Genomic DNA, 70568 nt, shown 5'->3' on the forward strand with positions numbered 1-70568 from the left:
TAATAATAATAATTGCGGTGAAAATTACGAATAAAGGATAAGAGAAAAGGGTTTTAATTGTGAAGGGTAAATTATATCATTTTTTTAAATTAATAAGGATAAAGATGAAAAAAAAATTAGGAAGCTATGAGCTTAGTTTGAAACGCTATCTTAGGTAGCGTTTCAAAATAAGCTCTTATTTTAAGCTAGGAGCTTATTTTGGGAACATTACCAAACAGAGCTTATAGCTTATTAGTAGTTTAAAATAAGCTATAAGCTCCTAAATAAGCTCTGCCAAACAGAACCATAACATGAACCAAACGCCCCCTAATAAGTTAATCTTTCTATGTGAATTCCAATGTAAGTGTCTAAATCAAAATTTTGTGTATAAGAAAAAAAATGAGAATACACATAATATTTTCTTTTTGTTACTCCCTACAATCTTTAATCTTTTCCTCGTCCCATCCATGATCTAGACATCAAACTATTCTTAAGTTTTATTGTGCTACTACAAATAAGGTTTGATTCAAGTAAATAACGTTCTTAAAATAATTCTATAATATGACATTCATATTCTTCTAGAATAGGATGAAGATTCAAAAAATAATAGCTTTCATTTTCTTTTTAATTTTCTTTATATATATATATATATATATATATATATATATATATATATATATATATATAAGTTATATATTCCGAGTCCATGCCATCGCTTACAGTCAGGTCGGGGTCTCGCGGTTCGGGTCTTGGCCTACGGGTCATGGTCAAAGGTGACGGGTCAAACCCGAGATGGGTCAAACCCGCAACCTCGGTTGACCCTATAAAAGGGCCTTTAGCCCTTTGGCTTAGGGATTCCATTTTTTTTATCTCTCTCGGACTCTCACTTTACTCTCTTGATATAGCTAACTCTCTAACCTCTCTAAAAGGATTGAAGAACACAGTGAATAAAGATCCCCTTTGATATATCACTCTATTCTCTTGTTCATCTTATATAGATTCTACATCTCATATATATACATATACATCTCATATATATATACAATACATCCAACCGACAACTGGGAATTAGTACTATCAATATATATATATATATATGTGTGTGTGTGTGTGTGTGTGTGTGTGTGTGTGTGAAACAAATAAAATCAAGTAAATATTATTATATGTTAATGCTTACCACAAAAGAAAAAAAGAGTTAAACAAAAAAAAAAAGAATAGAAAAATAAAAAAATAAAAAATTGACATGAGTTCAATTTTGTGTATCTAAAAACAAAATGCTCATTGTTGTTATTGTCGTTAAAATGTTAGGAAAATATTTTTCAATAAGTTAAAAATTAATAAATACTTATCGGAATGCAATGTTACTAAAGTTTGTACATAAATGGAAAAGTAAAATACTAAACAAAGGTTTCTTTATAGTCTTCTTAAACTCCCTTACCAACATTAACTCTTATTATATTTAGTTTAGTAGATAGTATATATATTTATATAATAGACATACACAATGTTAGATACTTCTACATTTATCACTTACAAAATAGTCCATCTCTTATGTAACAAGCTCTAATAGGTTGACATTTGATTTTTTTTTTTTTAAACAAAGAAACATATTAGGCTATTAGCTAGAACTTGCCATATCATGAAGTGGTTATTGCAATATATATCTTTAAATGGATTGAAAACTGCTCTCTACCCATGAGTCTCCCGACCTCACGGGAGGATGAAGATTTTCTTGAATACATACAGCGTCAAGAAAATGAAACTTGATGAGGTAACCATGGACATAGAGTTTGTTTCAGAGAAGCCACAAATAGTTATGCTAAAGAACACTGTTGGGAATGGGGTGGAGGATGTCCGAATGAGGGATAAGGAGGTGGAAAGGAATGATAATCCGACGGCAGAGCAGAGTCCTGATGAGTCGATAATAGGCTAAGGTATGACAAATCCTTCATATAACATGCTCGCAAGGGTAGAGTGAAAACAATAAGAATAGCCTAGACAAGGTTTCTCTTAACATTGAAGGGTCTTGGCTCGTTGTTGGAGATTTCAATGCAGTCACATCATAGGATGAAGTGAGTGAGCCGAGGTCTCGCAGCAACGGTGTTGTTTAAGGCCATCTTCAACCCACTTAACACCAAAATACCAAATTTCCCCACCAAAAGGAATATTGTTAGCATATTCTCACACCAAATTTTATTCATCTCCAACCCATTACACCAAAACACCAAATATTATTCTACACTAGAATAATTTGGTTTCTCAAGTTTTAGAACTTTATTAGTTCGAATTTAATTAGTTTAATATAAAATATAAATTGTGATGTAAATAATAATTTCTTAGAGCATCCTTATCAGTTGGGGATATTAGGGGGAGAATGTAAGAGTGAGTAGAAAAGAGAATAATGTGGGAGGGGAGGAAAAAAAAATCAAAACTGATTTTATAAATAAATATAAATATATATATATATATATATATATATATATATATATATATATATATATATATATATATATATATATATATATATATATATATATATAAGCATGTCATTTCTCTATTGGTTCTCTCTCCTCCATCATTAATTCTTTTTCTTGGGCAGAGTAATATCCAACCTTTGCAAATGCTCCCCACCCCTTCTCTTCTCTTGGTTCTCTCTCTGCCACCATAGCATTTTGGCCTCAAAAGTAATGAATTCTCTCCCATTTCTCCTCTGATGTAGATGCTCTTAGAGCATCCACACTAGTGGATAATATGGGGATAATGTCATAACAATTATGTTGGGTGGGGTTAATAGCAAATGTGGAGTGGAGTTATTTGAGGAGATATTTGTCCTGCAAAACACAAAATAATGTCAGAAAAAAAAAAAATAACAACACAGATGTTGTGCGCGTTTGCGCACAGCCAAGTGCCACACGGGCGCGTGCACTACACGCGCCCGTGTGGCGCGTCAGGCGCGCTGACAGCGCTGTCAGCGCGCCTGACAAAGGCTTTATTTTTTTTTATTTTTTTTTTTAAAATCTGTTTTCTATTTTTTTTTCTTTTTTTCTCTCCCCTCCCACATTCTCTTTCCTAATCACTCTTACATTATCCCCTCATTCTTCCCAATTGATGTGGATGCTCTTAGTAACATTAATTTTTTTCATAACATTAATTTAAAAATAAATAAATTTAATTAATATATATTCAATATTAATCTTGCTTCAATCGTCTCAATGAGATATTTAAAATTATATAATTTATATTTAATAATACAAATTTTAAATTTAAGTATTTAACAAAATAAAAAAAATACATATAAAATAAATAAAAGATACATTTGGATTATATAAATAAACAAGAGTATAAAGTAAAATATCATATTCTCTCATATTTACCGTGTGTGACCAGTGTCGCGCCATATATCCGCCATTTCTTTTGGCGTTTGGTGTTCCATTTGTCGTTGGTTGGAGCTGGAAAATATGAAGGAATGGTGATTTGGTGATGCCATTTGCCTTTTTGCCCATCCCTTGAAAATGCTCTAAGCTTCAATCACAAACAGGATCTTTGACTAAGGGATGATTGATTTGGGCTTTAGAGGCTCCAAATTTACTTGGAAACAGGCCGGGTAAGCAAGTAGGATTGATAGAGCACTATGCAACGTTGAATGGCATATGCCATTTCAAATTGGAATGATTGTTCACATATCGATTGTTCAATTAGCTAGACCACTCTTTGGTCCTTATTAAGGCATCCACAATAGTAAGGATTTTGGTGTGGTTTTTGATGAGTTTTTGTAAGTGTGATTAGGAAAGAGAAAATGGTAGGGAAAAAAAAATATGTTGATTTCTAAAAAAAATAATAATAATAATAGTAATCAAAACACTGTCACTAACACGCCCGCTGCGCGTGCAACTGGGCGCCATTTGTGGCCTTCACGCGAACAGAGAGCTAAGACTACTAAAATGAGTGGATCCCACTTTTTCAAGAAAACCTCCAAATTTGCAGAAAGCACTCTAGCCTTCTCTCTCTCTCTTCATTATCTTTCTTCCATGTTGACAATAATTTCTTAAATACCGTGAAGAAACTCCTTAAGCATCCACATCAGTTGGGGAGAATTGGAGGATAATGTAAGAGTGATTAGGAAAGAGAAAGTGGGGGGGGGGGGGGGGAGGGGGGAGAGAAAAAAAAAAAAAAAAAATAGAGAAAACTGAAATTGAAAAAATAAAATAAAATAAAAAAAGTGAAGCGACAGCGCGCCTGACGCGTACACGGGCTCGTGCACTGCACGCGCCTGTGTTGCTCTTTTTTTTTTTTAATCTTTTTTTCTGACATTATTTGTGTATTTGCAAGAGGATTCTTCCCTCAATTAACTCCACTCCACATCTCTTAATATCTCCATTCAAGTTTATTCATCTGACATTAACCCCTCATTCACTTTTGGTGTGGATGCTCCGATGGGGATGCTCTTAAGACTAAGAGTCGTGCCCGCGTGCAAGGCTGCACCAAACTCCAAATGTCTAACTAACATTGATGCATTGTAATGGTGGCTAATGGCTTAGATTCAACCCATTTGGTGAAGTAGTCAATAACAATAATTGTGTACCTTTGTCTCCCCACAACCATAGTCAAGTAGAGACGAAGAACATATTTCTTCCTATGGTCTCTCTGCAAATTTCCTAATAATATATAGGAAGTAAGGGGATGATTATTATGTGCACCATTAAATCCTACAAGATTATAATACCGAATGAAAACACCAAGGATTAGGATACCAAGCAAGAGATGTAAATAAAGACGCAAAATGGATAAATAACAGTACATAAAAAGAAGCTAAGTGATTATGTAAACAAGAAGTCCTCGCATTTTTCTCCACCCCAAAGTCGCGCATTTAATTGACAAATTCTAAATGACTAACAGCCATTTCTTTTGCAATTCTTGGCAGCTTTTGTCAATGTTTTATTACTCGCAGATTTTCCTGAAGTTTTTTTTTTCCCTTACCCCACAAAAATCTTTATTTAATGATTTACCTAAAAAGCAATTGATATTATTCATACCATTAGTTATGACCAAAGTTGCAACATTGTATATATGGGAGACCGATTAGATGAGAACCACATTCTCAGGAGATGAATAAAAATTTATCGCAGTCATTCATCAGTCCAGATCTAACGGATTAGAAACACTTTAAAAAAAAAAAAAAACACGGTGATATTTTTGTAAAAATTTCGTAATTCAAATTTTGAAATGTAAGTAAATTGTGCTAAAAGTTAAGTAATAGTTTTATATAGTGCACCTAAGTGCAAGTAAAATGTATTACAAGTGCAACAATATAATATACACCGATACACCGAGCAACAATATTAAGTCCACAAAACATTATCATTAGATGCACCAATGTAAAAAGATAAATTACTTACACTATTAAGTGAAAATAGTTGCACTTTTAAGTGATTTTATTTGCACACTTGCACTTTTAAGTTTTAACACATGTTACTTGCACCAAAGTTTGAATTATTTATAAAAATGTCATCGCATTTAAAAAAAAAAATACATACAATCTGTTAGGTTTAGACAATTAAACGACTATAATTGATTCACATTCCTCACATGGACACCAGTTCTCACCTAAACGCGCATGTATATATATACTAATATACACACACAACCTTACAACAATCTATTTATTCTCTCATTTCATTGATTCAAAAGTAGTAATAATAAATTATCATTAGTAATTAACTATTAGTGGTTAACGGATTATATTAAATAATATTAGCAACTTGTAAACAAGTGTTTGATAGAATAACATATAAAATGCCTTTTAAGAACAAAAGTACATTTTAATTTTATTGTATTAGTAATGATGTTGTGATAATTAAAAAATAATAATATGTTTTTTTAATCCCTATTACTTAAAAAGTGACTAATTAATAATATAACAATGCACAATATGTACCTTGGTTCATTCTGAAGATGTTGAACAATGTTTTTTTTTTTTTTTTTTTTTTTTTTTTTATCAATCAACAATTCATTTATCCATCTTTCTCATGTTAAATAATATGTTATATAATTCAAAAGTAGAAACACATAATCAGTTGCATATGCCACCAAATTTCAAAATTCAACCTCATATTTCAAGTACTCTCAATGTTGAAGATAGTGCTACTAATATAGAAGAAGCTTAATGTGCATATCATTATTATCCATACCTACACAAACAATTAAAATTCTAATCACTAATAGCATACTAACAACATAAGATGACTTGATACCACAGGTTAACAACCAAAGTATATAGCAAAACAATTTTATAATAAGTTTGATGGCACACTTCAGTTTAGTCTGTAGCAGCATAGCATGTTGGAACTCTTAATCATCTTCCCTCTCTGGTGGAAGACCACAAGGAGCAAGCATTTTCTGCACAACCACAGCTACAAAATATTAGCTGCTATATGGCATTAGAAGTTGAATTGTTTGGATATAAGCTCCCAATGAAGTCAGAGGCTATTAAGTCAAATGTACAAGCACTGTTGTAAAAATCGGCCGCCTAGGCACCGATTAGGTGCTAAGCACCCCTAGGCCGAGGGAATTTTACCCTTAGGTGGACATTAGTCGGCCGGCTGACTAGGTGGCCTAGGTGCCCGAATCGGCTAACTCGGGGACTGAGTAGGCCAACTTGGCTGCGTTTTTTTTTTTTTTTTGGTGTGCAATGAGTACACTGCTGTGTTTTTCTTATTATTATTACTTGCCTGCCTAGGCAGCGCCTAGCGTCTTCTACAACATTGGGTACAAGTACATAAAGCAAGCATTATACTATTTGCAGTGTTTAAAAACAGAGTATATCTCATTAGGTACTTCCTACCTCAATACTAAAGAACACCATAAGTACATTCATGCAACTACCCGCGATATGTAATATAGCTAAAAGAAATTAACCAGAGAGCCTTCAATACACACAAAGTTACAACAGAATTCAATGTTTGTCGTAGCAAAATATTTATTCACAGCTTTTCGTGCTCCCTATAATTGGAAGTTATACAAAGATAATTTCTGTTCAGAAGTGCTTAAATTTAGTCTTAACAATTTTTTCTTGTTTTAGTATCAAAATGCATGCAAAAGGTTAAAAGCAGTAAAAATGTCACAAAACAATTTTATTCAAGACATGCCCCAAAAGGCAGCAATAGATGAATTATTGACCACTACAAGGAAGATTTTGAAAAAATTATACGCAAACTAAATCACATAATGCTTTCTGAAAAACTATAATCTTTAGCTTGTCCACAGAGCTAGATTTTTAATTGACTTTTCTCAAGATTCTCATAGAGTTGTTTCATTCAGAGTAAAACATTTTCCTCCGGCCCAAATGCAACATTTTACACATTTCCTCAGCCTTGGTGCAAAAAGAGAGAAAACTACAACATAATATTCTTCATTTTTCTTAGAATGAGCTTAAATGATACGTAGTATTAGTCAATATAAAAATAGCATTAAAAATGGAGTGTAAGGCTAAGAGTGGCATATAATTACCAAAAGGAAAAATTAAACTATACTTGCTTCTGAAATTACTATCAGCAAAAGTAGGGCCAAGAGAGTATTACTATATTTAACAGTTATAGCATGTAGTAAAAAAGACCCTGATTGTCCAAGTAGTCGAACACAATGCCCACTAGGAATATAGAAAGCAGTAAACTGGAGAATATGCCATTCAACAAAAATCAGGCAAAATACATGAACATTAAAGCAACAAAAACAATACGGAGTACTAAATTTAAAAGCAGAGTTCCACTCATTGCATAGCATAATACAATAACACTACACTGTGAAATCAACTACACACCTGCATGAAATTGTAGCGTTCTCTTCCAATAGATTCATTCTCTGCAATAGCAAAGTATGCCAACATTGGGTAGTGGCCAATATACGAGGCGTAGCTATCGCGCTGAATATTCACTGCCCACTCACTAACACCAAATAAATAAGGAGAATAAGGAGAGCTATCAGTGTTATTCTTGATGATAAACTAAGAAAATTTCAAAAAGCTGGAATCTTAACCAGTACAGATATCAAACAATATAACAAATCCAGGAACACAAAATATGTAAAAAGAAATTTTGAAAAATTAGGGTAGGAAACTAACAATCTCGTCAAGTCAGCATGCCCAGTTCCTACATATCTAGCTTGCAAGTGTTCCAGCTGGGAATTGATATTGAATCTATCACTTGCCTGCACCCACAAACATGTGGTTTAAGTAATCATTTGATAATACCAATTAGTGCACAAGCATAAAAACACCAAAAAAATAGGGAAATTTAGGGTTTTAGAATAATGAGGATATTTTAGGGTTTTGCGGATCTTAAAGTTTGGCGTGTTGGATGCAATATGAAGATTATGTTTTTTTTTTTTTTTATTTCGATTTGAAAAATAACGAACTGAAAGCATATAGGAATTGAATTTCAGTAATGTTACCTGCATTTTCCCCCCCTTTTTCCTCTGGAGTAGAAACTAGAACGCAGAAGACGAGAGAATTCTGTGCAAATAGATACGGAAATTTGGTCCGGGTAGACTGGTAGAGTGGAATCATGGGTTTAGTTCCATTTTTAAATCTTTGGGAAAATGACACTTTCCCCCCCTTTGTTATATACTTAAAGCACTTTTTCCCTCTAAATTATTTAAGTGACAGTTTTTCTTCCCTGATATATTAAATGGATATATTTACTCTTAAAATAAATATTTCATTTATTTCTCTTCTCCAACAAATTATAACCACGATTTGAAAAAATAAAATACATTAAGTGTTGAATTTAGAAACGGAAATTTTTTGAATAAACGGAAACCCAAATATTGGGTTATGTTATGAATCATAACTGAAATTTTTTAATTTGATTGCTATAGTGTTTGGTTCAGTTCGAACCGAACCGTGGTCATCCCTACGTATAAGCAATAATTTGTTGAAGAAGAGAAATAAATAAAATATTTGTTTTAAGGGTAGAAATGTCCATTTAATATTATCAGGGGGGAAACCGCCACTTTTATAATAATTGAGGGGGCAAATATGAATGCATGAATAACTCAGGGGGAAAAAGTGCTATAAGCTTATAACATAGAGGGAAAAAATGTCATTTTCCCTAAATCTTTTTTAAAAATTTTTATTTTATTATTTTACAGTTTTCTCATTTCTTATTTTAATCTTTGTTCTCATTTCGAGCTCTTTGACTTCTATCTATATTTTTCTTTTGAGTTGGTGTGGTCTTTTTTTTTTTTTTTTTTTTTTTTTTTTTTTTAACAAACATAATTAAAATAACGTCGTTAAAAAGGTTGGCAGTTCATCGATCCATTTAAAGTGAGATGACCAAGTCCCATTAATTTTAGCAAGAGAACTGATCGCTTGATTTCTATCTCTACAAATATACTGAACCTCACAATCAACAATAGAAAAAACACGAAATAAGACCGTCAATTCTGACAATGGCAAAGAATGACCATAAGACCACCATATACACGATCTCTTGTTCAAGAAATAAATTTGAAGAACGGTCCCTAGACTACAATAAATCCAATCCCTAGATTGATGTCAAATCTGATTTCAGTATCGGTAAAATGATATCCCTCATAACCTAGACCACAATAAATTGGATCCCTAGACAATGTAAAATCTAATTTCAGTCTCGGTAAAAATGGTCACTAGACCCTAATATATCCGATCTATAGATTATGTCAAATCCAATTTCATATCGGTAAAAAAAAATAAAAAAAATGGTCCATAGACAGCAATAAATCTGATCCCTAGATCAATGTCAAATCCGATCTCAATATTAGTAAAAATGGTCCACAGACCGCAATAAATCCGATATCTAGATAGATGTCAAATCTAATCTCAATATCGATAGAAATGATCTCTAAACCGCAATATAAATTTAGAACTCCTGCCTGGGCAACCAGATCATCTCCCTGATTCTAAGTCCGACCGATAGGTTAGTTCGATTTAGCCTTCAAATCATAACATTCTCGAGCAATTGATCGGAGTATATAGCTGACCGCTGAATCGGACGACCTTGGTCGAACCGCAACAAAGATATAACTTTTAAGTCGAAAAACACCAACCAACCGCATTAAGCTCAGGAAATTATAAGATTATTTTATTTACTCTCTTGTGGTGTCGGTCTTAGCACCACGGGAAGTGGAGGGCTAGTGGATTAGTGAACTTCCTGACCTCATTAATGCACTCCTAACCACACAAACGAGGTCCAAATATCATCTCGATGGTAACCCGTTTGGAACATAAATGACCAGGGTACAGTCAGAAATTTTGAGAGTTCCACAATGTTTTACAAGTAAAATAAAATATTTCAAGTTTGTTATGTTTGTAATGTGTGTTGGTCAGTGCAGTAGTGGTGAGACTCTTGTAAGCTTGATCGGGCAAAGTGATATTTTCTAGTTGTGTACGTAATAATAATAACAATACTAGTAGTAGTAATAATAATAATAACATACACAAAGTATTATTTCACCATTGTACGTAGGGTATGACTAATATAATATGGATTGGATATGATTTTACCGGCCATGATCAGAAGTTGAGCCTTGTCCCTTTGAACTTTTCTTCAACAATTTGATCCAGTATGGTGGCCATTTCATCTGTTAGACCGTTTCTCCAATCTCCAACCTTACCTTTCCTGAAATACACACGATTGGAATTACCATAAAATGAGACTTAGCTTTACCAGTCGTGTTAACTTCCATTTTCTCTTATTAATCCCATTGTTTTTGTTGGCATCGTCCTGCCAAGCCTTAGTCTAGCAGTGCACCAATTTGATAACCCCAACCGTGTTAAAGAGCTTATTTATCCAGAGTAAGTCATTTCTAGCGCACCATAAACCACAGAAGGGTCGCTAATATGTAAATGATGGGTATATCGAGCTTGTTGAACGACAACTCTAGCCGTGAAGCGAAGCAGGGCGTTGCAAAATTGACGGATATATCAGCAACAACCCACACATATGACACAGTCCTGCACTTTAGAAATAGCGCACCATATAAACCACACAAGGCACTCTTGAAACCCAGGCCTCTTGACATTGTGGGAAGGCCATACGTTCCCGTGCCAATCAATGCAAGCCACCTGCACCACTGCCACGGCTTTCTCACTAATATTTATTCATTACTTTTTAATTATAAGAGAAAATATAATACTTTTAAATCAAAATATAAAAATATTAAAATTTTTTTCCCGACTTATCTCACACAAATTTTTGCCAAATCAAAAACTATTGGAGTGATTTCAATTTTACACTATATTGTATAGTTTAAATTCAAGCGCGGTCAACCCTACTACGTACATAAGTGAACACAAGTTACACGAGGTCGAGTATTTAAAATTGGAAACTCCCCTTTCAAATATTCTTCAAACCATGTTAGTGTTAACATTAAATTCTCAACCTATTGAATGTTCGTTCCCTCGTCCCCAACGCAACCGTCGTCGAGGCCTTCAATCGAATCTAATCTCATCTCGCCCTCACCTACTCCGACGATATAGCTTATCATTCCTCCCTCCCACCTAACAACTCCGATCGTTGCATTTTTCGGTTTCGTCAACTTCGCGCTACTTCAAACGGAAACTGCCTTTACTCATTTCTCGTGCTTTTCTTTCGCCTTCCTTCGCTATCTATTCCATTCCACACTAAGTAAACTCTAAACCCTAGTTCTGGTAATCTCTATATTACTCATTTCTTGCCGCGATTTGCTGCCGGTTAATTGTGGAGAAGTTTAGCAGTTGTTCGTTTGATAATTGTTTCGAATTATTATAGCATAGTATAGTATCTCGATTTGCAGGGGAGTTTGAGGCTTAGTTTGAAATCATGGGGACTAACTTGGTCAACGCGGTAGTAAGGTTGGGGTTGAAATTGTCTGAGGAGGATCAGGGCTCTATTAATTCCATAACTTTGTTCGTATCTCTACTCTGCGCCTGCATTGTCATCGGCCATCTTCTTGAAGAGAATCGGTGGATTAATGAGTCCATCACTGCTCTTGTTATCGTGAGTAGTAGCAAGTTTTTTTTTTTTTTTTTTTTTTGGTTGAAATTCTGGATACATGGTTTTCAAGCAATCGGTGTTTGGCAGGGTGTATGCACGGGGGGAGTCATTCTGCTGACTAGTAACGGAGCAAGTTCTCGCATTTTAGCATTTAATGAAGGACTCTTCTTCATTTATCTACTACCACCTATTATATTCAATGCTGGGTGAGATTTATCATCATTTCCACTTTTTTTTTTTTTGGTTGGCATTGCAAATGCATTTAAAGTGTTCATTTTTATTTGAATGATAAAGTAATATTTGAACCTGACATTTTTGTGGCAATGAGTTACCAGGTTCCAGGTGAAAAAGAAGCATTTTTTCCGAAATTTTATCATCATTACGATGTTTGGTGTCATTGGTACATTAATATCCTTCTGTATTATATCATTTGGTATGCTCTGCCACTACTCTGATCTTCAGTAATCCCAAAGAAATTATTCATTTGTGGTTTCTAATTATTCAGGATCATAATTTAAAAATTTTGGTTCAGGTGCCAAAGAGTTATTTGAGAAGATAGACATTGGTTATTTGGATCTACGGGATTATCTTGGTAGTACTCTTTTCAGTGCTCTGTTCGTGTTACCATTCTTTGCATAGTGATGATTCATGTTTTAAACTTCATTGGTAATTTAAAAGAACACTGGTTTGATATTTCTACTTATCGTATATGACTTGAACTATTAGCTTGTGACTATATTGTTTGTTCAATAACTCAATAGTGTGATGCTACATTGTGTCATACAGGAGTTCAAGAATCAATTCTTGCAAGCTTGCATCTTAACTAATATCCTATTTGATTCATTACAGCAATTGGAGCTATCTTTTCAGCAACAGATTCTGTTTGCACCTTGCAGGTATGGCCACATTGGATCACTAATTTATTGCGCAGTCATTGAGGATCATTCATCAACAATGAATTTATTAACCATGAGCTTGTGGTTTCACTGACAGGTGCTCAATCAGGATGAAACACCTTTGCTCTATAGTTTAGTTTTTGGAGAAGGTGTTGTAAATGATGCAACATCTGTGGTACTTTTTAATGCCATCCAAAAATTTGACATCTCTAACATTGATTTTGAAGTGACCTTAAAGTTCGCAGGCAATTTTCTGTATTTATTTTCAGCAAGCACTCTTCTAGGAGTTGTGGTAAGTCTTGTTATTGTAATATTTATAGTTTTGATGGTCAATTCTACAATTTTCAGTGAAGCACATTTTATTGAAAGAATGATATACATGATCTTTTGGACTATTCTGTGGCATTTACTATTAAAAATCAATTTTTGGTCATAGTTAGACATATGTCAAAGGACATTTAGCAACCACACCTAAAAATTCTCGAAAATTCCAGTTTGCCAAATGTTCTCTATCTAATTATATAAAATTTGTATTTGAAATTTGCAGGTTGGGTTGATCAGTGCGTATCTAATCAAAAAGATATGTTTTGGCAGGTCTAGTAATTCTTTCTATCATTTATTCCACATTGAATGCTGTTGTCATTTGTTTTGAATTAATTTCATTCATCCTGTTCTTGCTTGGTTGTTAAAATGCACAAATTAATTGAAGGTGTATTTAGGAGTTCTCCACTACATTATACTTTACTGTCTCCAAGCACTAAATGAACTATTGTAGCTCTTGTTTACAAATGAGGAAGTCAAAAAGTTGAACTTGACATGATCACTCTCTTGCAAGTTATTACTCTTTTGAACTGAACTAACTGTTAAAACCCAAACTAGTAAGTTTTAGCTACACGGATTCCATGCCTCCATTAAATATCAATCAGTGTTAAATATGCAATAGGCCATAGAGATATACTAACTTTCTTAATTACTTGTATCCTATTGGCTTTGGTTTTTGTCATCCTCTCACCTATTACCACCATTTATTAAGCATTCTAAATAGGTGCCACTTGTTCCTTGCGTTGAATAAGTATTTAACAATATGGTTCTTTCTTGTATTCTCTCTACCTTATTCAACAATATGGTTCTTTCTTGTATTCTCTCTACCTTTGCATAATAGCATTCTTATGTCAGTTACAAATTTACACTCCAGTTGTCACTTACATAAAGCATAGCCGGTGTAATTGCCATTCAGTAGAATTTCCCTTTCAACTTTACAGGAGTTTTAAATTTTAATTAAATATAAAATTTTGGACATATTTCTACCTTAATTTCATAACTTTCATCAACATCTATTTTTCCTCACGGGCTTCCATTACCCCAAATTTAGTAAGCCACCTTCATTTTGTTCTAATAGTGCTGAAATCTGCATGTAATCAGATTTTTTTTAGAACTTTATTTTTCTCCTAAAACTTTATCAAAATTGAAAGTTACTTCAGAATGATTTGGGATCTTGTGCGGAAGTTTTCTGCCAAATTTGGGTGATCGTTGATGTTACCCAGATTGAAATTGAACTTCGTGAGGTGCTTAGCTTTTACTCATCTGGAGTGCTTATAACCAAGTCCAGTGAAGTAATACGATTTAATACCTCTGAAATGATTATTATTGTTCAGATTTCTAGTCTTCTGGCAATACTTCTGGTGGTTGTATGCCATTTTAGAATAAGAAATTCTTTTCATGTTGATGTTATCAATTTTCTTATTTATTTATTTTATTTTGTTTTATTTTTTTAACGTTAATTATTTTCCGGTCAGATCATTGGATGTATGTTTTCCACTTATAGCTTTTCTTACATCTGTTTCCAGTCAAGTTCTTTAATCTGTAACATCTTGTAGGATGTAGTAACTTTTATAGAAAACTTCAATAGCTTATTGTTTTAATACTCATCACAGGCACTCAACTGATCGAGAAATTGCACTCATGATTCTCTTGGCTTATCTTTCATATATGCTGGCTGAAGTATGTTCCTACAATTGGCGCTTATTTATGGATCATATAATGCCTTTTTGTGCTAGTATTTACCTTTGGGATGTCTTGCGTATTTATTGATAATTATTACTATGCCTTTCAGTTGTTTGACTTAAGTGGAATTCTCACAGTATTCTTCTGTGGGATTGTCATGTCACATTATACTTGGCACAATGTGACCACAAGTTCTAAAGTAACAACCAGGTATGTAAGTATGCTAAATTTACGAACGTCAAATAATGAGAAAGGCTCTCCCTTTTGTGCAAACAATTGACTAGCTTCTAGCATGTTAACTTGAAACTTCATCTCCCTGTTGATGGTGGGGGTTTGTCAACTTTCCATATTCTCTATATTTTATATGTAATCTGATTTTTCGCAGGCATGCTTTTGCAACATTATCATTTATTGCAGAGATTTTCATCTTCCTATATGTTGGTATGGATGCCTTAGACATGGAGAAATGGAAATTTGTGAAGGCCAAGTGAGATCCTAAACTAATACTCCGTAAATGTTGTTGAAAGTAGCCCTAAGAATTGCTATTCTATTCTACAATGCAATATAACATGCATGTTTCCTTTCTACTTTATAATAATGCAGCATTTGTTGTATAAAGCTTCTATCGGATATACGCTTTAGTCCTTTTTACTTTTTATGTTTTCTGACTTTGGATTCAAACCTCCACAGTCCTGGAAAATATGTTGGAGTAAGTGCTGTGTTGCTTGGACTGGTTTTGGTTGGAAGAGCATGCTTCGTCTTTTTACTGTCCCTCTTATCTAATTGTACAAAGCAGACAATGACTGACAGAATAAGTTTCAAGCAGCAGGTCATATTCAAGAGCTCCCTAAGACTTTATGATGAAAGTCAACTGATGGTTCTAACAGAAACTGTTATCATACCCCAATGCAGGTAATTATTTGGTGGGCTGGTTTGATGCGAGGATCTGTTTCTATGGCATTGGCTTATAATCAGGTAAATTGATACGGAATAGTTGTTTAGTAAACAAGTTCCTTTTAGAAATATACGCGATAATAGTAAAGTAATAAATGGTTGAATTGGTTTGGCTTATAACCTGATTGTTGGTTTATTGACAGTTCACAAGGTTTGGCCATACACAACAACCAGCGAACGCTATTACGATCACATGCACCATCACTGTTGTCCTCTTTAGTAATGTGGTAAATGACCTGGCTCCTTAATGTTAACTGTCCGAAGTGATTATTCTCACTATGACATTATACAGAATTGCTCTTTTTCAATGTGTTTGTTACCCAGTAATCGGCGCCTAGGTGCTAGGCGCCGGCCGGTCGCCTAGCGTATCACCATAATCGGTGGTCTAGGCGGCCGCCTAAGCACCGCCTAGGGCGCTTAGGTGCTGACCGCCTAGGTCTCCTAGGCACCACTAGGCCTCCTAATCGACTGATCTATTGTTCTTTTTTTAAAATGTTTTATTTCACTCAAAACGAGGATCGTTTTGAGCAAAATAACCCTAAATTGTTCAAATTCTAGATGTTTTGTAGGTTAATATTTAATATTTTAGTATTAAAATAGTTTATAATTATTAGTCTTAAAAAATAAAAATAAAAAATTTAACATATCTTTGAAAAATAAAAAAATACACCGGCGCCGATGAATCGCTGCCTAGGCGCCCGGGGGGGCGCCTAGCAATTTTTTCAACCATGTTGTTACCAACCAATAGTGTTGTGCTGCTGCTATTTGAGAGAGTAATATACAAAATGTAGGACATAAATGGTACTCGAATAATCTGTTTATTAATCTTCTTAGGTGTTTGGATTGCTAACCAAGCCTCTTGTGAGGTGGCTGTTGCCTCAGTCACAACATTCGGGCGGCTTGCTTTCTCCTGAACAATCCACTCTGCTCCCTCTATTAAGCACTGAACAAGGATCGGATGCGGGTGAAATGGGGAATGTGAGTCTTCGTCAACTATCCAGTTTATACATGCTTCTGAGCCAACCTACCAACACAGTTCATTACTATTGGAGGAAGTTTGATGATTCATGGATGCGACCGGTGTTTGGAGGGGGAGGGGGAGGATTTGTGGATGATGTTCCTCCTCCTGGCTCACCAAAGGGAGGGGGAGATATTCTTCACTGAAACAGCCAGCATTGCTTAGCAGAAGATGTATTATATGCAACCCGACCCACTTGTGTGGGATTTGAGTGTTTGCTATCATGCTCTTAATGTGTACATAGCAATTAGTAGTCTCCACGACGTTAGTACAGTAGCATTGTACATGTCTGACTCACAAATCTACTCTCCTAAAACTGATGCAAATAATGATAAAATTAATTCTATATGTATTCTTAGTAGTGTTGAGTTTGAGCTGATGGGTGTTTGATCTTAAGTAATTTTTTTTTTTATATGTAATTTAAATTTAATTCTTTCTCATCAACCAAACAAATGGGTCGTGAAAGTGGAATACTAATCCGGTTGATTTGAGATGGCAGCCTTTACTAGAATTTAGTGTTTGGAATACAGTTCACCAGATAAACTAACTTGTAATTTCTCTCCCAAATTTTCTAACTTCCAGGGGTTAGTTGGCCTCTAACAATTCACATTGGAGTCATGATGTGCTTTTGCAGAGGCTTGCTCTAGTTCAACTTGAACTCTGAGTCTCTGATAGGCAGATAGTTATTGTTATTTTAGTAGAGAATTGTGGCTAAATTGTGGATTAATAATACACTAATTATTATTATTTTGTTAGATTATGTGATTTACGAAGTTTATTTTGATTATTTTAGTTTGCTGTTTATTACTCCGTATTTGACAATCAAAATTAATTTCAAACATTAATGCACATCAATTTAATATTAATGATATTTTATAATATAATGTAAAACTATAAATATATGTGGTTCATTAAAATGTTTAATCAATTATAAAATATCCTCCCTCCCTCTCCCCCCTCTTGGGTGGGGTAGGCTATTGTGCTTGGCTAAACCTCGTGCCTTGAGGTCGACCATTGTGCTCGGCTTGGTCTTGTGCCTAAGGGTCGGTTGTTGTAGCCGGCTCGACCTCGTGCTTCGGGATTGGTCGTGGTGCTTTGCTCGGCCTTGTGCCTTGTTGAGCTCAACTGACTTCCAATGTAGGGGTCTTTGACTTCAAAATGCCCATGAGTTGTGGTCAAAGCCTTTCTCGTCAATGAGGTTCATCTAGTTGGTCCTGATGGAGGTCAGACCTCCTCTTCCTTATGTGATTATGTCACAACCTCAATTAAACCCTCTTCGTTTATGCTCTAACTTTTCGTCTTGTGCAGGATTCTCGAGCTTGGGTTTAGGTTCCTGGTGAGGTCAGCCACTACTTAGGTCAACTCTATGCTTCGCTCAGCCTAAGGCCTCGTCGAGGTTGGGCGACCCCAAGTGTGGGGCCTTGGTAGACCTCGGCTCGAGGATGTCATTACCTCCTTGGCCGGTCTTTTAATATCAGAATGCCCTGTGGGTTGAGTTCGAAGCTTCTCTTATCCATAGGGTTTGTCTAGTTGATGTAGAAGGAAGTCGAACCTCTTCCCCTTTATGTGATTGCATCATTGTTTCTATTAAGGTCTAGAGAGTTATTAATTTTGGCCAAGGTTTTTACCTTGGCCAAAGGACTATGTGATAGGCGAGGTTGGACCCTGTATCGTCCCTAGGGAGTTAGTCATTTTGGTCAAGGTTTTGACCTCAACCGGAGGACTCTTTCGTTCGGAAATAGGTGAGGTTGGACCCCATATCACCCCTACGGAGTTAGTCGTTTTGACCTCACCCAAAATATTCTTCCGTTCGACAATAGGCAATGTTAGACCTCGTATCGCTTCTAGGAAGTTAGTCATTTTGGCCAAGGTTTTGACATCGGTCAAAGGGTTCTTCTGTTTGGCGATAGGCGAGGTCAGACATTGTATCGCCCCTATGGAGTTAGTCAATTTGGCCAAGGTTTTGACATCGGTCAAAGGACTCTTCCGTTTGGTGATAGGCGAGGGTGGACCCCCCTATCGCCCAAGGGAGTTACCGTTTTGGCCAAGTTATTGACCTAGGCTAAAAGAGTTCTTCCGTTCGGTGGTGAGCAAGGTCGAACCTTATACCATCCCTAGGGAATACCTTCTTGTTCGATGCTAGGTGAGGTCGAACATTGTAACGCCCCTAGGGAAAACTTCTTCATTCAGCACTACGTGAGGGTTGACCTAGTAATGCCAACAAAGACAATCAAGGTCGAGGCCCAAGTCCTTCGTAACTCTATTAGGGGGAGTTGATTTAGGATCTACGCTATTAGCCTCGAGGTCGACACTTGTCGTACCCTCCATTCCACGAGGTCAACATGGTGATGATCATGGCCTAGGGCCTCAAGGTCGACACTTGGGGTCAAGCCCCCCATTCCCCCCTCACAAATAACAAACATAATTTGAGTTATAGAAATTCTTTTTCCGAACTAACTGTTCATAGAAAGCATGAGCTTATCCCTCCAAGATCTAGATGATAGTCCCAATGTCCCATAGAACTCGGCCAATCATGGAGTCACCCACCTAGAACATGACCTAGGGGTCGGTTAACCTCAATCCAACCTCAAGGGTCGACTCGACCATTCAGAGCGAGTTGAGTCTTTCGAAGTGAGCTCAGCAATTCATGAGCTCGGGTTTTCGGGACGATGTGAGTATTTCCGTGAGAGCTCGACGATTCCTAGGCTCGGCTCCTCGATGTGGGAATATTCGTTCGATGCGAGCTCGACAATTCATGACATTGACCTCTTAGAATGACGCAATATATTCGACGTGAGTTCCGCAATTCACAAACTCAACTTCTTGAAGCGAGACGACCTCTTCTGCACAAAATCATGACCTCAACTTCTAAGAGCGAGGTAATCCATTTGGCATGAGGTTAGAAAATCATGACATTGGGTTCGTAGAGAGGGGATAGTCCTTTGACGTGAGCTCGACAATCACGAGTCGGGCACAAGCAAGTTGGGAATGACCCCCGGTGGTAGGACCCCTAAGGAGCATCGCCTTGGTGTGACAGTCCTTCACAACAAAATAATCAGGATGAAATTCAAAATATACAGCATTATCAATTGTAAAACGATTAACTGATAACAACGGTAAGGAAAGACGGGGGACATGCAGAATATTATTTAATTTAAGAGTTCTAGACGCAGAGTTTAATGATGCATGGCCAACACTGGTTATACCCAAACCTGATCCGTTGCCTACGCGGAGCACATCATCGCCGGAGTAGGGATCTGATTGCGCCATCATCGTCTGATCGGGCGTAGCATGCGACGACGCCCCGGTGTCCAGGTACCACGCGTCTGCCACAACTGCCGCCTCGTCTCCGGGAACTGCCGCATGGGCTTGCGGTTGCGGTGCGCCGGAGTAGCGCTTGAAACAATGTAGCGCCGTATGCCCATGCGACCGGCAGATTTGGCATCTCGGTCCTCCGCCACGCCCTCTGCCTTGTCCACCCCGACCACGGTCACCTCTGCCGCGCCACTGCTGTCCGGAACCAGCATGCCGGGGTCCGCCGTCGGCGACCTGATTCTGTGCGTAGCCCCGGCCAGCGATCAACGCCGTGTGCCCGGAGGAAGCTCCGGCAGTGGAGAATTCATCTGCCCAGATAAATTCTTGGGCCTGGAGATAGTCCGAAAGTTGCGGAATCGAGACCGGTGCTCCGGATGCCGCAAGGGAGGAAGCCATCGACCTGAATTCGGGGCGGAGTCCTCGGAAAACCCAGAGGTTTTGTTCATCAAGCGAGACCGGACGGCCGGCCAACGCTAAATCCTCCACCAGTAATTGTGCGCGGCCGAGATACTCCACGGGTGTACTATCGCCTTGCCTGAGCGACTGGAATTGCGCCAGGAGATTGAGGCATCTCGCCCGTGTGGAGGAACCAAGCGCGGCTGTGATGGACGACCAGACCTCCTGCGACGTGGTGCGGCCTACGGTGAGATATAGCACTTCGTCCGCTATCGAGGATACAAGCAGAGACAGAATGCTTTGGTCCTGCTGTACCCATACGCCATGAGCGGGATTCGGAGACGTGGTAGCCGTGACGCCGGAAGCAGCATCGCCGGAAGCTGGGGTGTCCAACGTCGCCGGCGGGCACGTCGTATCGCCTGTGACGAACCCGAGTAGCCCCTGTCCACGGAGGAATGGAACAAGCTGAGTGCGCCAAAACAGGAAATTCTTGGTGGTTAACTTCATAGAGATGAAGTGGTGAGCCGATGAAAGGGTGTTTGGGGTGGTGGTGGTCGACGGTGTAGCGGCGGTGACTGTCCGTTCGCTAGAATTAGTCGACATATTCGGAGAGGGAGAGATAATAGGTTCACCTAGCTTACTGATACCAGACGAGTGAAACAGATTATCATTAAACTGAACTCTGAGAAGATACAGGAATACAAAAGGATATTAGAGTCCTACCTAACTACACCTAGTCAAAAGCTAATAGTTATAGGACTATTTCAACTCTAATGTTACATAATAATTAAATAGGAAATATAACATTACTAACAGTATCGACTACAAGTCGAAGCAAAGTGAGCTCATCACCATAAAGTACACATCAAGCTTAGCTATAAGCCCAAACCGAGGTGACCTCGAACCTCCCCCCTATTTTGGGAATTGAGGTCGGCAAATGGGGTTAATACTTGGGGTCGGACCCCCATTCCCTCTTCGGCACGAGCTCAAAAAATCGTGAACTCGATTTCGAGGGATGAGGCAAGTCTTTCAATGGGAGCTTAGTCTCATGGGGAAGGACAAATCCTTCGGCGTAAGCTATGCTAATCACAAGCATGGCAACCTGGGACAAGACGAGTCCTTCAATATGAGCTTGCCAAATGTGAGGCACAATCAAGTTGAGCTCGTCGACCTAAAATAGAAGAGTTTTCCCCCCACCACATAAGCTTTGTTGTAACTTCTTTTCAATAAAACATAAGACATCTCTTTTATTCCTACCAAAAGGAAAGCTCAAATACCTCCTAGGGTTTGTAGAACACCCAAAATGAAACCACATATATATTTACTTAATATGTTTTTATATTTAACCAAATATATGTAGAAAACTCTAAAACTTAAATATTCAATTTTCACACTTTCTCGTCTCTCACTATTTCTCCAATATATGTATATATATGACGTTTTTGGTTTTTGAATTGTTTTATAATGACTGAATTAGTCTTTAAATTCTTTCCATAATCACTTTTTATCATTCAATTAAAATATAGACACATTATCCATACATTTTGTTTGCTATATTTTCTAAAATTCCCACTTTCTCATTTTCCATTTTTGTACTATATAAAAATGACAATAGGATTTTGGAAGTTTTTGAAATGTGAACGGTTAAAAAGGGTGTTGCACCACCCTTTGATCAAAAGTGATATATAGTATTCTTGAAATTGTAAATAGGTAAAACTTTCAATAATTACATAAGTTGTATAAATAGTCGAATAGGGGTTCATTTTGCTATTTGCACCACCTTGGTCAAACTTCATTTATGAGGCGTAATTAATAAATTTTTAATTTAAAATTTAATTAATTAAAATATTAAATAAAATTTTTAAAAAAATGAACCCGTCATCTTCTCCGATGAGAAGGCAGACCCTCGCCTTCTCACCGGAGAAGGTGACGGGATTTTTTTTTTCTATTTTTGTTTTTTTTAATAATTAATATTTTGATTGTTAAAAAAGAAATGGATAATAAATATTATTAATCTTTGACCACATTTAATGATGTGGTGTAAATAACACTTTTGTATTTACACCACCTATAAAATTATTATATTTATTAAAAGAGTAGTGTAAATAGCAAATTGAATGATGCAAATAAAATTTCCCGTTAAAAATCCTAAAATGATAATACTTAAAATATAAAAAGAGGTCATATGGACCATTTTTAGTATACCGAAAATTCGTTACATATTAATTTTTAATATATTATCTAAAAATAAATATCTAATATATTAAAAATAAACATTTATCATTAACTCATCTTAGAAGTTTAGCATCGATATAATTTATTGGCAAATTTTATTGTGGACCACGGTCCAAAATAGTGCCTTTTCTTTTAATGAAAAGGAATGACACCTGCTCGACCGTTCCGTCCAACTAATTACTTTTTATGGCATATTCAGTTTCATTTTGTATACATTGTAGTTTCATTACAACACAACTAAAGTATCATTTTGATTTAACTACAGTTTAATTTGACATTAATACATTATACATTCAATATGTGAGACACGTTACTGAATTTCATTTTATAGTTTATACGCATTGTAGTTTTTTTACAACACCAATAAAGTATATTATATAATTCTAATTCAACTACGATTTCATTGGGCAATATACATTCAAATATGTGAAACCTGTTATTCAGTTTCATTTTTTTTTGAAGATATTCAGTTTCATTTTATATACATTGTAGTTTCATTACAACATAACTAAAGTATAATTTTGATATAACTATAGTTTCATTTCACAATATACACTCAATATGCGAGAGATGTTATTTAGTTTCATTTTATACATATTGCAGTTTCATTACAACACAACTAAAATATCATTTTAATTCAACTATAGTTTAATTTGACAATATACCCTGAATATATGGAACTTGTTATTCAATTTCATTTTAGATAAACTACAGTTTCATTATTGCACAACTAAAGTATCATTTTGATATAACTACAGTTTCATTTGACAATATATTTAGTTTCATTACAGATTTACAATACAACTAAAGTATCATTTTAATTCAACTACAATTTCATTTGACAATGTACACTCAATATATGATACATGTTACTCATCAATTTCATTGTAGATACACTATAGCTTTATTACAGCACAACTAAAGTATTATTTTAATTCAACTACAGTTTCATTTGACAATATACACACAATATGTGAGACATTTATTCAATTTCATTTTAAATACACAATAATTTCATTTTATTTTGAACATATCATAAATGCGTGATTAGTAACGTTCGCTGTTATTTATTTATTTATGGAATAAGGGTCAAATAGGCCACTGAACTGCACACGAAAATGCAATTAGGCCATTGAACTTAAAAAATCTACAATTGGGTCCCTAAACTAACCAATTTCATTCAATTTGTCCATTTTTCAAGTTTCTCAAGTTGCTAACAAGTTACCCCTCCACCTAGGATGCATATGTGTCATTGTTTTAAATATAATTTATTTTTAAATTAGTTTTTTTAATATTTAATAAATAAAAACTAAAATAATTTATTTTTAAATTAGTTTTTTAATGTTTAATAAATAAAAACTAAAACAATTTTTTTTGAATATAAAATAATTTGTTAAGACGGCTTGGATTTTATTTTCAAAAAAACAAATTATTTTAATTTTTATTTATTAAACATTAAAAAAAACTAATTTAAGATTTTTTAAAAAAATTAATTTTTTTTTAAATGCCACACATGCATCCTAGGTGGAGGGGTAACTTGTTAGCAACTTGAGAAACCTGAAAAATGGACAAATTGAATGAAATTGGTTAGTTTAGGGACCCAATTGTAGGTTTTTTAAGTTCAGTGGCCTAATTGCATTCTTGTGTGCAGTTCAATGGCCTATTTGACCCTTATTCCTTTATTTATTTATTACTCCGTACTTAATTAACAAAATAATGATGTTTTTGAGCTGTGTGGACCATGATATATTGTATAACCGTTGTAATTTCTTTGGAAAGGCCGCATCATACATGGACCACAGTATTCATGCATAGGATTTACGAGATCAGTAGCCATAATTTACTGTTTTAATTATACTAAAATCAAGATAAGTCAATAGTTATGAATAAGTGAATAACGAATAGAAATATTCAAAGCGTTTTTGGTTTGTAATTATTACCAAATAAATAAAGTTTTAGCAGTACTTCAGATTTTTGGATAAATTTTGGTGAAATATGTTGTTTTTTTTCCTTGTAAAATTACTCACTTAATAATTTTTTTTAGAGAAAATTGCACTTTTTCCCCCTGAGTTATATACCTATAGCATTTTTTCCCCCTAAATTATTGAAGTGGTTGTTTTTCCCCTTGAAATGTTAAATAGACATATTTACCCTTAAACTAAATATTTAATTTATTTTTTTTTTCCAACAAATTATGACCATAATTTGGTTCAAACTAAACAAACACTATAGCAACCAAACCGAAATATTCCAATTACAATTTAGAATCGAAATTCGATATTTAGAGTTTATTAAAATCGTGAACCGGAACGGACGGTTCATGTTCCGAACTGAAAAAATAAAATACATTTATTGTTGAATTTAGACTATTTTAAAATAAAAAATAAAATTTTAAAATAAAGACGGTTCAAAATCGTGAATCAGATCCGGAACCGCCGGTTCACGGTTCAAGATTCAATTTTTTTGATACATAATTTTAATAAATTGACATTTAAATATTGGGTTCTATATCTGAATTATAACCGTAAACTATTAATTTGATTACTTTAGTATCCGGTTCAATTCAAACCGAGCCGTGGTCATCTCTACGTATACGCAATAATTTGTTGGAATAATAAAATAAATAAAATGTTTACTTTTAGGTATAAATGTCAATTTAATATATTAGGGGGAAAAAGGCACCACTTTTAGAATAATTGAGGGGGCTAATGTGCTTACCTAAATAATTGAGAGGGAAAAAATGCTATAAGTATATAACTCAGGGGTAAAAAGTGCCATTTTCCTTTTTTTTTTTTTTTTTTTTAATTACATGTGATTTATTCATTTCTTTATATCTCAATTCTCAAATTAATAAAGATTCTCACAGGATAACTAAATACAAAAAAGAATCAAATACATACATACAATTATATTGATTGTGTTTAGTAAAATTATAATTTTATATGCTAACCCACTAAATTGATTTTTAAAAAATAAATTATGAATAATTTGAATTAATATTTATTCATCCAATTAATCACGTAAAATAAAACTATGGATTATATGTATCTACAAAATATGCCCATAAAAAATTATCTATATCAATTATTGTATGAATATAGTACGGGCTTAAATATGAATCCGACAGTTATGACATGCCCATGACACCATATGGCCTGACAAAAAAAAAATGTTGTCTTTATTTTGGTAATGAATAAACAAAAATAATTACTTTTTGACCATAAAATTAAAATCTGATCTAGCATAATATATTATATAGGTAATGATAGATTATATCACAAATTTACATGATACTCCGTAATATTTAGTCTCCTAATATAGTATGTTTTGATTACTTTTTATTGTTTGAGTAGGTATACATAATTTTAATAAATTCCTTATATAGTATTGTATCAGAATTTTGGATTTTCCTACTCAATAGAATATTAGGATTTTGAAAAGCTACTGTTGTAGGTGGTCCCACAATTTTGAATTGAGAGCGTAACTGGTGATTGGGTGTGGAACGCGTGGATTGGGTGATATATATAATTATTATGGGGATATGGTGAGACAAGCTCCAAATCCAAGGCGTCAAGGACGTTGTTTAAATTTTCCTCTGATTTTTGTCTGCAAAATTTGTAACTGCGAGTAGGCGACGGCGACGGTGACCGGCGGAGAAGTTCAAAAGCGTAAGTTTGAGCTTATAAGCTCTTCCATTTTCATGAAAAAAAGATGATTTTTCAATTTCATTTTCCCCTTTTTTTGGTTGTTAAGCACAACGGGATTGTTGGAAAAAAGCTCTAAAGCTCTCCTCTGATTTCCAAGAAAACGGATAAGTCCGCCATTATTGGAAATGCTCAAGAGCTCGATCTTGTATGCTCAAGAGAGCCGTTGAAAGCAAAGTGGTTTTAGCGGTATTCGTTTTCTTCTTCCGCCCCGCCCGTTTTTGTAGGATCGGGTCCGGGTTTTCTTTTCTTTTCTTGAGATATTCTTTCTGCCTGTTTGGCGCTTTGCGTTGGTTTTGAATGGCTAAAAATAAACGACAAATTTAAGCACATTTGCCCTTGTTGCCCGTCGAGGATTTAGAGAACGAAATCTGCGTATAATTTCGAAGATTCAGCAGATCTAGTGTTGATTAAGAAAAATCCATTTTATTTTTGAGTGGATTTGCTGGTTTTAATGCATTGTTTTTGTTTAAGGTCTGATCAGAATAAAGATGGTGGAGGCAAGGGATAGCAAGTTATCATCGCACTGGTGGTGGTTTGAGGCTGAGAACAACACCTACAAAAATCGCTCCCCATGGCTTCAATCAACACTTGCAGGCAATTCAAGTTTTTTTTTTTTTTTTTTTTTTTTTTTTTAATTTCATTTCTTCTTATCGTATGACTGTTCATGTTCAATGCTTGCAAGAATCTGATTTTTTTCTTTTTGTGAATTTATAAAATATTACAGTATCTTTTAGCCGTTGGAGGCTTTTGACTGTCATCTCCAACCCAAAACACCAAATTCTACACCAAATTTTACACTAAAAAAATATTTTCAGCATTTTCTTACACTAAATTTTTTTCATCTCCAACCATTTACACCAAATTTTATTCCTACACTAAAATAATTTATATTCTCATAAATTAAAAGTTTATATTTATACTTTTATTATTTTAATATAACATATAGTTGTAATTTAATAAATTAATTAAAGTTTAATTATGTTTTATGTAATTTTATTTTTAATTAAATTATATTCAATATTAATCTTGTTTTAATAGTCTTGATGAGATCTTTATAATGATATACTTTTTTAAAAATAATATACAATTTATGTTTAAATATTTAACAAAATATGTAAATATAAAAAACCAAAAAGGATACAAAAGAAATTATAAAAGAAGATAAAAGGCAAAGTAGGGACAAATAGGAAGAAAAGAGTAGTCAGCAAATGGCGTGAATGAATACTGTTGCGCCATATATGACGTGGATGAACAGTATGAGGCGGCACTGTTCCTCAACACCAAATTATTTGGTGTTATGGTGTCCCACTGGAGCCTTGTTTTTGCTGCTCTACGCCAAACTTGTTGGCGATTTGCCGTCTCCCTGGAAATGGCCTTAAACATGCATAATCTATCTTGCATACATTTTGAAATTCCAAAAAAAAAACATGAAATTTCTGAAGCTGCATTTGAAATAATACTTTTTTAATAGACTTGTTGAGTTTGTTTTCATTCAGGCCCTGTTAGCCAATTATGTAGTGTATTTTTGTCAATGCTTTTACTTGTGTGTTCCTCTATTTTTGGTAAAAGAAATTATAATTATGAAAGTGCAGAACTAAAGAAATTTCTTTTCTCCTAAAAGTCACCTTATACTCAAAAGTATTAGGAATTTTTTGGTTAGGGGATTGTTGGGCAGAGGCCGGTAAATGGCATGGTTGTATAAGGAAATAAAGTTGTGTCTTCGCTACTAGTATAGTTTTTGGCGTTAAGTGGTAAGTGCTTGATCCTAATAGGGATTCACGTTCAGAGGATCTTGCAGGCCTCCTCTTTTAGTCTTTTAGTCTTAAGAGGGTGATAAAAACTCCAATTCTATGATGCCATGCCTCATTGTGTAATAGTTGCACTTGATAATTCATATATATTCCCATCACTTGCCCATTAGTAGTGTTAAAACCTTTATACAATTGGTTCATTGTAGCTTTCACAAAAGTTCCAAAAGTGGAGTCTCCATCATGGTGTTAACAAAACAAAAAGATTCAATTGATTGCCTAATAATGTGCTGGACTCTTTGTAGTCATTTAAAAATACAATCTTTAGTCACTTTAAGATCTCATTATCAGTATTACTTTTAGTTCTATTTCCTTTGCCACAATTAAAGTATTGTTATTGCTATAATGCTATCTATTCCTTGTTTGGATGTGCAATTAAGCTAATCAATTATGCTACTTGTAGAGCTGGATAGGAAGACGAATGCAATGCTAAGGATAATCGAGGGAGATGCGGATTCCTTTGCCCAGAGAGCAGAGATGTTTTACAAGAAACGGCCTGAGCTCATCAGTATGGTTCGGGACTATTACAGAGCCCATTGCTTATTAGCCGAGGGATATGATCAAGTGAAGTCTGAATCTGGTGCCCGGCTTTTAACACCGTGGGCATTGCCATTAACCAACATCAAATGTCAGGCCGAGAAGCCAGTAGTGAGCTCGATTGATAAAGCGTATGATAGCTATTCTGAAACCTTTGACCTCGAGGAGTCTGATCTGTCTGAGGTTGATGACCCCGAGCCAGAAGAAGTTAAAAAGGAAGATTCACATTCAGTCTGTATTGGCGAAGCGTTGAAGCTGAGGGAAGAGATCGAGAGAATGAAAGAAGAAGCTCGAGCGCTGAAAGATATGAAGAGAGATGAGATTGACAATGGTGAAGTGGCAAAGCTGAAGGAAGAGATGGAGAGACTCAAAGAAGAGAATAGAATTCAAAAGGAAGTTCTGGTGCAGAAAGACGAAGAGAAACGGGAGGCCATCAGACAACTCAGTTTGGCTATGGATTTGCTGAGGGAAGAGAACAAAAGTCTGAGGAATAGAATCCCCTCGAACGTTGGTACTAGGAACTCCCATCAATCTCCCAAGTCGAAGGTACCAATACCGAAAGAAGCATTCTGGAGGAGGTTCTTCAGTGGACCTCCAAAGGCAGAAGTTAGTTTGGTTACTTTCTAGACTCCAGACTTCATTCTATCCCAGTAATCTTAGGCAGGGCAGCAGCATGTAGTATAATGACATATAGAGAGGACAATATGCTCTAAATCTTATTTCATTTGTAAGGATTCCTTGTAGTGTATGATGGCTGATGTTAACTAATCTATCCTTTATATTGTTCTTGCAAATTCTGATTTTGTACTGTTAACCCATTATTTCTCCAGTGATTTTGTAATCATGATTCATTGAAATTGATATGGATATCTGTTAGGAATCAGAGTTGGGACTCAAAACGCTTATCACTAGGTCAAAAACAGTTATAATTCATAGTTTTAACGGCATAGTAAGCTATAGCACACAATGAAGGAGTTTCACATTTTCTAGAAGCAGGGTGCTGGACTTGGCCCTTCACCGACTTTCGCCCAACAATCACCTAGCCACTAATTACTGGACTTTGACCCTTTATCGGCTTCTGCCACTGTTACAAAATCGGCCTATGCAGCCGCCTAGGCACCTAACTCGTCGAATTAGTGGCAAACTCGGTCGAATTAACTAGTCCAATTTGGCCGAGTTAGTCAAGTTAATTCGGCTGACTTGGTCTTGCTAATTTTTTCCCCCATATATATATATATATATACCCACACACGTGGTACACTCTTTTTTTTTTACCGACCGACTAGCGATTAGCACCTACTGCAACCATGGTCTTCGCCCGACAATATCAAAGGTATTCATTGAAATTTTCATGAAGCAATTATGCAAAGCCATTTGTGATATGAAAATAGAGTGCAAAATAGATGAATTATAATACTCAAAGTGGAAAAGGTGATATACTAATGCAAATCTTGTAGGTATAAAACTACAAATCAAAGCAGAGTTTTATATATATACTTAAAAGAAGAAAAATATACAGATACGATTATATAATCTATATATTGAATACTGAAACCGAGTAGACCACTCACATACTATTATTGGAGGCGGTTTTATACAGCAGAGTGTAATGCCATGACAGCAAGAACCATGATGAGTGGTGCATGAAGAGAAACAGAGGGTGAAACTGGCAATGACCCAGAGGGTGAAAGAGCCGCCATTAGAGGACCAGGAGCTAGAATCTCGTCCGGGTTTGGGGGGCTGGGGCTTGAAGGGATTGTGGGCAGTGAAGAATCAGATGGAGCAAGCTCAGAGCCGCCGGGCGACGGAAACAGCGGAGTAATGTCGGGAGATAAGGCCGGAGGGAGCGGCGGCGAAGATGAAGGGGGGAAGGGGAGCAATGACGGCGCAGCTGAGATGGTGGAGGTGGGGAGATTGAGAGAGAGAGTGTTGTGTGGGAGCCGGAGAATCAAGAAAATCATGAAGGAATTCAAGAAAAGGGTTGTGGAAGTGGAAGCCATTAATGATGGGGGAATTGAGAGCTTGATTGGCGTTGGTGGGTAGGGAGGGGTTTGGGAATGTTTAAGTAACTTTCATTCTTCTAAAATGTGAATCCCCAACCCCAAGCTCCCGTACTCAGATTCGACAGAACATCTGAAAAAATGTAAATTATGGTAATTTAGCTGAGCAGAGACCACTAAACTTTTGCTTTGCTTACTGTGCACAAGGAGCTCCCGAGCAGAGACCGCTAAACTTTTGTTTTGCAATCCCTAGTTATTGTTCTCAAACTTTACTCGATAATCAATTGAACTGTCCATACTGCCAGTAAGGGTATCTTTTTAAGTAACTTTTTAAAGGAAGGGTGGTGCGGAGGGGAGTGTGAGGTGGCGGGATGGGATTGGAGGATGGGGTGAGGAGACAGCTGGGGGTGTATGAGGAAAGAGACAAGATTGATGAATGGTTTTTCTTGTAGAAACACATGAAGGTTAAGTGGGTGCTTCTGTCTTTATCCTCTCTGGCTTTTGGCTTTTGGCAGCCATTCCTCGTCCGTGAAATTCCTCTGTCTGCCCCCCACCACCACCACCCCAAATTTTGTAAATTGAATTCAATTTAATGTGTTGAAATTTGGAGAAAGAAAAAAAAAAGTCTTATCTTTCTCTGACAAGCTCTCACCTAAACCATTTCTTGCCAACATTTATCTGGAAGTATGCCTGACAGAATACTACGGACTACCAATGGACCATATGAAGTTAGAGTTGTCCCTGGACTTAGCTCAACAGTTCAGTAGGTAATATTGAGAGAAAATATTAATGTTTGAACCTCAGTGACAACCGTGTAAAGATTATATTCAAAGTGGATAAATCTTTTAAAAATATTCACATCAAAGACTTGTGAGATTGAGTAAAAATTGAGAATATAAAATGAAAGTCCAGTATTTTCCATGAAGTTATGATCTTTCAACTTTTGAAGGTCTTCCCCCTTCCCCTTTATGAGGCTTGCATGTGGGATTTTGTGTAAATATCAACTCTCCTATTCTTTTCCCCTTCGAGGTGAATCCATCCGAAGGAGACACCTTAATCAGATTAAGTTATCCCATGCATTAATTAGGGATGATCATGATTCAATCACTTCAAGCTGAATCAAGTATTGTTTTCCAGTTAGTTCGAAAACTAGAACCGAATTGAAGTCACCTTTAGCACTAAGTACTCTATTTCAGTCATAATTTTTTATAATTAATAACTTTATTTTGGACATACCTAAAGTACATTAAGGATGGACTTAAAACATCGGGTGGACCGTGGATTGCACATTTAATCTCAAAGATACATAAAATTGTCAAATTAATACATCAAGCATTGGAGTAAATCAATATCACCCTTAATTATATAATAAAGTGGCAATTTTAGGTTCACATGTATTTGACATATTTTAGGTTCACATGCTAATGTGCTACCTATATTTTAATTTTTAAAACTGATAAATCAAAGCATGTGATAAAAATTGTCATCTATGTGCGTAATTAGGATTAATATTCTCATTCTTATGTCCGCTTGGGCAGCTCAGTTGATCACAGAGGTGAAGTTTGAGAATAATAACTCATGATTAAGTCTAATCTCTGTGTTCAGCTGAGTTACTATGATTTACATCCTCCCAGATGCTCTGTTGGGTCGGGGTGTGAGAGGCTCTTGGGATTGGGATTCAACATCATGAGAACAATATGGATTAATATTCTCACGCTCTTATAATAGATTAATTAATTTGACTATTCATGCATATTTCAAAAGACCAAAATTACTAATCAACCTTTAAAATATTTTTATTTCAAATTAGAAATTCATATCGATAGGCGTACTAATCTTTAATTTGTCCTAAGTAGCATGTCTTTATTAGTGTCATTGCTAAAATCCGGATTTTTGTGGTCTCGAAGAGTAAAGGGAATCCAAGATAGTAATTAAGGAATAATAACCCAAATGAGAACGGTAATAATTGTATTGAATAAGATGTATATGACAACTTTACTGACTAAGGAAATATATACAAGATGAATCATAGGGAGTCATAATAAGACTCAAATACATAGAGTCCTAATACTCTTCCTCAAGCACACGGTATGCTAGTAACTTGTAATTTGTCCTTAAGAAAAGAAAATCTAGGATTAGGCAAAACTTTTGTAAATATGTATGGAAGTTGATCTTTTGTTGAGATGAAATTGACTTGAATATCTCCAACAGCAACTTTATTTCGAACAAAGTGATAATCTATCGCAATGTGCTTGGTATGATCATGGAAGATGGAATTTACACACATATAAGTAGCACCAAGATTATCACATCATAGTTTAGAGATAGAGATACATGGAACTTTGATCTCACGCAATTGTAAAACGATCTAAGTTACTTCAGCACAAACATCTGCTAGAGCTTTATATTCAGCCTTAGTAGAAGATCTAGCCACAATTCTTTGTTTCTTACAGACACAAGATATAAGATTAGAAAAGACAGCAAAACCACTAGTGGACTTACGATCTTCAGGACAACCAACCCAATCAGAATCAGAAAATGCATGAATTTCCTTTGACATTGATTTCCGTATACGCAACCCAAACTGAATTGTTCCTTTAACATACCTCAAGGCACGTTTCAGTTGCTCCCAATGTGATGTGGTAGGAGCATGCATGTGGCCATGGCTGACAAAGCTGATTAACTGCAAAGGATAAATCAGGCCGTGTAACAGTGAGATACTGTAGTGCTCTAGCCAAACTCTTGTACTGCGTCATCATATAAGTCTGCACTAAAGGGAACAATTTTCGAAACAGATATAGAAGTAGAAAGAGGTTGCATTCCGCCATTCCAGTACGTTTCAAAATATCATTCATATATCGATGTTGAGATAATAGGATTCCATCAGCAGGTTTAACAGTTTCAATGCCAAGAAAAAAATTTGGTTCACTAAGATCTCAAATCTTGAAAGTGGCAGACAATTTTGAGAGTAAGTGAGTAACTGGGGCCTAATAACTTCCCATTACAAGAATATCATCCACATAGACTAACAAATAAATCGGTGCAGAATCTTGAGAGAAATAGATGGATGATTAGGACACCGACTTCGAATTTCCTGGCGGTGCTGCACTAAACTTTCCGACGAACTACATGGACAACATCAAAGGAGAAAAAAACAACCAGATGAGAACTGTAATAATTGTATTGAATAAGATGTATATGACAACTGTATAAATTAGGGGAATATATACAAGAGGAATCATAAGGAGTCATAATAAGACACAAATACATAGAGTCCTAATAACCCAATTAAAATACTCGTGTATGAGCCTGTTTCTTTCAAGTTATCCAAATGTATTGCACTACAAAAAAATGCAAAAATAGCGATGGAAAATTCCGTCGCTAAAAATGAAAAAATCCGTCGCTAAAGCAATTAGCGACGGAATTGGTCCGTAGCTAAAAGTGGCGTCGCTAAAATTTTGCAATGCAATTTTTATCCGATTTTCCGTCGCTAAGCTTAAAAATATCAGTCGCTAATTTCCTCTCCGCGACAATTTGAATGACAAAATTTGTAAGGAAAATAGCGACGGATATTCCATCGCTGTATTTAGCAACGGAAATTCCGTCGCTAATTTATTTTTGTAGGTGCAATTTAGCTACGGTTTAAAAACAAAAATATCCGTCACTAAATTTAGCAATGAAAGTTTCCGTTGCTATTTCGTTTTCATCCTTTGTTGTTAGAAGGTATTTAACTATGAATTTACTACGATTTTTGTCAATCGTCAAATGTATTAAATTTAGAAAACAATTTCTACCCATTAATTTTTTTTTTTTTTTTGAAAGTACCCATTAATTAATATCATATACTTGTATTAACCCTATAACATAATACTTCAATAATATAATCATAAAATATATTATATTAAAAATTTAATGTCAATAACAAAAATAAAAGTAAAAAATTGTAAAGGTTTACATCATTAAAAATGGTACCAAATATACTAATACACAATCTATAGCATAGTCCTTTTTGTGATGCTTTTTGATGGATGAAAGATGGACCTTTCTCATGGCTTTGACTAGTGAGAATTTTGAAGCATTGACCTCACTTGTTGTCTTGAGACGCTGTGACATATCTACAAGCTCTCCAAGTGGGCAATTCTCAACACCTTCAAACGCCAGCAATGGCATTGTCCTCTCCAACTCATCAAGAAAGCCATACTGCATGAATAATTAAAATTGGTACAGTAGTCATTCATGACAATATATATATATATATATATATATATATATATATATATATATATATATATATATATATATACACACACGAAGAACGCCGCTGCGATAGAGATGACCCGACGACGACTTATGTTGTACGAAGAACGCCGACCGGCGATGATGGAGGCAGTCTAGGCTGACGATGGACACAATGAAGCATGGGGACGATGGAAGCTAAGGATATGAGAGCGTGGAGTACTGCAATGTTAAGGGTTAATAAGATTTCAAAAACCCTAGGCATATAGCGACCGATCAATATATCCATAGCTAAAATAACAAAAAAAAAAAAAAAAAAAAAAAAAACTGGCCTAGTATACAATAGCGACGGAAATACGAATAGCAACGGATTTTTGAATCCGTCCCTATATAGCTACGGATTATTATTTCTTGGAGGTGGGCGTGCCTGAGTGGTTATCAGACATGACTAGAAGAATCTTGCCGCTCACGGATGTTACATTTGCTCTCTATTATTATGTAAAGAATCATGAGTATTTTAAAATATTAGATAAGATTAAGAGAGCAAAACAAATATACAAGTTTTTCTAATCTCTCATGTTCTATTTTCTTGACGATGACATGATGACGATGTTTTATACTTTTACTCTAAAGCACAACTCAACTAGTCAACCAATTCATAATAAGTTAAGAAGTTTTGATTTGCTAATACCACAAGGTGCAGGGTCCAGAATCTATAATGCCTATATTTCTTTTAAAGAAATTCTTGAATAATTATATATTTCATGCGAAAACTTGATTGAACTTAAGATTAAAATTAAATACATACTCAATTTATAACCTTAATTAATATGATAGTCAAAGCGGACTAATAATATGTACCGATAGATGTTTAAGTAAAAAACTGATATACATATTCAATTGCAATCGTTATGCTATGGACCTATGTCCAGCATGCATTGTGGACACGGTAACGCTGCTGTTAGTGGCACCGTTATTTTTCAGTTTTTTTTTTAAAAAAAAAAAAAAAAAATTTCAGACCACTTCGTTATAGAAACATATGTTCATAATTTTATCACTATATGTTCATAATTGTAAGTTCATAATGTCAGAGCTTTGTGTTCATAATTCCATAATTGTATATTCATAATTTAGTTAAGTCATTTCGAATGGCTAAACATGAAATACGAACAAATCCCAGAGTCGACGTCAAAATGAAATTAATTGGAAAATGCACTCAGGATGCCAAAACATATAATCTACCAACAGTATCAGATATTGATGCTATTGTTGTTGGTGATTTAGATCCAATGTTGGGTGAAAGAGATATATTGACATAAACAAAATCAGGTATGCTTAAGAGAATTACTGAACTTAACCTAGCATACCTCCCACTTCAGTATCTAATTTTGTTATCATATGGTGAAGATGGTTATAGAGAGCATATCTCGTGTTGAAAGACATATTGATAAAGGAGCACGAGATAGTGTTTCTCTCCGCAAATATCTTTCATTTCGTATTCATGAGCGACTTAATGAAATTTCAACATTTTTGTTTGCTAAAAGATTATTTCAACAATTTTTAGTTGATGGCTATACTCTGGTTGAATCTGCTCGACTACTTTATATTCGTACGCATCAAAAAAGTCTACGATGTGGATCATATAAAGGTCTTTTTGATGCATTGACGCATGGAGAAGTTCAGCCCAAGACTCAGGGCAAGCGTATTGTATTGCCTTCTAGCTTCACAGGTGGTGCTCGATATATGGTTCAGAATTACCAAGATGCTATGGCAATATGTGGTTGGATTGGTTATCCAAATTTATTTATCACCTTTACATGTAATCCAAAATGGCCAGAAATACAATGACGGTTGGAAAGGCGGAATCTGAGACCTGAAAATCGTCTTTGATGTACTATGCCGAGTATTTAAAATAAAATTGGATACTCTGGTTAGGAGATAAGAAGTGGTTATATTTTTGGAAAAATTATAGCTGGTATGTGTAATTCTTCTTAATTTATTAATTATAGATTATTGGCAAAATTTCTCTATATGTTGATATTCATTGTTTTGTTGCAGTGATTTATACTATCGAGTTCCAGAAGCGAGGATTACCACATGCACACATCTTGCTCTTCCTTGAGCAGCAATTTGCAGCTAATGTTGATTCTTTGATAACTGCAGAGATCCCTCCAAAAAATACCGACCCTGAATATTATAAGGCTGTTGGTGATTTCATGATTCATGGGCCATGTGGCGTGGCAAACAAGAAATCACCTTGTATGGTCAACGATCGTTCGTTGCTTAAAGCATTTTTCCAAAAAATTCTCTGAGACCACTAGTCTTGATCTTAATGGGTATCATGTTTACAAGCGCAACGATAATGCGAATACAGTTGTCAATAGGTAGATGACTTGTCAATAATTTTAATAGAGTAAATACCCAAAATGGTCCCTCGACTATAGCTAAATTCACAAATTGGTCCTTGACTTTCAATTTTAACCAATTAAGTCCTTAACTTTGCAATTTTAACACGATTTGGTCCTCCGTCTATTTGACCGTTTGTTGACTGTGATTTTTGAGGATATATATGTAATTTCGTGGTCAATCGTTGATTTTTTAAGGTTCCGGTTGCATTTTCAGACCGCACTGTTACATTTGAATCCACCGCCGAAAGCAATCTGCCAAATCTTGTCGCCTTTCTTCATCCTCCCTTTGGATTCAATGTAGTTGAGTTCGTACCAGAGTGAAGAAGACAACGTGATTCCGAACCGGTGCAGCGTCATCCTGGAGGCCTCCATGTGCTTCGGTGAGAGCTGCGGGTATTTCTGGAGATCGTCGATGACGGCGCGGGTGCCGGCGTTAATGCAGAAGTGTTCGAAGGACCAAATCGTGTTAAAATTACAAAGTTAAGGACTTAATTGTTTAGAATTAAAAGTCGAGGACCAATTTGTGAATTTAGCTATAGTTGATGGACCATTTTGAGTATTTACTCATTTAAACGGAAATCATATTTTAAAGCTATTGAAAAAAACAAAAAAACTAAAAACTTAATAATTTCCCACCCGTTTAGCCCTAATTTCACAAATCAACTCCATCCTCACTGTCGCTGAACCCCGTTCACTTTTACTAATTTAAAAAATTTTTACTCTTTCCTTCACTGGGAGCACAAGTAGCAATCAACATTAGCTGGTAGTAGTAATCGGTATTACGATGTTACTACTCTCTATCTCACGCTCAATTCAATGATTTGAAGAGGGTTTGGCAATGGGAGCTGCTAAAAAATGCAGGATTTGGTGGCCGGACCATCTTAGTTCAACCCCTCAATTGAGTTCACATCCTTGTCATTTCCTGTTCGGCTGGTTCATCTCATCCTCTGAAGCTTTTCTTGACATTGTTATCGCGTTCTCTTGCAGTGAGCCTACTCTAAATTCTTCAGCGAGTTGCTTGGATCTTCAGGTAAAGTTTTACTGAAAAAGTTATAATCCTTGTATTTTATATTACGAATGGAATTATAGTTTTTTGTGCTTTAATCATGGGAGAGACGTGGAATGGTTATGCTGGATTGATCTCCATTTTATGATTTTATCAATAGAAGCAACAGCTCTGTTTGTGCAGTCTTGGCTAATCTTCAAGTTTTTTGTCCTCATATTTTCATAGCTGGCATTGTTAAGCTCAATTCAGTAGTCATGTAGTGTGATGATTATGCAGAAATAACGTTACACAAAAACCTCTCATCCTAACTTCAATATTTTAGAGTTAGGTTAAGAGTAGGTCTTTATTTGAGCTCACTTCAACTTGATTATCTTTTTCATTTGATTGAGTCTGCTCTGTGGAGTTGTAAAACTTTGATTTCTTATAATGCTTAAGTGTTTTTTTTCCTATATAAGGTTGTTTTTTTGGTTGTGATTGTTGGCTACAACCTCTCTCTCTGTCTCTCTAGTCAGGGGATGGTGGATTGATGGGTTCTCTAGCCGTGATCTCTTTCCTTTTCCTAGAAAAAATTACTACTGTACTGGCTTTTGATACTTGAATGTTTGCAAAAATCTTGTGTCATTAACCAGGGTATTCTTCATGAGATAAATAAAAATCTACCTATGTTTCCGCAAGATGATTGCAAGTTATCTTTACTTGGTTGTTATGTGGCCGATGGTGGTGATCGCCAATTGATAAAGGTTGGAGCTGAAATAAAAGCAGTTGTGAATTCCAGTGGTCAGAGGATTTATTTTTCTGGTGACTCTGATGGCCAAAATACTAGTGGAAGGATGAATGGCAAGTTAAGCTATGGGTGTCACAAGTTTGATGTTTTAGCATTGCAAAATAGTTCACCTGCAGAAATCAACTGGATCCAGCTTGCCTATGATCGTTCGGTAATATGTGGTAGAAACATAGCACTAATTCCTAACTTGCTATGCTTAAAATGGAAGGGGTTGGTTATAACTCAGTTAGATGTCCATGTATGTAAGTCATGATTACTCATTCTAGTATTTTTATCTTGCCATACTGCTTTGTAGTATCTTATATCTTTCTAACTTTGTTCAAGTAAATTCAGGTCATAGTTTATGAGACCCCTCTATTTGGAAGTCATTACTATTCACTGGGTTATTGTCCATCTGAGCAAGTAACAGCCCATTGCAAGAAACCAATGTGGGTTGAGGATCTTTACCAAATAAAGCCAGTCAAGCCACAAACTGACTTGGTAATATTAGCTTATTAAGATGGTGGTTATTGTGTGGTTTTCTGGTTACTAACTTCTGTTTTGTTCTCTGAAGGCAGAATATTGTGATTCAGGCAATTAACACTGCAAATGCTACTAAGGTGCTTTTTGAGTTGCATTTTCCTGCCAAAAGATCCATTGCTTCATTTCATGTTTTTTCCATGTAAGATCTTCAAAATCTTGAACTCCCTTCCCTCTTACCCTGTCCTTCTCTTTATCTATTTGCTGTAATAGTTGGACTTGTCACATTTCAGGTTTACAAACTCTGCATGGCCCTTATTTGCCATATTTCTCGCATTGTTGTCAACAATCTTGTTCATCATTCTTCAGTGTTTCCATGTTGTTTGGAGCTATGTATCACGGTCTTATATATACACCATGTTGGTTAATATATTTTGTAAGACCTGCAAAAATATTAAGCTCCACTTTTCCCAGCTATTGTATTGGCCAGTTTTCCTTCAAGATTCCAGTCTCAGGTATTATGTTCGCCCATTTTTCTGTTCCGTTGTAAATGTGATCACTGATCAAATTAAATTTGACATTACACTGTTTCTACTTCTAGTTCATTTCCCTTTACAGCTCTATTTCTTGAAACTATATTGTGAGGATCAAATATAAGATATTGTAGTTAAGTCTGGAGAGAACTCATTAATACATGGGGATTTTGCAAGCCTTTAACTCTCCAATGCATCAACTTTTGTTGGACGTAAAACAAAGTTGATCTTATCCTTACACCTCTGCATTTGTTCATCTGAAAAGATAATTGCATGGAGGTCTACTGTGTGTTGAAATGTGAACTACTTACGCTAAATGTGATTGCTTAGTTCTCAAAATTATCAACATTCAGGCTAGCAGTTGAATTCATTGAACTTTTATCTGCTAATTTGAACATTGTCTTACTCATAGTGGAAGGGAGCAATGTACTCTTTAATAGGGTATAAGAAAGGAATTATATAAATATAATAGAGGCTATTGTTGTGTGTTTTTGGCTTTGTTGTTGATGTTCTAGTTCTTTTTACATTTAGCATGTTTCTGTTTTGTTTCTTGGAACATTTTCATCCTAATGGATAGAATTACAATGGCTATTGGGGGAATTCATATTTTTGTTGATTTTTGGTACCAATGCATGTAACTCATGAAAATGCTTGCAGAGTGCATGTAGTTGATTTGGACTAGTAGCATAGTTTGGGCCATTTGAGAGTTGTTTGGAAATAGGAGATGCAATTAACGTCTTGTTGGTGATAATATACCCCTAGTCCATTGGGCCAAGCAGCCCAACCCTAGGCATAGGCCCAATGAATAATACAGGATGACCAAGCAGGCCTGGGTGACATGATCAAGGGGTTTGATGACTCAACTCATGATGGCAGGCTAGTCTTCAGTTGGGTGAATCACTCAGTTGCTTGGGTGAGCCATGCCTGAGCAACAATGCTTGGGCAGGCAGGAAGTATGAATTAGGTGAGGAGAAGGTATACAGTTTGCGAATTAGGGTACAATCAAGGGTCTTTTTATCCTCCACTGCATCACATTGCCATGCCCATGCTGTGGGGTTCATCTCACTTTGTTTAAATATGAAAACTTAGGATTGGAGGGGGACTTTGCAGATCCTTTTATATTCTTCTATCACTAGATAGTTAGGTACCCTGACCAACTTGTAACCTCCAACACTTGCACTAAACTTTACTAGAGAAATAAGAGAAAACATCCCTTCTTCTTTGTGCTTTTGAGCGTCATATAATCCCAATCCTTAGTGATAAGTCCCCATTATACACCAAGTCCTTGAAAACACATCTACTTAAATCTCAAAAATGGGGGGAAGGGGTTGGGGTTGGGGTTGGGTGGGTGGGAAGTATAACCGGATATGTTGGGCAACCCCAATGCCTCTCATTCATCAGTAAGATCTTAAGGAGTTTATATCCATTCAAGAGTTGAAACCTTTTACTTTTCTACATGTTATTTATTTTTTAACAATCACATCTTATTTTCGATTGAAAAAGGGAATCTCATTTTACTGCAGTTCTCCCCCTTCTTGATTTTTCTGATCCTTGTATTTTCATTTTTGGAAATTTTGTAATGTTTAATTTTCTTACTGTTTAGGTGTCAATCTTGTGTTGAGTATGCTGAGATGGCGGCATTACGTAAGCACTCCATGTGGTCAAGTATTGTGGTTGATCTTCTTCTAGGAAACTTGCTTAGCATTCTATTGTATTCTCGAGCAGAAGCTGCTTGCCTGTTCGTTTTGAATTCTGCTGATGGCATAACTAACCATATTCTGCGTACTGGTTGTGTGTGGCTGATGGGAAACCCAGCTGGTTTCAAGTTGAATACTGAGCTAGCTGGTCTCCTTGGGATGGTTTCTCTTAATGCTATTCAGATATGGTCCACACTTTGGCTATTTCTGAATTTCTTCTTGGCTTATCTTATGAAAATGATTGCTGTATCTGGTAGTCTTTTTGGTCTGACTACTGCTGCTGCTTTGACCATTGACATAATCTCATTAGCAACTATGCACTTGTCTGCTCTTCATTGGTTACTTTCACTAATCTATTCATGGCAGATACAGGCAATATCAGCTTTGTGGCGTCTTTTCAGGTAGTTACATCACAATGTTATGTCTTGGTATTACTTTGAAGAGGGTTACTGTTTCTTCTACTTCTGTTTTTGGCGCCCCTCTTAGTGGTTTCCGTAGGATGAAAATTTTCATAGTAAATTTAAATTGAGTTTTATTACCTGTGTTAGTTTTATTTTTGCAGATGATGGTATTATTTTTCTGACTTGTTGAACTGGATACAGGGGCAGAAAATGGAATCCTCTTCGGCAGAGATTAGACAGCTATGGTTACACAGTGGAGCAACATGTTGTTGGCTCACTTCTATTTACTCCCCTGTTGCTTCTACTCCCAACGGTTTCTGCATTCTATATTTTCTTCACAATTTTGAATGCAACTATAAGCTTGATATGCATAGTTATTGAACTTGGGATCTTAGTTATTCATGCCACACCATATACTAAAGTTGCTGTTTGGTTGGTGAGGAAGAAAAGATTTCCTTCTGGGATATGGTTTGAAATTGTGTCTAGTCAATGTGATGTTACCAATTCTTCACACACTGGGTCTGCGGCTGAAATTAATCTGGAACCTAGTGCACATTGCTTCAAATCATTGGCTGTGGTTTCATTTTTGCGTGGCAACTGTCTGAGCTTAAGTAAGTGGAGCTTAGCACATCATTGAAAATGTATGATATTAATATAAAGGAAATGACTAATGGTACTAAGCAAATTGATGTCTTGATCGCCTAATAATCAAACTGGTAGATACTTTTGTGCATTTAACCTAAAGTTGCCTTCTTGACAAGAACTTGTTTCATTTGCCTGAGAATTTAAATTTCTTTTATGCTGTACCTCTGGATTTCCATTGGAGTCAGTTGTGTGGATAATGGATATGATATTCTATTGTAATTTGTAAATGGCTTATTTTATTGTGTAGCAGAAGGATGTTCTTTTTAACAGTAACATGCACCCAATGTTAATTTTATGAGATAAAGCTTAGTCTTAAAACTACTTTGAGAAAGTCCTCAGTTTAGGAAGAAGATCACTTTTGTCAAATCGTTATCTACTGTTGAACTATACTTGCTTGCTGTTTGTTTCTTGCGGGTAATATTTAATGGTTAAGCATAAATTGCACATTTACCCTAATGCATGTACATTGACTCAGGAGAAGTTGTTTCACCCCACTATAGATGCGTGTTTTCAGCAATTTCAAGGTCCTCGATGGCATTGTCAGCTTATGGAATTCTTACGGGGAAAAGGTTAACATTCATTTGGCTTCCTAGGTGTTCATTTTGTGATGACTCGAATTTGTCCTACTGTTTTCCTTATTGCTTTTACTCTTGACTCTGCAGTATTTCGTATACTCTGGGCACTGGGCAACACATGAAGTTGCCATGGATGGTCATCCCATGCAAAGCCTATTGGCGTCTTTGTCGTGATGCAATCCTTGCTAGAAGGGAAGACTGATTGCAGCTTGTAGCATTAAGCAGATAATGTTTGGTTCTTGCGGTGGCCTATCTACAGTTCCAATTTCACATTTGATATCTTTTATCTAGTGCCTTTAAATTGTTTTCTCAGGTTAATGCAGTTTTAGTTTTACTTTAGTTTTTATTTTCTTAGTTTCTTTTGTTATACTGGCAACCAAAGCATCCATATTTTGTACTTAGATAATGCAATTTAGGTTAATGACGCCGACTGACAATTGGTTTAGTTGACAGACCAATGTTTCATCCTTGATGTAGCATGTATTCTTTGTCAGCTCAATTTTGTACCCTTTGTTATAAAATTGATTGGTATTATTGATGTGTGTAACAATAAGTTCAAAATCAAATCACGAATACGTAATGAATATAAAATAATACTCCCTCTGTCTCATTTTATATGTTGTACTTACAATTCATTGGTTAAATCAACTTTTTTTTCTTTGTTTATTTTTTTTAGTATTTTTTTTTACTTATTTTGAAATTGAATTTTTGTGTGTGTTTAATAGTACTTTTAGTATAGTTTCTAAATATATAAATTTTGTATACTAATACTAAACTTAATATTATGAAAATTGAATTAAAAATAACTTTGGTGAAATCTCATTAATCGAACCAGATATATAAAATGAACATTTCCTAATGAGTCTTCATTTTCTTGTGCACAAGTTTTGTATGTGGAATGTTTTGGGTTGTTTCCTTCACAATATCTTAATGCTATCCAATGAAAATTTTATTACAAATTCATAAGAAAATTAACTACTATCATCACTATAAATAGTTATGTTTGGTTAACTAGTCTACCTGGCTTATTATATGAAATATATGGAGTAATATTTATTTTCATATTGGTATAGGAACCAAATTAAAGAAGCAATGACGACAAACTTGAGATATTGGAGGATATCAAAATAATATTTTATTACATATTAAAATTTACTATAAGAAAATTAATTACTATCAACGACACAAGATTGATAATAACTAGATTGGAAAATCACTGACACCGACTCTCATTAGCCCTTACAAATCCAGGACTACCAAGTTCCAAATGAGACAATTTCCATTAATGTTGTCTTATGCCATGACAATCAATAAGAGCCAAGGTCAAACTTTGTCGAATGTTGATTTGTTTTTTAAAAAATCAGTATTTGTATATGACCAATTATATGTGACTATATGGAGAGTCAGCAGTCCAAGAGGTTTAAAAATCCTAATGTGCCATGAGAATATTGCTTTTCAACTACAAATATTGTTTTCAAGGAAGTCTTTAGTAATTTGTAATTTAGATATCTAATTGAATCTTAGTCATTTTACTCTTTTTTTTTTTTTTTTTTTAATGAATATAATTTTGTTGCCTGCACAAAATATTATTTATTTCCAACTCATATAATAATGTAGTTTAGATGTAATTTTTATTTTATATGGGTGCTGCTTTGAGGAGGCCATGTTTGTCTGGTTTATTGAATAGTATCTGCCTCCTCAAAGCAGCACCCATCCTCTTATGTATCTTGAATAGTTATATGCCTCTGCAAATGAAATTTTCTTGGAAACCATCGATCATGTCAGTTGTATGATTACAAGGTTTAACAAAATTTTGCAATTCACTGTGAGTATTTTATTATAGTTTTATACAACATATATATTATATATGTAATGGGGCATCTTCACTTCCAAGTTGAGTGAACCAAGCCAAGTATTTATTTTTAAATCTAAATGCGGCAAAATATTTTAGTGAAGAGTGTTGATTGATTAATTATGTTGATAAAGTTTGGAGTAGTGTGTTAAATTGAATGGTTAAGTGTTGTCGTGTTGAATTGTTGATAAAATTTTATTTGAGTAAGTGTTGATTGGTTATTTGGATGAGTTGAATTCATTGGTTGAAATGTGGGGATGAGTTGATTATATTGGTTAAAAACAAGTTCAAATTTATTATTTAAAAAAAAAACTTTATGCGTCTGTTAACAACAGAGACATAAAGTACCGCTTTTTTTTTTTTTTTTTTTTTTTTTTTTGGTAATCCCTAAATGCGTCTGTTGTGAGACATATGCATAAATCTCTTTACAACAGATACATATGACTATTTTTGTAGTGGTGTATCAATTCATTTAGCACAAGAAAATCAACTTTTAGATTGGTGTAAAATATATATGAATGTTTACCTTGGTCATATGTTATATGTTAAATAAACTACAGCAACTTTGAAATATTAGATGATACAAAAATATTTTAGTATGCATGAGTACATTTTAAATTAACGGAACACATTGTCAACAACTTTGTGGTCGAGCAGTATAATTGTAGCTTGATCTCTGACTCAACCAAATACGAGGTCAAATTAAAACCCACTGCTTTGTAAAATTCTAATGTTGTCAACTCTATTATAACACAAAACAAATATACTTTACTAATTATTTATATATTATTTAAAAAAAAAACTAAAATATAATTTAGATGACAAATAAAATATATAAAGAAACAATGAAACACATCCATATATTATTTGTATGCATCCATAAACTTTCCAAGGTAAAAATTTTCTAGTTGATTGTCTCACATTTTGATTGCATATTGCCCTATTTAGGAGAGCAAAAACCTTTTGAATAAATATGTGCACAAATTGCTAAAAAGAATCACATATTGCTTTAAATTAGAGTATAAAACTTAAATTTACAGTTTTACCCTTCATTTTAACACCAACTTAACGCCAAAGCTAACGGAGGACCATTTTGACTTAAAATTCAAAAGTCGAAGGACCACCTTTGAGAAATTAAAAATCAGGGGACCAATTTAAGAAAATGCCATAGTTGGAGGATCATTTTGAGAATTAACTCTTTTAGATATTATTAATTTAGTATACAATAACTTTATCTATTTTATATCACAATATAAAATGCATTATTGATATGTGGAACATATAGGTTCAAAATCAAATCACGAATATGTAATGAATATAAAACAATAACATTTTTCATATGAATGAAACAATTTCCCAATGAGTCTTTCATTTTCTTGTGCACAACACATTTTGTATGTTTGAATGTTTTGGTTTCATTCCTTCACAATATCTTGATGCTATCAAATGAAAGTTTTATTACAAATTCAATTTATTATAAGAAAAACTCTCATCCTTCTCCCAATATACAAAGTTATGCTTGGTTAACTATATGAAATATAATACTTCTTTCATATTGGTATAATAAGAACCAAATTAAAGAAGCAATGACAAACTTGAGATATTGGAGGATACCAAAATAATATTTTGATGTAAGTAAATTTTAAAGTTAAATATATATTTACTTTTATTTATTTATTTATTTATTTATTTATTTTACAAAAAGGAGAAGAAATTATATTAACATATCCTTATCAACATAAATGATTTTTGCAGTAACAATCTCAGTTAACCATGATCATCATGTCATTACTATGTAAGTTCATTCTTACCTAGACAACAATAAAATTTTAGAATTGAACTGTGTCATTGTTTTCCCACTCATACCATCAGTTGCAAATGAGCAGTGGATATTTATTTTTAATTTTTTTTTTCAGATAGTTATGGCATTATCACATTTTAACAACATCCAGGTTAGCATATTTTAGAAGTACCCTTGCAATTCCACTATAACTCTATGTTAAAGTATGATTTTTTATGTTCACCCCCTTCTCTATTTTAGAAGTACTCTTGCAATTCCGCAATACAGTCATTTATTGTATTGAGTATTATTGAGCGCTATGCTTATTATTATACTTTATGCGGTATACATTATATATACATGATTGTTGGGTTGGACTTTCCTCCTATTGATAAATATCCCATGTTTGGATAAACTCTTTCGTATCTATGTTGAACCGGCAAATTATGCTGTGGAATCGTGTCCACCTTGCAAGATGGACACGGTTTCAAAATTGTTCATAATTGTGAATATAGAGTTCAAAAATTATGAACATAGAGTTCTATAATTAGAGAAAATTTCAATTTTGGTCCACTGACTATTGGAGTTTTGTTAATTGCAACATTTGACTTTCAAAAATGTTAATTTAGTTCCTTAACTATGCAATTTCTATCAATTTTGGTCACGCCGGCCAAATTACCAGCCAAATATGAACCAGAAAATCTTTAGTCAACCTTTGAACTGAATTGGAAGGGGTAAAATCGTCTTTTCTTGTTCATTCTAATTTGGGAAAACGAATTGTGGACCAAAATAACACCCCTCCTTGTTCATCCTACCAAGCAATGAATCATCCAAACAATATATGGAAGCAGTGTGTGCAAAATGTTAGGTCATTTCCATGTAATACTGATTTTGATTTGCACAAATATATTTATATCAGGCCTTCACTTCCTTGAAGCTTAAGGTAAATCAATGGCGGCGGCGGCGGCCGAAGAGATTCTGAAACTCTTTGATTCTTGCTGGTTCGAAAGGGAGATTCTAACCAGAAAACAATGCACATCAGTTCTCGATGATGAATATAATAAAGAATCAAAGATGTTGGGTGTTCTATCTCTTAAGATTCGATCACAGAGCGATAATTTGTTAAGCTTTGGGATGGGTTTTAGCCCACCCCCTGATTCTTTAAAGTTTGGGATCATCAAACCGGAGAATGAAAAGGCGGGGTGTTATTTTGGTCAACACTGTGTTTTCCTCAAATTGGAATGAACAAGAAAAGACAATTTTATCCCTTCTAATTCAGTTCAAAGGTTGACTATAGATTTTCCAGTAATTTAACATTTTTGAAAGTCAAGTGTTGCAATTAACACAACTCCAATAGTCAGTGGGCCAAAATTGAAATTTTCTCTCTATAATTATAAACATAGAGTTCTGTAATTGTAAATATAGAGTTCAATAATTGTGAACATGAAGTTCAAAAATTATGAACATAGAATTTTATAATTATGAACATAGAGTTCAGTAATTATAACATAGAATTCTGTAATTGTGAATATAGAGTTCAATAATTGTGAATATGAAGTTCAAAATTTATGACATAGAACCGTGTCCACCTTGCAAGGTGGACACGATTCCACGGCATAACAATCTATGTTGAACCTCCATGAGCCCTAATTATTATTATTATTATTATTATTATTATTATTAGTAGGAAACGTGGAATGTGACGGCAGCAACAAGGAAACCAATTTCTTTCTTTTGTTTGCTAAAGTTGTGAAGAAGGAAATAATTTTCCTTTCTTGGTTCATTCTCTCTCTCTCTCTATATATATATATATATATATATATATATATATATATATATGTTATGTTATTAGGATGGTGGATTGGAGGTGTTTTGGCCAGTGGTGAGAAAGGTCAGAAAGGAGGCAGTGGAGAAAGGTAAGAAAGGAGGCAGTGGTTCTGCAACAAGGTTGGATTCATTCTTCATTATTTTGGGGGCAGCGGCAGTGCAGAGAAGGAGAAAATCATATATCAAATTTGTATTTTTTTGGAAAAAGTGAAAATTACCGGGACATAAAAAGCATTTAGGTATTTATATGATCCGAAACAATTAATGATTGACTGAATATTGTTTTTTGAAGAAATGTGCATATATATTATCATCATGATAAAGGAATAATATTTACCATTATGTGCTAAATAAAGAGTTAATAATAAAGATATTTGTTTATCATATCAGTCAGTATTGATGATATAAACATCAATGAAATATATAAAAAATTTGATGATGCTAGTTATGTCTAAAGACGGAGATTTTGAAGTAAAAAATTTGAAAAAGTCAAGTATTATCTCGACTTGAAGAATGAGTATTTCCTTAAAAGAAATTTATACACTAGTTAGCCAATATATAATTTTGATTTGCTACTTAGTCAAACCAATATATAATAAGCTACTTGGTACTGGTTATTATTATTGTATCCCCGTGATGCAAGCCCCAAAACTGGTTGTACTATATTTTACCTTCCATTGTCTTATAAGGAGACAACTAAGATTTTGTTGCACCAATAACAAATGGGTATATTATGAATTTTTGACAAGACACCTATACAATATCTTGATTCAACCCACATGAGCTCTAGAAAAGTCACGAGATTATTATATGGGATTTGACGAATGTTATCTTCAGGGAGTATCATTTTATTGAATTATGAATATTATACCTTGAAATTTATGTTGAGGTTATGGTTGTCCATTTTTTTCCCTTAACTAAATTTTTTCTCACTGAGTTTTCTTAGCTTAAGGGTTTTAGTGAGGCAACCGGTGCAATAGATAATTTGACATATCTCATGTACTCTTTTTTCCTCAACTAGATTTTTTTCACAGGATTTTTCTAGTGAGATTTTTAATGAGGCATGAGTATGGTAAGATAATGACCAATATGGAGTGTTATAAATATTCATTTAAGTATGACTATTATCCACTTCTATTTTAGTGGTGTTTACATTATTAGTTATTACTCCTATTTTAGTGGTGTTTACATTATTAGTTATCATGTTGTATATATAGCAGTCAGTTATTAATAAAAGTACGGAGCTGGTATTTCTGAGTTCTACATGCTCTTCTCTCTTCTTTTCTGTATTATTCGGTTATTCCTACATTACACAAAATTCATACGGTAATATATTAAGTTTGACAACACTATTTTTATTTTACTAAAATGTCTAGTAAACTAGTAACTTATCCGTGCGATGCACGGTAAATAATTTGTAAAATATTTAATTTATGCTTGAAAAATTAATGATGTCCCAAACTGCATACACATTATTTACCTAGCATGTATCAAGGTGTTCTATCAGCCTATCATCAATCATATCCAATTTCTACTCTATTGGGATCACTCCTACACTTGCAAATATACATTTGTCAGAATTTTCTTAATATATTTCACCCAAGAATTGTTAGCACCTAAAGAAACACCACATCCAAGCATATTGAAAAGTTTATCAACAAATAAGGATGAATTGTTAACATTAGTAAATATGTAGTTAGAAATGTTCAAAATGGAAACAACTTTTGGAACTGTATTTTTAAATTTTTATAACCAGTATCACATCACAAGCAAGCAAAAAGAAATAAACCAACATTGCAATAGCCAGTATGCGATTATAGCAATAGATGGTAAGCAAACTTCATAATCTAGCATATATAATATGACAATATAGATAAGAGGCAACAAAGGAAATTGAAAAGCAGTATTGCTGGGATAATCCACATGACCAAACAAGTTCCCAAACATAATTGAACAGTAAGTACCTAATTAACCATTGAACAATCCATAGTTTAAAAAGAAGTACAAGCATGGTCTGAGAAGAGAGTTAAAATCATATGAAGTGGTTTTAGGTCTCCACGGTGGGTTGGGTCAACCCAAGCTTCGCAAGCAATTTATTCAGGGACTCTGGTGAGTGCACTAGGTACTTAACATCTCCATTAGAGAGGAATACCTCGGCCAATTCGAGCTTCTCTGAAGTAAGACTTGTGCTATCCATTGTCTTGCTAAGCACCTTGAGAGCGAGCTGAACAGCCTCCTCCCTCGTGATCTCATCCTTGTAGTCCTGCTTTAGCATTGATTGTGCCGCTTGATTGTTTGCTCCAATTGCTGCAGCCTTCCATCCTCCATAGTTTCCGCTTGGGTCACTCATGTAGAGCTGGAAGCCATAGTTCTTATCCCATCCTGCAAAGAGAAAAGAAACTCCGAATGGACGGAGACCACCAAACTGCGTGTAGCCTTGTTTAGTGTCACATAGAGACTGAACGAGCTGTTCGACAGGCATTGGTTCTTGGTAAGCATAAGTATATCGTTGAGCCTGGACCCTAGCAGTGTTAATAAGAATGTTGGCATCAGACATTATTCCCGCGACAGCACATGCCACATGGTCATCAATCTTGTACATCTTCTCTGTAGATGTTGATGTCTGAAGAAGCTTGGAAGTGACCTTCTTTTCACCAACCAACACAACTCCATCTTTAGATAATATGCCTATGGCACTGCCAGCATTTCCAATTGCCTCCATTGCATACTCAACCTGGTACAGACGACCTTCGGGAGAGAAGATAGTTGTACGGCTATCATACCTTCGCGACATTGTGAATTCTGCAACAAAAGAACTTAACAAGTTCAGCAGAAAGACTAATTGCCAATGGGTTTTGTCATCTATGAGAATAGTAAGAGTAAAAAAATTCTGAATTATAACTTAAATGCTTTGAAATCCTCAAAAGATATGTGTTTTATGAGAATAGCAAGTGTAAAACATTTTATTGTGCACTTCATCCATTCTAAGTATTTATGAGGGTAATTTGGATGACTATTTATTTCTGTTTTGGGGAGAGGGGGTTGACTGGGGTAGGCAAAACTTAGTATATGGACACATGCACAAAAAACTTATAGAAACCCTTATTAAAGGGTTTCAACAGCATTACCGAGGGTTCTTATTTCCATCGACACATGAAGTTATCAAAAACAGAGTATTATCATAAAAGCAATAAAACTCAAATCCAAGTTTGTATGTACACTTTTCAAGACATCAACTACTGATAAAAAAATGTAAATCCAATTTCACATTAGATAAATGGTATAGATTCAATAATAGTGGAAGCAGTCAAACACATGAGGAAGTGTACATAATATACAGAGCAAGTTAAACAAGTGAAAACACAAAGTTGAACAAACTTCCAGATGTTTACTAACTGATAATTCCCTATGGATGCTTCTTTATGTATAGCTATTAACTTCCATTGGAAAACTCTTTTCATGTCAGATATGTATGAAACACTAGATGATTTTGTTGACATTTAATACAAGTATTTTGAAAAATACTTAGGGAGTTTTTTTTTTTTTTTTTTAAACAATTTGCAACCCTCAATCTAAGACATGAGACACCAATGCCAATAATCAGTGGAGGGATTCTTGCAGAATGGTTTCTTTTCACTGGGCTCTTGGCAGCTCAGATGACTGAGGAAGTGAATTAGGGTTGGTAGTGAATTTATATATACTAAGAGAGTTAGAGAAACCAATAACTCAGCAACCATTACTGTAAGCATAATGCTGAGAGATTGATGTCATAATTAAACCATTCAGAGTGCTGTTCAGTAACATGATAGTTGTATATTTCCCCTTAACAAATGTTCAAATTAATATTTAAAGGTTTCCTGTGATTCTATATATGAAAATAAATACATTTCAGTTTATGAATCCGTTAAAATGCCTAAAAAATAAACACCATATATTCAAACGGGGATTAAAGAGAGAAAAACACCTATTCACCCCCCTTTAAGATTCTCAGATCGCCAAAAGAAATTTATAAAAGAATAGTATATTTCTATCAAATTTTAATCTCCCGTCAGATCGGCACGGTTCTGTTCACCTTTACATTCAAAATCTAGCAAATTTTGCAGGTTAATCGAGTTTTCAGGGAATCAATCACTATCCAAACGAACCTCAACAGGCAAAAATAATTTTAACAAAAACACACGTTCAAGTATAGAGAGATTGAGAGAGAAACCTGATGAGTTGCAGAGCACTGGATTTTCAGAATTGAGTGAGTCGACTCTGAGCTTAGCCTCCTTCTAATCCCTATGTATTTCTTCTTCGTATGCTTTTTTCCCAAGCTTTCTTCCCTGAAAGAAAAGACTATTTGATATTTAGGCCAGATTGAGAATTTTCAGGCCCATATCCGAAGTAATTAATGAGATGGGCCTTTATTGGTTTATTGGCAAATTATTGTGTGGACCACGGTTTAAAAATATTATCGTGAATATTATGAGTAAAAATAATATACATTATGTGTTAGAATAATATAAATTATATGTTAGAATAATGAAACATGTACATTATACTTTAGAATAATGTACATTATGTTTTAAAATAATGTACACTATGAGCTATAAAAATGTATGTTGTAACTAAGCACGTAAAAAAATAAAACTAAACAAAATGACGTCGTTTTGGGACCGTGATCTACACAACTTGCATGAACTGTGTAAACTACAATTCACGCAATAACTATTGGTTTTATTCCATATGAACAGGTTTAAATACTAATTAGGATGTAAATTAAAGCATTTCCTCCATAGCACATTTGGATCCAATATCGGATATACAATTTTTTTCAACGCCTTTTTTACTATTTTAGTTTTCTATACTAAACTTTTTTTAAGAGTTAATTCCACGAAAGGTCTATTATTTTAGTGATAATTTCAAATTTAATCCCAGATTATTATTGTTGTTATTTAATATCTCATATTATTATTTTTGAACACTTTTAGTCATTTTTATTATTTTTTTTATTTTTAGTGAGGGCATTTTTGTTTCTTATAATTTTATTTTAGAATAAGGGTCAAATAGGCCACTCAACTGCGCACTTAATTGCAATTAGGCCATCGAACTAAAAAAGAATGTAATTGGGTATTTGAACAACGCAAACTCATGCAATTCAATCCAAAAATGACATGTTTACCTGGAGAGACGGTTACCGAATTTTAAAATATATTTTTTTAATAATTTTAAATAAAAAACTAAAATTTAAATAAATAAATAAACTACGTCGTCTCCGGTGGAGACGAAGGGATCTTCGTCTCCATTCGTCTCAGGCCGTCTCCCTGGCAGGAGAAACGGCCTGAGACGAAAGTTGCTTCGTCTTAGGGCGTCTCCATGGCCGGGGAGATGGCCGAAGACGAAGCTGCCACTTCGTCTCCGCCGGAGACAAAGTGGCAGGCAACTCTCAGGCCCTCTCCGGCGGAGACGAAGGTTTTTTTTTTTTTTTTTTTTTTTTTTAAATTTAAAATTATTTTAAAAATATTTTAAAAAATTCGGTAACCACCTTTCCAGGTAAACAAGTCAATTTGGATGGAATTGCATGCACTTGCGTTGTTCAGGGACCCAATTGCATTCTTTTTGAGTTCGATGACACAATTGCAATTTGGTGCGCAGTTGAGTGGTCAATTTGACCCTTATTTCTTTTATTTTTTTTTTTTGTTACTTTTCCAGTTTCAACCGATTTAATTTGTTTAGGATTTTATTAAAAATCGGTTGAAAATATGGTTACTAAAATACAAAATACATTATAAATTACAATACAATGTTTATGATAGACTACATGATAGTTAGGGGCGGAGCCAAACATATACTTGAGTGGGGTAAATTTTAAAAACACTTTGAAATATTAAAATATTTGACAAAATATGAAACATAATCAGTTAGATAAAATAGTTTGAGTTGAAAAGACACTATATTCATAAATACTTTTTAATTTTAATTTCTTTTAGTTAGATCAAGTTTAGGTTTTTTACAATTTTGGGAGAAGAATTTTGAATGCTACTGACTTTATTACATTGTAGTATCTGCTCAAACATACTTTCCCAACTTAATGAAGCACAAAGAGCTAACAACGCCTCTTGTCATTTATGCACAAGCTTCTTGACATAATATAAGCTTGTATACTACATTAATTGAATGATTCATTAAAAAGTAGACTAAAAAATATTTAATTTATTAATTAAATGATATATAAAAAGTAGACAATAACTTTATATATTTTATATATAGATATTATTAATTTAGTATACAATAACTTTATCTAATTTATATTTATATCACAATATAAAAGGCATTGTTGATATGTTAAACATATATAAGTTCAAAATCAAATCACGAATATGTAATGAATATAAAACAATAGCATTTTTCATATGAATGAAACCATTTCAATTCCCAATGAGTCTTTCATTTTCTTGTGCACAACAAATTTTGCATGTTTGAATGTTTTTGGTTGATTCATTCATAATTTTTTAATGATATCAACTAATTTTTTTTTTTTTATTACAAATTCAATTCAATATAAGAAAATCAACTACTGTCATCAATATAAATAGTTATGCTTGATAAACTTGTATACCTGTTGTATAAAATATAATGCTTTTTCATATAGGTAGAATAAGAACCTAACAAGCAATGACAACTTGAGATATTGGAGAATACCAAAATAATATTTTGATGTAAATAAATTTTAAAGTTAAATATATATTTACTTCTAATTCAGGCAGCGATGGATAGCGATGATGATGAAGCAGAAGACGGAGAAGATGGTTAGAATGTTCTATTAGAATTATTTATCAAAATAAGCTTAACTTTAAACTAGTCATTAGTAGATAAATTGATAACTCTAAAAAACATTAAACTTAACTTTAAACATGTATTCTCATTATAAGTTAATGAATTTTACCCTTTAATAGTTCTAAGTTTGTCCCCTATTGATATTGCTAGTTACTGGGGTTTCACTTTTGTTGTGACATGCTCACTGGAATTGTCTTCTTTTACTTTACACTAGTTTTTCACATGCATTGCACAAATAGAATAATGCCCAATTTTTATTTTTAAATAAGTACTCCAAAGTATATCAATGCAAGATTATATAGGAGATGTTCATGCATATATAATTGATTGTTGAATTTGTTTATTTAAATCGGTAATTCAAAGTATATAAATGCAAGATAATATAGGAGAAATTGATTATAATTGTCATTAAAAATAAATGTTTTACAATTTTGTAAAAATGCTAGTTTAAATACTTAGTCTAAATAATTATTACTTTTTATTTGAATTTCTCTAAGTCTTTCTTAGTTCCCTTTTGGGCAGTATTGTCATTGTTTTCATCGATCTTCATTACTTGTCATCTTTTTTTTTTTTGATTAGTAATGCGTCATTTGCAATTAGGTTACTTGGTGGTAGACTGGTAGTATAAAGGGCTGGTGGTAGACTGGTAGTATAAAGGACATCGTCATGCAATAATGAGATTATGATGTAGGAAGCTGTAAATTTGCCTCGTTAGTTGTATCAGATTATCGCATTGTATCATGTCTTCATCATATTATCGCATTGTATCATGTCTTCATCATATTATTGCAACCAATATCCCCCCTTAACATCAACTTGTTGTAGATAGTAAACAAAAATGGTATGGTTGGTCAATCTGTGGACTAATGGCTGTAATGGTAACTACATATTGGCTACCAGGCCTGTTTCTTTCGTTATTCAAAAGAATGGTATTTTTTTTTTTTTTTGTTGAAAAATAAAATGTAAAAAGAAAAACAGAAATGGAGAGAAAGAGTAGTTACATGCAAAATTTTAATTCCATTAGTATATTTACTAAGAGTAAAAGACATTTTTGGTCATAGACTTATAGTGACACAGACAATTTTGGTCCTCCAAACAAAAATTTTGCCATTTTATGGACATCCTTATTGTGACGAGGACATTTTTTGTCTTCCGTCTATTATGTCATTAGTTGACCATCTAAATGAGGGGTATTTGTGTCAATTCAGCTTATATATTCTCCTTTAAAACAACTTCACCATCTGTAATCTTCCAAACTTTGTTCATCACCGTGATGCTCTGAGCCGACAATGTCTTCACGCCGCACTTTTCTCTATCGTATGTATAGGATGCATGCAAAGTAGTTCCTTGAATACCATACAACTGTGTTAATCATTTTTCCCCCATAATCACAGAGCCAACAATTTCACAATTAGGTTCTTAAAATCCTAATTATTTATGTCCTTACAGTGGCAAAAAGAACATCAGTTTTTTTATGATCCAATAGTAGAGATTCAGAGTTGACACCTGTGATCAAGCAGGACATCTCTGCACTTAATGCCGCTGTAGTAAATCTGCAGCTTCTTAGCAACTTGCAAAATGAAAGTGGAAGCATGTGACACGACCACCCATACAACCATGGTTGTTGACAACCTTAAAAATCGTTTAATGAACTCCACAAAGGAGTTCAAAGAGGTCTTCACCATTCGGACCGAGGTATATTGACCTCTCTTGCACATGACTTCAATGAGCCATTGATTTACACTGTTGTTTCTATTATTTATTTCTCCTCATAATTGCTGAGATTGAATTTTCATTGCAGAACTTGAAGGTCGTTCATGAGAACGGAAGGCAACTATTTTCTTCAAATGCATCAAAATAGTCCACTAATCATTTCATTCACCAGCGCCGCTTAGAGTCCAGCTGCAAGCTGCTGGTAGCACAGCTCTGCATCAGTATCTCCCCCTCCATGGGTTAATATTTAATATTTTTATATTTGATATCCGAACCAAATTTATATTTGTATATAACATAACTAAAAGTATATCTGAACCAATAAAGTATTAAGTTCACCTAAAATTTAGTTTAAATAATACTAATATTTTTTTAGTTAATATTTAAAATATTTTTGTATATTAATTTGAATGACATGTAAATAAATATATAATTTTTACTTTGAATTCTAATTTATGTGAAATTTCAATATATGATATCCGAACCAAATTGTATTACGATATAACATAACTAAAAATATATGAATCAATAATCAATTAAGTTCAATCAAAATCTAAAATTTGGTATAGATCAGAGTTTAATTTTTAATTTTGATAATGCGACTAATATCTAACTTTAAGCGTAAGCAAATAAGTTATGTTTAAATAAGTAATACAAGTAGAAAAGATAGGAGAGGGTGATAAGTAAAAGAATATGATAATGAATGTAATCAAAGTAATAAATAAATATATGAGTAGATAACGGTGAGAAAAGTATATGATAGAACATTCTGTTTTTCAATTGTCCAGTTTTTCAAAAAACCAATCGTTATATTGTGACATAATTTAACTTCATAGTGTACGAAATTCATATTTATAATGTACAAAATTTATGTTCATAATACACATAGAGATAAACATAAACATTATATGTTCAGAATTAGCCTAAGTCACGTACTATTGTGCTTCCTCTCTTATGTAGTCACGAAATTGGACATCTTCATATGACTTTTTTCACTAATTTTAGTTTAACATTTTATTCTAATTTATGCACAACCAGTCTGGTGCACTTCTCCACCAAATTTGCACATGCATTAATTTTATGTCACATTTATTTTAATTTGTCTATTCCCTTTTTATTTGAAATGCATTTTCATCATTTCTCAACAGGAATAAATCAATTTAATTATGTATTTTTTTCTATAAATTTATTTAAATATGTACATAATTATAGATTATATTAACTATACAAAATTTTAATTTTAATTTTGTATGCTATAAAAATAGATACTTATCAAGTATATGAAAGTTCAACTATATTATTATTTTATATATTTTAATATTTTTTCATTTTTTTGGTGCATAGCAGGGTTAACACATAATGTTGACTCAAAACAATTGTCCAAAATTATTGACAAAAATAAATAAAATCTTAATCAAAACAATTGTCCTAAATTATTGACAAAAATAAATAAAATCTTAATCCTAGTCAAAAGCGTAGAAGTCACAAATCAAGAAGTTAAAATACGAATCCCAATCAATGTAGGAATTCACCCTCTCACAAGGATAAAAGAAAAGAAAGTTGGTCGAAAAACTATATATAGACCTCCAAGAACAATAGCTCACGCCTTCAATTCTCCATATTCTGCCATGAGAGCATAAGAAGTAGAAAGTTTCTCACTTAAAGTAATATTAGAGTTAAGTTTTTCGCTGCGTTAAATATCGTCGACATCAGTGTGGTTCCTTATATATTTCACGCAAAAAGTTTATAAAATTTTCGAACACAATCAACTTTTTCACTCTTCTCTGAATTTCGGAAGAAAATTAACCATGGCGAGGAGGCGTGACGAGGAGGATGAGGAGGAGTTGGAGCTGGAGGACGACTACGAGATGGATGATGAGGAAGAGGAAGAGAAGGAGTATGATGACGGCTGTGGAAAGGCCGGGAAGAAGCGCTCGAGATCGGATTACATTGACGAAGATGATGAAGATGAAGAGGACGAGGACTATGGAGGTGGTAAACGTAACAAGAAGAGGTCTGGGTCTCATTTCTTTGATCTTGAGGCCGCTGTGGATAGCGAGGATGACGAAGAAGAAGAAGAAGATGGCGAAGATGGTTAGAACTTTTCTATCTATTAAACATGTGTTTTCATCATTAGTTAATGAATTTTGGCCTTTATACTTCTAAATTTGTCTCTACTGTTGATATTGCTAGTTAACTGGGAATTATTATATATTATGCTAATGATAGTATTGTTGAATGCATGCACGTACAGACTTCATTGTGGATGCTGGAGCTGATATTGCTGAAGAATATGATTCAAGACAGATTGATCGTCATCGCCCAATTCTCGACGAAGAAGAAGACTTTGAGGCACTTGAGAGAAGCATCCAGGCTAGATATGCAAGGTCAAGTGATGATGATGAGGAAGCTAGTGATGATGTAGACCAGCAAGCGCTTTTACCATGTGTAGTCAGAGATCCCAAGTTATGGATGGTCAAATGTGCGGTACGTGTTCGTTAGGGCTATCTAGCTTGTACTTGAGATTTCACCTTATGGAAATGTTAGATCTAAATAATCTAACGATACTGAATAATAATCTACCAGAAACCTGACCTTGCTTAGCTTCTTTCTTATTGTGTGTGTGTTTGTGCATTGTAGATTGGTCATGAGAGGGAGGTTGCTGTGTGTCTGATGCAGAAATGTATTGAGAGGGGAGCAGACTTGCAGATTAGGTCTGTTATAGCACTTGATCATCTTCAAAACTATATATACATTGAAGCACACAAAGAGGCCCATGTTAGAGAGGCATGCAAGAATATGCGGATGATATATCCTGCAAAAATAATGCTTGTTCCAATCAAAGAGATGACTGGTGTCCTTTGTGTTGAAAGCAAAGCAGTTGATCTTGCCAGGGATACTTGGGTCAGAATGAAGACTGGAACTTATAAAGGGGACCTTGCAAAGGTAAAGTGGTCAACTCTCGTTTCTAACTTTTTTTGAGTACTATTAACTCTGTTACAATGTATATATATCTGTCTGGAAAACTTAAAACTTAATTCTCTTTCTAATACTTAAGTTTTCTTTCTTTAGGTTGTGGATGTAGACAATGTGATACAGAGAGTTACTGTGAAGTTAATCCCAAGGGTTGACTTACAAGCTCTTGCAAACAAATTGGTATTTGCCTTTCTTTGCACTTCTTACTTAGCTTTTTGTTTTGACCTGCATGTATTGATTATGGCTTTCTTTTGTTTTATAGGAAGGGATGGAAGTTCCTAAGAGAAAAGCAATCATTCCTCCCCCACGTTTAATGAACATAGATGAGGCTCGGTAATTTTTTCCTTAATTAACATCTTAAACTATTGGATGGGTGGTCATTTTGTTTCATTAATATAATGTGTTTAATTTTTATTTATATTTTCAGAAAGATGAATGTACGTGTTGAGCGTAGGCGAGACCCAATGACGGGTGACTATTTTGACAAGATTGGTGGCATGATGTTCAAAGATGGATTTCTATACAAAACAATGGCTATGAAATCAATTAGCAGTCAGAATATTGAGCCAAGTTTTGATGAACTTGAGAAGTTTCGTCAACCTGGTGAAAGTGATATGGGTAGTTTGTCGACTCTATTTGCGAATAGGAAGAAAGGTCACTTTATGAAGGGTGATCGAGTGATTGTGGTGAAAGGGGATTTGAAGAACCTGAAAGGATGTGTTGAGAAAGTAGAGGAAAATACTGTTCACATCAGACCAAAAGAAATGAACCTTCCTGTATGTATATAATGGTTCTATTCTATTTAAATAAACTCCCTATTGAGGGAAAGGACAACTAATTAGCAACTTGCTGGCTTGCTCTTTCTTTGGCAGAAAACAATTGCGGTTTGTGACAAGGAGCTTTGCAAGTACTTTGAACGTGGAAACCACGTAAAAGTTATATCAGGTGCGTCTGAAGGTGCGACTGGTATGGTTGTATCTGTTGAGGGGCATGTGGTGAACCTAGTCTCTGATACCACTAAGGAGATTGTAAGTCAAGAACTACCTCTTTTTACCTATAAAGGACACAAAACCAAAAACCTATATATTCACTTACTTGTCTTAGCTTGAAGATATATGTTTTTCTTTATAATAATGCAATTTGCCATTCATGTTTTCTGCAGATACGTGTATTTGCTGACACTGTTGTGGTAAGCTCTGAAGTAACATGTGGTGCCACTCGAATCGGGGACTATGAGCTCCATGACCTTGTGCTACTAGAGTAAGCAGTTCTTTCACCCTCCTTCCCTCCCTCCCAATATATAGTTTAATTTAATCTTTTAATGAATCATAACTAAGGTATTGTTATGCAGGGATAAGAGTTTTGGTGTGATTATAGGAGTAGAGAGTGAGGGTTTCCAGGTTCTTAAGGGGGTTCCCAAAGAAGGTGAGGTAGCACTTGTGAGTCTAAGGGAGATAAAAGCCAAGGTTTACAAGAAAGGGAGTGCACATGATCGGTATCAGAATGGATTAGCAGTTAAAGATGTGGTCAAGATTCTTGAGGGACCTTACAAGGTGTGCATTATATATATTATATTGCTCTCTTGGATGTGCTTAATTTTTACATTACTAATTGGACTATAATTAATCCTCTAATTCTCTTTAATTAACAGGAAAAACAAGGGCCAGTGGAGCACATATACAGAGGAATGGTGTTTATTTATGACCGTCATCACCTTGAGCATGGTGGCTTTATATGTGCCAAGGCGCAATCTTGTGTTTTGTTTGGTGGATCAAGGCCAAATGCTGATAGAAAAGTATGCATCTAATCTAATCATCTTCATCAGGGTTCCATTTTTTATTGTAATTACTATAGTTTCTCGCATCCATGTGCAATTATATCATGCTCTAACATCTTATATTGTAACTTCTTTAGGCTGGTCCTTTCTCATCAAGCTTTGGGCGTGTTTCACAATTTCCAGTGAGATCGTACAGGGGTGGTCCACCCAAAAATTGTATGTCTTCCTTAAGTATTTGAATCGTATTGATCCTTATTTAATATTGCAATTTAGTGGTTCCCATTTTTGTCTATGGTTCTCACTAAAACTATATCATTATTGTTGTCATTAGTTGGAGGAAGGCATGGACACAATGCTTTAATTGGTGCTGATGTTAAAATTCGAGTTGGGCCATTGAAAGGATGCAAAGGACGTGTTGTTAATTTGAAAGGAAGTTCAGTCCTTGTTGAATTAGAAGCTCAGATGAAAGTTGTTACAGGCATGTTTCTAAATGCCATAATAGCCATCAATACTTTATTGCTTATCCATGGCCTTCAATTCGCTAATGAAATTTAATATTTTTTTTTTCAGTTGATCGTGGTCATATTATGGAGAACGTAAACGTTAGAACACCATTCAGGTAAATGTGATTATTTTACTAGTTTTTTCTTGAGTAGTAAACATTTCTTATCAATATTTTTCAACTTCTCCCACTTTTTTTTCAGAGAACCATCTACATATGGTTTTGGGAGTAAAACCCAATCACAACATCCTTCACAAACTCCACTCCATCCCTTGATGACTCCCATGAGAGATTCCGGAGGTAGTTTTGATCTATTATCTCTTTGGTTTTATTATGGGATTTTTTTAATTGTTTCACTTACATTTTTTTATTTTTGGTTTATAGCTGCAACACCTATCCATGATGGTATGAGAACACCAATGCGGGAGAGAGCATGGAATCCATGAGTCCACCTAGATAAAAACCAACAGTTGTGATTGTTATTTATTTGCCTTGTAATATATATACAAAATACAGTAATATTTTACTTTCTAGTCTGATTTTTACATTTTGTACTGTATAAATATAGCAGTAAATTAGTTTTTCTTTTAAGTTACTGGCTCTATTACATTGTAGTATCTGTTCATATACTTTCTCAACCTACTGAAACACATTACATTGTAGTATCTGTTCATATACTTTCTCAACCTACTGAAACACAAAGACACTTCTCAACCTACTGAAACACAAAGACACGCTTCCACTGAGGCTCGAACTCATAATCTTCCAAATGGAAATCCAACCCGGGTACCATTGGACCACATAGTCCTGGTATAGCAGTAAATTAGTTAATTTAAATAGAATTATAAATAATTTGAGTAGTAATTTAATTTGTTCCGAATGGTATCTAAGTGTTCTTTTATTTTATTTTAAATGCATGTTTTTGTATCATTGTGTGCATGGTGTTTGAATGAAGCCCTTTCATGAGTGCATTTTTGTGTTGTATGCCTATTATGCCATGAAATTAGATTAAACAACTTTACCATCTAAGTCCAATTAAGTTAGAATAATATTTTTATGTCATGTTTGTGAGCTTAAATATTTTTAATTTTTTTTTTCCTATACCTTCTTGTCAGCATGTTCCTTCCTATCATTCACCCAAAAAGTTCCATAATAATTTTATAGAGATTGAATGATTATTTTGGACAACCACAAGTAGAACTATTTGTTTAAGTCCTTTACCAAAGTCATTTCAATACGTGTATGACGACTAATTAACGAATTTTTTAGTAGTTTTTGACGATATTTTGAGTGACTAAATATATAGTAGAATTTCGATCTGAATTGATATTAGTGTTAGAATTAATTAATAATTAATTGTTACTATACACTTTTTTGAACTTATATACCGATCTAAGTTAAAGATTCTTTGGATTAAATTGTCATCATTCTCAATGGTTCAATGGTATCCGGGTTGGACTTCCATTTGGAAGATTATAAGTTCAAGCCTCAGTGGAGGCGTTATTGGTTCTTTGTGTTTCAATAGGTTGAGAAAGTATATGAACAGATACTACAATGTAATAGAGCCAGCAACTTTCAAAAAAAAAAATTGTCATCATTCTCAATGGTTCTAAGGGGTATATTCAATCAAAGACTTTTATAAAGAGTAAATACCCAAAACAGTCTCTCGACTATAGCTAAATTAACAAATTGGTCCTCGACTTTCAATTTCAACTAATTAAGTCCTTAACTTTGTAATTTTGACACGATTTGGTCCTTCATCTATTTGACCGTTTGTTGAATGTGATCGACGATCTCCAGAAGAATCTTCAGCTCTCATCGGAGCACGTGGAGGCCTCTAGGATGACGTTGCATTGGTTCGGAAACATGTCATCTTCTTCGCTCTGGTACGAACTCAATTACATTGAATCGAAAGGGAGGATGAAGAAAGGCGACCAGATTTGATAGATTACTTTCGGCAGTGGATTCAAATGTAACAGTGTGGTCTGAAAATGCAACCAGAACCTTAAAAAATCGACGATGGGCCATGAAATTACATATATATCATAAAAAATCACAGCCAACAAACAGTCAAATAGACAGAGGACCAAATTGTGTTAAAATTACAAAGTTAAGGACTTAATTGGTTGAAATTGAAAGTCGAGGACCAATTTGTGAATTTAGCTATAGTCGAGGGACCATTTTAGGTATTTACTCTTTTATAAATTTTTAAACACTTTTAACGACTTTAAAAGTTTGATGGTATTCAATTCGATCTAAACTTTTAAATTAAAGGCTCTTTAAAGGTCTACCGGTATTCGATTCATATTTTTAAAGAATCTTTAAAAGTATATGGGTATTCAATTCATATTTTTATAGAGCCTTTAGAAGTCTATTGGTATTCAAGAATTTATTAACTTTACTCTACCAAAATAAGATTTTTATAGACTTTTTCTTCATAAATATAAATAGTTAAAATTCAACCCTCTAATCTCAAACTTTTTAACTTTTTGTCTAGACTTTTTTTTCTCAGTCTAAACCAGACAAACTTTTTATCTATTCTTTTCAAATTTAACGATACCTTTCAAAATTTTCATAAATACTTATGTATTTTTTTTTCACACACATATCTATAAAAAGAAAAAAAAACCATAACAAATAAAATTATTATGTTGCAAACAACAAAAATTTTGCTACTTGTAGACACATTTTGAGTCTTATACTAGTTGATTTGTCGTACTTATTAGACACATTTAATATTTATTGAGTCCATATTTTTAGTATAGGTATACGTGCTAGTTTGATCACTTGAACAAACCTAACAATTTGAATTAGAAGGTGTTTGATATGATATCATGGAAAGTAAATCTAGCTTAAGGTATAGGGTTATTTTTTTCAAGTGATTGGAAATGTATAAAATTTATTTGGTAATGTATTTATCTTTTTTGAAACCAAGTTAAAAGTCTCTCTTATATCTACAAATATAATCTACAAATCTACAAATCTACAATCTACAAAGAGCCAATAAAGCTATGTCCTTAACGGGAATTTTAAAAAAAAAATGTTGGTGTAATTGTTTGTTGAAATGAATGGTTCATATTATTCCCATTTTAGTATTTTTTTTATTTATTATTTTCCTTAATTACCCTATATTATATTATTTTCTTCTCATAAATAACCTTGCATTCCGTTAGTATAAATTTTAGTAACGAAATATTCCGTTAACTATTTATTATTCTTAACTTACTCTTTAATTTCTATAAGAAAGGTCTTAGGTTCGAGCCCAATCTCAATCAGAGTTCGCATAATTGTTAAACATATACTACGAATATGTTAAAATGTATTTAAAAAATACAATATAAAATTTAACATAAACTTTAGTCAAATAATTAGTCTGACTAAATATAAAGCATTCAAAGTTGAGCATCAAAGATTATAAATATTTTTTTTAATAAAAAAAAACAACAAATTTAGGTTATGTTTTTTTTTTTTCCATTTTTTTCGTTTAATTAATCTTCTTTTGAATATTTAGAACAAGACTCAATATTTCAATTATGTTTTTTTTTTAATTATTGGAATGATTTAAGTTATTATGGTATTAATATTTTTTGTATGTATTTCTATAATGGTACAATTGTACATTACTTTACAAATATTGTACTATTGTTTTTTTTTTATGGGACAAAATTGTTCTTACATCATTGTTAGACTTGCGCGACCTAACTGCAAAGTTGTTGATAAGAACAACTACATTTGGACTCTAAAATAGTAAGACCATTTTTCAAAGAATAGACAATGTTGACATCCCATTGACTCCAATTGAACAATTTTACACATCATTCTCAGAATTTTATCAATGCATGAGAACGTTTAAAAAAAATTGTAAGTTAATTTTTATTTTTTAGTATATCATTATAACAATATCTATTGTAACCATATATTTTGAATTATTTATTATATATAAAATTGTAACTAATAAATTCTTACTAATTAAAATCTATATAAAATAAAATTTATTTATTATATTAATATAATATATAATGTCTACAAATATTATTATCATTAAAGAATATAAGCAAATATATGGTGGATGCATGTACATGGTAACAATAATGGAAAAGATAACGGAAGTTATAACGGTATGAGTATTTTTGTCCAAAAAGTTACGGAGTATATAGTACAACTCTAAAAGTATAATGTACAAAATGATTAGCACTAGGGCTGTTAAAGAACCGAACATGAACAAACGAAAGTTGTTCGTGTTTGTTTGTTAAGACTTTTGAATTGTTCGTGTTCGTGTTCATTTGTTAGCGTTCATTAGTGTTCGTGAAGATGTTCACAGACGTGTTCACTAACGTTAACGAACATGTTTGTTAACATTTGTGAACATGTTCGTTCATGTTCATGAACGCTTAATAAACAAACACAGGCTCATGTTCATGATCACAATTCGTTCGTGAACACTAAATAACCTATGCTCACAAACAATTACCAAACAAACAACACAACAACTATATATATGTGTGTGTGCGCGCGCGCTTAACTGCTTGTTCATAAAGATGTTCGTAAACATTATTAAATGAACACAAACGATCTTGTCACGAGCTCTTAGCAAACGAGCCTACAACTGTTCAGACTCTTCTCGTTTATGAAGCGAGCTCTAAAATTTATTCATTTATGTTTGTTTACCTTAATAAACGAACGTTTACCGAACACGAACATGAGTAGTTTATCGAAAGCTCTGTTTACTAAGACTCTTAATTAACACTAAAAACATTGACATGAATTAGGATATAACTTTGATCGTGATTTTTTTTTTTTTGAAAATTTTATTCAAACGCGTTTTTACTATTTTTACTTTTCTAGATTATACTTTTTTAATTGTACATTTTGGTACTCTTCTAGTCTTCTTACACAAATATAGTATATACAAGTCCGTGAACTTATAAGCTTTCTTAATATCTCTCATTTTCCGTGTTCCCTCTCTCCCTCCTTTTCTCTTCAATGTGTTGTATATTTTTTTTGGACTTGTGTTGCCCTTTTAAGTTTTATGTGTAATCTTTTTGTTCTTTTATTCAAATCATAATTGATTTTTTTTTTTTTTTGCAAAGATCATAATTGAATTTAGAAATTGCTACTATCTTATCATTGTAACTAATAGTGCTTTTTTTTGTTCATTTAATCTGGTACACGTTAAATGTGAATGCATGAAAGAATGTAGAAATTTCATCTAGGTAGCGTTTAGTGTAGAACTCTTATACTCTACTATCAAATTTGATATGAGTTAATACTCAAAATCGTCCTCGACTATAGTGGTTTTTTTCAATTTCGTCCTAAACGACTTTGGTGATCTAATATCGTCCCAGACTTTTGTGTTTCGCGCAATTTAGTCCCAGACTTTTGTGCTTTTGCTCAATTTAGTCCATCATTTGTTATTCTGTCCATTTGGTGTTAAATAAATAGACAATTAAGTAATTTTAATATTGGCATCTCTTTACTCATAGACATGTGAACTGCGAAATCTCTTTTTTTTTTTTACGAATTACTCCTAAAACTGCGAATATAAAATTTGATTTGCAGGTCCGGGAGTAATTCTGGGTGTAATTCGTACAAGAAAGAGGAATTTCGCACTTCACAAGTTGAAAGTAAAGAGAGATCAATATTGACATTACTGAATTGTCCATTTATTTAACACCAATTTGACGGAATAACAAATGGAGGACGAAATTGAGCGAAACACAAAAGTCTGGGACGATATTAGGTCACCAAAGTCGTTTAGGACGAAATTGAGAAAAACCACTATAGTCGAGGACGATTTTGGGTATTAACTCAATTTGATATTTATTATCATGTTTGATTGCCTATTTTTGTTCCTTTATAACATTCGCTCAACAAATTATGCGAACCCTGATTAGGATGAAATTCGAACTTGAGACTTTCTTTATAGAAAGCATCAGTGATGTTATCAATGATCAAACCACAAGGTATGTGTATATATACGTATTATATATTTTTATATATTTATTTATTTTAATTATAATTAATTATTTATTTATTTATTTTGATTCCAATTCATATTTACTACCAAACAAATATATTTTTTCTTTAAACCCGTCACAGTTACAAAATATTTGATTTCAATTTTAATTTCAATTCTAGTGTTTTAACCGAACACGCCTTGGTATATATTTCATTTCTCATATATAAACTTGCCACCCAAAAAATTAAAATAAATTTATGTGAAAAAATGTTAAAACTTATTAGAAGATAAGCTAGCAACAAATACATTTACTATATATCCATAAATCCTGGGAAGAATATGTCCACAAATCCGCAAACTTTTGTTTCCAAGTCAACACTAAAGAAGAAATTAAATTTGATTGTTAACTACCAACTTTTCTCAAGTAATAGTCCAGATGTCTTGTATAAGAGTTTCTCACGTAAAGTCCCACTAGTATTGTGGCACTAACATAATTACTTTATGACTTTTAAATTGCAAACTTATTCTACGACTATCATTTTTTTAGCACAAATGATTTTTTCAGCTCAATCTCCATCCATTTGTGATCCAAAAAAAAATTCCATTTATCGCAGGGTTAGAATAGTCATTTTATATTTTTATTTAACCCACTACTGACCTAGAGGAAAATAAAAATAAACACTACTGGAAATTATAAAATTTTCGACCACCTGAAAGTGATCTTAAATCAAGTTGAAACCAAAAAGTGGTCGGAAATAGCAACAAAGGTTTTTCCGAATACCAAAAGTGGTCGGAACAAGGCTTTTGACTTGATTTAAGGTCACTTTCAGGTGGTCGGAAATTCCATGATTTCCAGTAGTGAAAAAGAAAAAAAATTCACTCTCCTCATGGTGTTAAGCTATTGTACCTCCCGATCATGTGAGGTCAAGAAGAACTTACTTGAGCATGAGACTTGATTGTTAAAGAGAAGCCTAACCCGAACAAATTGTATAGTTACATCACATTCATACAATATGTAAAAATACTCCAAGCACGTGGGATAAGTAGGATTGTCATCACCTCAACCAATGCATGAAGCACATGTGTGCGTCATGCCGCAAGCTCAGCATGTATTCCATATTAACCACACGGTTCGATTCAAACTGAACCGTGCACTGTTAGACCGAACCAAAATTGGAATCCACAGCAGGCCACTGCTCATTGGGCTATTGCCAGTAGCTTACTGGCCACTGGCTACTGGCTACTGCCAGTAGACTGGCGCAAAGGCCAGGCTCACGCCTGGCCTTTGCAACAGAGATTCCTTCAATCCTTTGGAATCCTTTCTAAAACAAAACACTAAAAAGAAAAAAAAAAAAAAAAACACTCACCGTTTTTACAGTAACCAAAACTTTAATATAAGATTCCAATTTTAATTTGGCCATTTGAGGAATCAAAACCGAAACCTTGTTCATGACTCCATAATTAGGCTAAAGTTCAAATTCAAATTTCGAAATCGAAACGACAATCAAGAACATAACGCACTCTAGAACTGTGCAACAGCTCTCCACCCACGTCATCTGATCAATTTTATTGGAATTATGCATTTCATTTATCAGATCAATTTCCCAAACTTAATCAGGTATTCAAAAATTGCTTTATCTTCTTGAAATCTTACCAGGTAGAAATATGATTAGTCTTGGCGCAACTTCACCTATGCTAAAAAAGTTAAAAATCTGCAACACAAACTTAACTTACTGATTTAGCAGACAGTATTTGGAACGAT

At 34.0% G+C, this 70568-nt stretch overlaps 7 protein-coding genes and 1 long non-coding RNA gene across 17 annotated transcripts; 4 read left to right on the forward strand and 4 right to left on the reverse strand.

Annotated features, from left to right (window-relative positions):
* Positions 1-6038: 6038 nt before the first annotated feature.
* On the reverse strand, positions 6039-8528 carry LOC109182869 (uncharacterized protein At4g14342). 2 transcript variants are annotated; one of them, XM_019333101.1, is made up of 5 exons: positions 8425-8528; positions 8096-8181; positions 7796-7919; positions 6290-6375; positions 6039-6167 (listed from the first exon to the last, which is right to left on the reverse strand). In XM_019333101.1, the coding sequence occupies exons 1-4, from the start codon at positions 8428-8430 to the stop codon at positions 6328-6330; spliced, it is 264 nt and encodes an 87-aa protein (XP_019188646.1). In that variant the 5' UTR covers positions 8431-8528; the 3' UTR covers positions 6039-6167; positions 6290-6327. The 2 variants fall into 2 exon arrangements, with proteins under 2 accessions (XP_019188646.1, XP_019188645.1); XM_019333100.1 differs by having other exon boundaries at positions 6054-6375.
* A 2839-nt stretch (positions 8529-11367) lies between these two features.
* LOC109182868 (sodium/hydrogen exchanger 3-like) lies at positions 11368-17233 on the forward strand. Of its 4 annotated transcripts, none has more exons than XM_019333098.1 (15): positions 11368-11662; positions 11788-11990; positions 12075-12193; positions 12323-12420; positions 12520-12579; positions 12837-12883; positions 12981-13175; positions 13431-13477; positions 14818-14884; positions 14997-15097; positions 15273-15374; positions 15578-15716; positions 15800-15862; positions 15985-16068; positions 16676-17233. In XM_019333098.1, the coding sequence occupies exons 2-15, from the start codon at positions 11814-11816 to the stop codon at positions 17003-17005; spliced, it is 1629 nt and encodes a 542-aa protein (XP_019188643.1). In that variant the 5' UTR covers positions 11368-11662; positions 11788-11813; the 3' UTR covers positions 17006-17233. The 4 variants fall into 4 exon arrangements, with proteins under 4 accessions (XP_019188643.1, XP_019188644.1, XP_019188642.1 ...); XM_019333097.1 differs by lacking the exon at positions 11368-11662 and having other exon boundaries at positions 11675-11990; positions 16676-17039; positions 17093-17233; XM_019333096.1 differs by lacking the exon at positions 11368-11662 and having other exon boundaries at positions 11675-11990.
* Positions 13878-14846, reverse strand: LOC109182871. Its single transcript, XR_002054455.1, has 2 exons — positions 14033-14846; positions 13878-13993 (listed from the first exon to the last, which is right to left on the reverse strand). It is a non-coding gene; the product is annotated as an uncharacterized LOC109182871 (long non-coding RNA).
* Positions 17234-26360: 9127 nt separating the features above from the next.
* Positions 26361-29678, forward strand: LOC109182738 (protein NETWORKED 3A-like). Of its 2 annotated transcripts, XM_019332911.1 has the most exons (4): positions 26361-26473; positions 26994-27106; positions 28724-28874; positions 28998-29678. In XM_019332911.1, exons 2-4 carry the CDS (start codon positions 27001-27003, stop codon positions 29482-29484), a joined length of 744 nt encoding a protein of 247 aa, XP_019188456.1. In that variant the 5' UTR covers positions 26361-26473; positions 26994-27000; the 3' UTR covers positions 29485-29678. The 2 variants fall into 2 exon arrangements, with proteins under 2 accessions (XP_019188456.1, XP_019188455.1); XM_019332910.1 differs by having other exon boundaries at positions 28724-29678.
* Positions 29679-30297: 619 nt separating this feature from the next.
* LOC109182740 (classical arabinogalactan protein 26) lies at positions 30298-30908 on the reverse strand. Its single transcript, XM_019332914.1, has one exon. It carries the CDS (start codon positions 30855-30857, stop codon positions 30450-30452), a length of 408 nt encoding a protein of 135 aa, XP_019188459.1. The 5' UTR covers positions 30858-30908; the 3' UTR covers positions 30298-30449.
* Positions 30909-38168: 7260 nt separating this feature from the next.
* On the forward strand, positions 38169-44100 carry LOC109182736 (N-acetylglucosaminyl-phosphatidylinositol biosynthetic protein gpi1). Of its 5 annotated transcripts, none has more exons than XM_019332907.1 (10): positions 38169-38531; positions 39137-39529; positions 39625-39771; positions 39849-39952; positions 40044-40265; positions 41887-42381; positions 42583-42992; positions 43502-43595; positions 43689-43836; positions 43957-44100. In XM_019332907.1, the coding sequence occupies exons 1-9, from the start codon at positions 38340-38342 to the stop codon at positions 43801-43803; spliced, it is 2172 nt and encodes a 723-aa protein (XP_019188452.1). In that variant the 5' UTR covers positions 38169-38339; the 3' UTR covers positions 43804-43836; positions 43957-44100. The 5 variants fall into 5 exon arrangements, with proteins under 5 accessions (XP_019188452.1, XP_019188451.1, XP_019188450.1 ...); XM_019332906.1 differs by having other exon boundaries at positions 43689-43812; positions 43861-44100; XM_019332905.1 differs by having other exon boundaries at positions 38170-38531; positions 43689-44100.
* Positions 44101-50934: 6834 nt separating this feature from the next.
* LOC109182739 (proteasome subunit alpha type-4-like) lies at positions 50935-53418 on the reverse strand. The gene is made up of 2 exons (XM_019332913.1): positions 53271-53418; positions 50935-51862 (listed from the first exon to the last, which is right to left on the reverse strand). The coding sequence occupies exon 2, from the start codon at positions 51852-51854 to the stop codon at positions 51108-51110; it is 747 nt and encodes a 248-aa protein (XP_019188458.1). The 5' UTR covers positions 51855-51862; positions 53271-53418; the 3' UTR covers positions 50935-51107.
* Positions 53419-57672: 4254 nt separating this feature from the next.
* On the forward strand, positions 57673-63316 carry LOC109182598 (putative transcription elongation factor SPT5 homolog 1). Its single transcript, XM_019332747.1, has 16 exons — positions 57673-57689; positions 59391-59686; positions 59847-60079; positions 60233-60538; positions 60665-60748; positions 60831-60901; positions 60996-61344; positions 61441-61596; positions 61731-61828; positions 61920-62121; positions 62220-62363; positions 62483-62561; positions 62677-62823; positions 62916-62964; positions 63050-63147; positions 63232-63316. Exons 2-16 carry the CDS (start codon positions 59401-59403, stop codon positions 63291-63293), a joined length of 2364 nt encoding a protein of 787 aa, XP_019188292.1. The 5' UTR covers positions 57673-57689; positions 59391-59400; the 3' UTR covers positions 63294-63316.
* Positions 63317-70568: the final 7252 nt, after the last annotated feature.

The sequence above is a fragment of the Ipomoea nil genome, unplaced genomic scaffold (genome assembly GCF_001879475.1).
Source record: "Ipomoea nil cultivar Tokyo-kokei standard unplaced genomic scaffold, Asagao_1.1 scaffold1074, whole genome shotgun sequence".
NCBI lineage: Eukaryota > Viridiplantae > Streptophyta > Magnoliopsida > Solanales > Convolvulaceae > Ipomoea > Ipomoea nil.

Excerpts from the sequence above, each read along its gene's own strand:
- LOC109182869 (XM_019333101.1), bottom strand. Across the intron at positions 7,920-8,095 it reads CATGCTGACTTGACGAGATT|TGAGTGGGCAGTGAATATTC; the intron begins GTTAGTTTCCTA and ends ATTTGGTGTTAG. Across the intron at positions 6,376-7,795 it reads AACGCTACAATTTCATGCAG|AAAATGCTTGCTCCTTGTGG; the intron begins GTGTGTAGTTGA and ends GTGGTTGTGCAG.
- LOC109182868 (XM_019333098.1), top strand. The coding sequence starts at position 11,814 with ATGGGGACTAACTTGGTCAACGCGGTAGTAAGGTTGGGGTTGAAATTG. Across the intron at positions 14,885-14,996 it reads TTTCATATATGCTGGCTGAA|TTGTTTGACTTAAGTGGAAT; the intron begins GTATGTTCCTAC and ends TATGCCTTTCAG. Across the intron at positions 15,098-15,272 it reads AGTTCTAAAGTAACAACCAG|GCATGCTTTTGCAACATTAT; the intron begins GTATGTAAGTAT and ends GATTTTTCGCAG.
- LOC109182738 (XM_019332910.1), top strand. The coding sequence starts at position 27,001 with ATGGTGGAGGCAAGGGATAGCAAGTTATCATCGCACTGGTGGTGGTTT. Across the intron at positions 27,107-28,723 it reads GCTTCAATCAACACTTGCAG|AGCTGGATAGGAAGACGAAT; the intron begins GCAATTCAAGTT and ends TGCTACTTGTAG.
- LOC109182740 (XM_019332914.1), bottom strand. The coding sequence starts at position 30,857 with ATGGCTTCCACTTCCACAACCCTTTTCTTGAATTCCTTCATGATTTTC.
- LOC109182736 (XM_019332907.1), top strand. The coding sequence starts at position 38,340 with ATGGGAGCTGCTAAAAAATGCAGGATTTGGTGGCCGGACCATCTTAGT. Across the intron at positions 39,530-39,624 it reads TAACTCAGTTAGATGTCCAT|GTCATAGTTTATGAGACCCC; the intron begins GTATGTAAGTCA and ends AAGTAAATTCAG. Across the intron at positions 43,596-43,688 it reads GGAATTCTTACGGGGAAAAG|TATTTCGTATACTCTGGGCA; the intron begins GTTAACATTCAT and ends TTGACTCTGCAG.
- LOC109182739 (XM_019332913.1), bottom strand. The coding sequence starts at position 51,854 with ATGTCGCGAAGGTATGATAGCCGTACAACTATCTTCTCTCCCGAAGGT.
- LOC109182598 (XM_019332747.1), top strand. The coding sequence starts at position 59,401 with ATGGCGAGGAGGCGTGACGAGGAGGATGAGGAGGAGTTGGAGCTGGAG. Across the intron at positions 61,597-61,730 it reads CTGATACCACTAAGGAGATT|ATACGTGTATTTGCTGACAC; the intron begins GTAAGTCAAGAA and ends TGTTTTCTGCAG. Across the intron at positions 62,122-62,219 it reads TTCTTGAGGGACCTTACAAG|GAAAAACAAGGGCCAGTGGA; the intron begins GTGTGCATTATA and ends TTTAATTAACAG.